The sequence below is a fragment of the Nyctibius grandis genome, chromosome 19 (genome assembly GCF_013368605.1).
Source record: "Nyctibius grandis isolate bNycGra1 chromosome 19, bNycGra1.pri, whole genome shotgun sequence".
NCBI lineage: Eukaryota > Metazoa > Chordata > Aves > Nyctibiiformes > Nyctibiidae > Nyctibius > Nyctibius grandis.
The window spans coordinates 5,796,721-5,868,809 of NC_090676.1; the positions used below are offsets into that span (position 1 = coordinate 5,796,721).

Below are 72,089 nucleotides of genomic sequence, written 5' to 3' on the forward strand. Positions count from 1 at the left end.
TCCAGAAAACTTTTCCCAAACTGTCTTTACTCTAGCAGCTCCACTAGTCATTCTTGCAAAAGCCAAGGTACTGTGGAACAGAGACAAATCCTATGACTTTGGCAAATGAGCAAGGTCCTAACATGGGAATTTCCTAGCGGGTAGTTTATTTTATAAATGCCTGAAGTAACTAGCAATGCCCAGTGATGGAGAGCATGTCACTAGCTGGATGACTGCTCGCAGCTGGTATCATAATTTCTGGATGAGTCCTTTGGCTTGAATAAAAGTTGCAAAGACACTATGTGGCTTAAACTAGCTGGCTTAGGAGCAGCAGATCAATGCTAGTCAACATCTAACTTCCACATGTGAATTTCTCTCTGTGCTGTGGTATTGACAGGAGGCCCAATTTATATGTGTGTAGTTTATAAACAGTGAGAATACTGGAAATGAGGTCATGTTTTGTATAAACGTTTATTTCAACAGTTAAAGAACAAGCCACTCAAAACATCTGGAAATCACAAGAACATGAGGCATATATAATAGCAATATCTTAAATACGCATTAGTAATACGAAGTTATCTTTCACTGATAAAAGTTACAACTTCATTTTTCTAAAAAATATTTAAGCCATGAAATATGTTTAGGCAATACATATATACAGCATCTAAGTTTCTTTATTCTTTCCTGTTGAGTCTGAGACACTAGTGGTTTGTGTGATAGTAACAATGTGCTACACCTTGAAGGCTGGATTGGTTTGGATTGTGTATGCAGAACTAGGCAAGTAATTTACACACCTCATGGCTATATGTGTGTGTAAGTAACAGATCAGGGTTTTGAAGACCACGTGCACATACATTCCCACAGCTGCTCACCTATTCACAACAACTGATGTAGTTATAAATCGTCAGGTCTGGAGTTTCTTCTAGAATGCCCCTACCCATATGCTAACTAAACTGAGACCTACTTTTCATTATAACTCCCTGCCCATCAGTGTGCTGTTATGCTTCCAGTGGTGATTTGGTAAAATGTGTTTGTCCTGTCTTAGCATGTGTGGATTGAGAAATAATTGTGGTTTTGATCAGCTACAACTGTTTTATCCTCATCTCTAAGGCAAGCACTTCTCTTTCTATTTCATAGGGAAGGTCAGCATTAACTTGCACTTCAAAGTATTGTTTGATTTCTTCTACCTCCTTTTCCCAGAACTCTTTGGAGATATCAAACAATTCAGTCAAGTTGACATCTTCTAAACCCTTTAGGTTCAAAGAAGTGTCAGCAGGGATGTAACCTATGGCAGTCGGCTTGGCAGAGGCTTTCCCTTCAATTCTGTTGAACATCCACTCCAGCACACGGGAATTCTCTCCATAGCCAGGCCACAGGAATTTCCCTTGGCTGTCTTTCCGGAACCAGTTAACATGAAAGATCCTTGGTAGTTTTGCAGCTGGACGGTGTGCCATGCTGAGCCAGTGGGCCAAGTATTTGCCAAAGTTGTAACCAAAGAACGGTCTCATGGCAAATGGATCGTGCATAATGATTTTGCCTGTTCAAAACACAAATGGAGAGTGTAAGGTAATAAATAGCACGTTTATTCTAAAGCACAAAGATTTGGATCTTCCCAGGATTTTAGAACCCATGGTCCCTTAACCACTCTTCTGCATCTGAACCAAAAAGCTTTAAGAAACAATACAAGCATTACCCTTGATGTACCAAAAAAGTACAGATTAAATTAATTTTTGTAATCGGTGGAAGTTAATTTCTTAAATCTCACGTCAAGCAGCCTAAATGAAGATCCCCAAGAACTGGCTTTCATCATTCACATATTTATGTTGAGCTCTAGCAGACGAGAAAATTTATCCCAGACTGTAACAAGAACTCCATATCAAGGCTTCTGGCAACCCTATGCCTGCACTGTTCTGTATGCTTGCCACCTAGGGGATTATTTTGCTTAATTTGACTTTTACAGAGAATTTGGCTTTTAATTCCAGTACAAATATTTTTCTATTGTGAAAATGCACAGGTTGCAAAACTAGCTGCCAAAACTGAAATGCGAAAGAGCAGGGGAGGAGGACAGAGCAAGCAGTCCAGAGAGGTTTGCTTTTAATACAGGTAGGCAGATGATATTTTGATTTACCTTTGTGCTCAGCAGCTGCTGTTGCTTCAGATCTCACAGCTGCTCCTATAAATACTCCATGCTGCCAGTTAAAGGCCTCATACACAAGAGGCACACCTGTAAAGAACAAAATCACTTCAGTAATTAGAGGTCCAGAAACATTTTTACAACAGGTTTTGCTACCTGAGATACTGCTGACTGCGTGTTACTGTATAATGTATTCTAATTTTTCTTTTTTTTAATTGGTTCATTTCCTGGCCTCTTATAGCAAAGAAGTTTATGTGAATGTTTTCAAAACTGGCTACTGATTACTGAACACATCCATGTTTAGTTGCTCAGTGGGAGATACCTGGGACCCCAGAATCCCTAGCAGATTTTACTGGAAATAGAATCTGGTCCTGTGGCCATGATATTGGACTCAAACCTAGTGTTACTTCTATTTCTTTTCCAACTTTAGGTGACCTTTAACAGATCAATTTATTTTACTTCCTTTTCTGTAAACTGTCTACAACTGGTTCATTTCTCTAATCATTTCCCATCTGCAGTAGTTAAACTGTAAGCAAATTGAGACAAGTGTAGCAATTTGTTATGTGTCTATGTATTACCCAGGTTAGTGGGTCCTGATGTCTCTGCAGCCCTTTATTATTATTATTATTACTTGTTTTGTGTTAATATCTAACAGTTCAGACATTGAAACATCCATGGCAGTAAGTGTGTGTGTCAAAGGCTAACATGGAGAAGTCAGACTAACATGGTTATTTCCTTGCTTTTGCAGCTGTGAAAGCAAAACCTGTGTCTATGCCCAGTTGTGTTTCAACCCTTCTGTGGTCAGCACTTCAGCCTTGATATGTGGCTGCTGCATCTCTTACCAGTGGGTCTGCGGCCTCCAAATATTATCGCTTCAATGGGCACGCCTTCAGGTGATTCCCATGCAGGGTCTATGATGGGGCACTGGCTGGCTGGAGTGCAGAATCGTGAGTTGGGATGAGCACAAGGTTCCCCTGTGCAGAATACAATGAAAAGGTTGTAATGGCAGAATTAATTTGAATTCAGCAGAGAAAGCCAAGAGAGACTGTGGAGTGGGCTGGATTACCATTATCTGGGGTCCAATCCTTGTTCTTCCATGAAGTCAGTGTTACTCCTGGTGGTAATGGCTCATCAATGCCTTCCCAATAGACACCTCCATCACTGGTTTCTGCTACATTGGTAAAGATGGTGTTCTTGAATATGGTTTTAATAGCATTGGGGTTTGTTTTGACTGAGGTTCCAGGGGCAACACCAAAAAAGCCGTTTTCTGGATTGATTGCCCTTAAGTTGCCTGGAAGACAAATGACAAAATATAAGTAAATCAAACTGTTTTAATGCATCCACAACTTTGTAGTATTTCTTGCTGCACCTAAAAGCAACCCATACTGGACTGTAAAACAATCCAATTTTAGTTCCATACCTTGTTCATCAAATTTCATCCAGGCAATATCATCACCCACACACTCAATTTTCCATCCTGGCAGGCTTGGGTTCATCATGGCCAAGTTAGTTTTTCCACAGGCACTAGGGAATGCTGCAGCAAAATACTTCTTTTCACCTTCTGGATTGGTAATGCCCAGGATCTATTGAAAAATTAATGCAACTGTTAAACACTGTCCTTTTTTCTTGCACTTTTCATTTTGAAGATTGTCTGCCAGCAAGTGGTAATGATAAAATATTTAATTATGCAAATTTCTTCCTACAGAAGAAGCACCACATAATAGAGTTGACAAATAACTCAAACTGTACTTTATCAATCAAAAAGTCTACTCTTCTTGCCCTTAGAATACCTGTAAGGGGTTCTTATATTTCTAAAAAATGTCTGGTATGTATATAATTTAAACATTTGTTTCTATTTTTCTGATTAAATATACACAGACTGCATACAGCTGTGTTTCTCAGCTGAGACAGAAGAAAACCAGGCAATATTCTTTTGACTTGCATGGCTGGAGTGAAGTGAAAGCACTTCATGTATGGATACCTCTGCACTTCTCAGAGACACAGATACTTTTTCTGAGACTGTTCTCTTATGCACTTTGAAATTCTTTTTTTTCAGTGGTATTTTATGGTAGTAGAATGTTTAAATGACATCAGAAAGTAAAGGCAGGAAAGGTACAAAGCAGAACTCATTTAGAAAATCTAATATTTGCAGATTTTTGAGTGCATAGACCTCTTTATAATAGGAAAGACAATTTTCAAAACTTGCATTAATCTTTTGCTATTAGACTTGTAGGGGCAATGTGGATGCCCAGTGATGATGTTGCTCAAGTATGTGGGTCTGCCTACAACCAGCCACTGTCAGAAGTTCCAAATCTTTCTTGGTTTCTGATTTTACAGGTACTATTTTAAAATGTTTGGTGCTTAACCTTGCAAGCAGTTTCCTATTTCCAATAAGCTTGCCATGTGATAAATTCATATTTAATGTTACAGGACTATCCATATGAGACTAATTTCATTGATAGCAAGATGTGATGTATTTATGTTGAACTAATTTAGGGTTTAATGGCTGTTCAAACACACATGATTTAATAGCTCTTACCAGCATATGCTCAGCTAGCCAGCCCTCCTCTTTGGCGATTCTGCTGGCAATTCTGAGCGCAAAGCATTTTTTCCCCAGTAAGGAGTTTCCTCCATAACCGCTGCCAAATGAAATGATCTCTCTGCGATCTGGGAGATGGGCAATCAGCGTTAACTCTGGGTTGCATGGCCAGTTGTTGATTAATGGTTCTGCAGAACAGAATGTTGTACTCATGAATGCAGCAATTTCCATGCTGGATCACACTGTTGTTTCATCAGCATCAAGCCTCTGACAGCAGCCCATACCAGATGCTTTAAAGGAAACCCCCTGGTAGGTACTAGGGATAATAATCTCCTTTCCATGAAACTCTCATTGCTTTAATTCCTTTAACTGAGTTCTGAACCTAGTGCTGTTGCACAAACCACCCTGGTCTTGTACGGTGAGTGTCTCCCATGTGCTGAGAACACGCAGTCAGCTCTAAAACATGCCCCTGGGAATTTTCAGGGGTGACAGTTTTTAATATCTCTCACCTTTTAGCGGTAGAGGACAGCCAACCGAGTGAAGGCATTTTACAAACTCCCCGTTGCTCAGGGCTTTCAAAGCAGCTGTTCCCATTCGTGTCATGATCCTCATGCTGGCCACTACGTACGGTGAATCTGTCAGCTCAATCCCAATCTTGGACAAAGGAGACCCAACAGGCCCCATGCTAAAGGGGATGACATACATTGTCCGTCCTGGAAAACAGGGAGTAGCAAGATGTGGCAAAGAGCAAAATAAGGAACTTTTGAAATAATCTTTATTAACATGGAGGTTGTTTCTCACTCCTTTAAAAGCTGTTTGTCTTGTGGGTGTTTCTGATGATGTTTAAAGAGCTGTAGCTTTGTTTGTCTAATTGTGTAGCAAGAAGTTTTATGTTAAATGCTGAAAGCAACTGTTCAGACAAATTGTCTAGCCAGTAGTAAAGGTGGGTGGAGGCCAAGTTCTCTGTTGGTGTAAATCACTGAAACTGAAATTATTGCTGGGGATGGGGATCCTCCATTCTCACCTCACTTCCTATCTGCTGCTTAGTTGCTGTGTGATTTCCTAAAAAAAATCACCCAAATTTTCCTACCTTACTTTGCCCCTCTTTATGAAGAGAAAAATGCTGGAAAGAGACTGAGGATCATCCTTGCACAGGCATTCGGATCTATGGTAAAGATCCAGATGAAATCAACAAAGTGACTAATATCAAGGGTATAAACCTAAATCTTCAGCTAAAATCTTTATAGAAAGATTACTGTAACTAGTAGTAGTAGTGTATCTGTAATCCTAGAAGTTCAATGTCAACCACCCCTTTCTTGCCTACCTTGCATGCAGCCTGGGAACCTGGTATTGAAGGCTTTCTCAAAATCTTCTTCAGACATCCAGCGACCCAGCTGGCTAGTTCCAGTTTTAGGGATTGGAGTGGTATCTCTCTGTTCTTGAGTGATGATGACGGTTTTGCTCTCAATTCTTGCCACATCTCTTGGGTCAGTGAGAGCCAACCAGCTGCATTTCACCACAAATTGGGAAATTAGACTTTAATTATCAATATAGCACTTTTTCCCCTTCTGTGGGACTGGTTTAGCACAACAGGGTACAATGCTTAGTAAGGCCAAAACTGCAGTGACACAGCAAGTATAACAGACAATCTCACAAATCGGTTAGGTACATTCTCTGGTACAAGTTGTTTCAAGACTTTCCAGTACAAATAACAAATTATATGGCCTAGGAAATTCTGGTTACATGTTAATACTCCTTTGCCTCTTATCTCAGTCTTATACTCTGTTGCTAACTTCCAGGGAACAGTTAATCTTGTTTAATTCTCATTCTCATCAGCGTGAAGCTGTTTTGCATGGGGACCACAAAATGCTTGGCATCCGCTTTGCTTGAGGCATCAAGTACTTTAAGTGCTGGTATAAGTGCCTGTGGGATCAGAATCCAGCTTAGTGGATTGGCGTAGTCTTTTAAGTTAGAGGCATCACAAAAGAAATACTGAGTACAAGCATGATCATAAAAAGTGAAGGAGTGTATTAAGAGGGAGTCTTTTTTTCCCCTCTAAAGAATTTTTGCCATCTATTTACAATAGAAAGGATTGTTTTACATTTTCACCTCTGTGCATAGAAATTTTCCACAAGTATAAAAATGTTCTAGTTGGGCTGTCATAACCATCATCACTACAGCTAAGCATATAATTAACAATGAATAATTTATCTGGTGAATCTTGCCCTTTTCTCTCCCAAATAGTCTGCAAACAGATTGCCAAATTCCTGCACTTAGTTATTCAAAAGTCTTTGCAGATTTCCTCCATGAAGATCTCTTGGTTGGCACGTAATTCCTGAGTATGTACTTGCTGTTAATATTCTCCTTTCATGTTCGGTTAGTTGGGAGAGATGATGAAATATTTGAAAAAAGTATTTGCTGAATACATTACAGTCAAAGCTCATCGGCATGATATGAATAATGCCTGTACTGAATATTTGAACACCCACAGAGCTATTTGAATGCCACAAAAAAGTATTTGATGAATAAACTAATTGACTAGAATAGTAGAATTCTTCAAAAGATGTATTTGCTAAATAATATTTAGCCATTGCTAATGATTAGTTATGTAAGTCTCATGACATTACTTCAGTTCCCTGATGTAACTAATCAATAGAGACAATGTACAGTTGATAGTGCAATTGAATAACATGCTTTATGTTAATTTCTAGAGGAAATAGTTTGCTTTTCCTGAGTATTTCACCTATGTAAGCAACAGTGCCAAAATGTTCATGGAAAGCAAATATTGAAGGGTTATAAGCAGTTTTAAAAGTAAACAGGATAGAAAATGTATATTGCAATTCTGAGTTGATACTTGACTTCGTTCAGGCTACTCACCAGTTCTCATACTTGCTCAGCCTCTTGATCATGCCTTGTTCTACCATAATGTCCAGAATTTTTTTGTTTTCTTCTTCTGAGCCATCACAGATATGAATGCTCTCAGGCTGGCATAGCTTGGCATTACTTTCAATGAAATCCCTCGCTTCTGGAGGCAGGCTCTGCAAATCCCCCTGGACAACCTTGGGCATGACGTTTACCTCTGCTTTCAACTGTGGAGGCATTATTGAACCTGTAGTGGATCTTGTTGATGGCTTTGAAATACTGATCACAGTCTAAAATCAAATATATTGGGTGTGTTAGCATACTATGACATTCTAACCAGTGTCAATAAAGCTTCCTAACAATGTATAATGCAAAGGTAGAATTTGTAATAGACTAGATCATATACTTCTGCTTTAAAATCAATATAGAGAACTTGGATCACTGGTAATTTCAAGCTGGAAAAAATAAAGGCCATTCTACTTACTGTATTTATAAGATGGAGTAGAATGTCAGAGAGGATTCTGCTGTCTCTTTCAGTTGATCCCGTTTCACTTGCTTTGGAGTACTCTTGTGATCACTGCTTTCCAAGGAAGCATTCTCCTTCCTTAAATATTCTTTATGGTAGTGTCCATCCCACTAGGTGAGGTGAGGGAGGCTTGTGCTTTACGTCACCATTGGATGTGTCTTGGGACAGTGCCACTGACATTGTAATCATGCAGAGTTGTCAACAAAGCATCCCTGGCAAGGTAATCATTTAACAGATTTGATTAATGAATGCTGAAAGTGGTGATTCTTAGCCCCTGCTGCTGTTGCGAAGCAGTTACAAAATTTAGCAGTTTAACCAAACTTTGATCCAATTTGGCTTTGAAACCAAAAGCATTGTAACTTCTCGGTGTGTGGGAAAGGCTGAGTACAAAGAGTATCTGGACCCGGGGACACAGGGGTCGTCCAGGCAATGCGCAGTTGGCACATTTGGTAGGCAGATGCTTGTTAGTGGGCTGTGAAGTGGAGGCTTGTCCAAGGTGTGTTTACTCACCTTGGGAACATTGCCTGATCCAAGGATAAAGTTCAACAGTGAGTACTGACAGGACTGAATAACCACTACACAAGCCTGCCCAGAGGCTGTATTTTTGTCCATGCAATTCTGAAAAAAACAAGCAATGTAAATCCAAATGTTGACTTTCCTTCAGTGCGGGAGGGAGTTTTTACTTATGACTTGCTTTAGGCTCTTGCAAACTGAACAATTATTTTATATTGCTACAAGCTCAGAAGAGGCAGATCAGAAACTATCTCAGTAATTAACCTCCCCCTTCAAATGTTATGTTTTATTTTACTGGGAGTCCTATGGGGGTCATAAAATATTAACCCATCTTTAAATTATTACTCAAAGAAAAGGCACAAAACTGCTCAGGAATGTGGCTGCGCGCTTTGTTACGTGTGTGAAGTGCACTGGATGCATATGTACATACACAGACATGTATATATCTGATACCATCAGCCACTACTACTCTTATAATTCTGAGGGTGAGAGTGTGACCTCAGATGTTTTGAGGTCTTGCCTCTAACTGTTCCCACCTGCCTGTCTGTCTGTCAGCTCTTTACCTTCCCCTACTCCATTTTAGTCCATCATGCCCATAAAGAAAGGCTGATCTTCACATCCATTTGTCCATGCAGTCTGGGTGTGTGTAGAGTGAAGTATTTCAGGCAAATAAACCTGTAGAAATAACCCTGCTGCCATTCTATCTCACTCTGCTTATACCCAGTCCCAGCAAAGCATCTGGGGCCTCGATGAGGCAATGCTTTCATGCCAACTTGTAACTTTTTATATTCGCGGGGGTTCCACCATACTTGTAAAATATTGTCAACAGTAGTTTGCAGAACAGAAAATCTAGGAGTCCCAGCTAAGTTTCAGGGAGTTCTTTATAGCAACAATATTGATGTGAGTATCCTATATAAAGGACGTTTATAGCCTGCCACCCGCTCAGGTTCGTGCAGTCAATGAGATGTTTCCAGCAAGGCTTTCGCTGAGGCAGCCAGCAGTGATTTGCCAGCCCTGAACAGCCAGGGCTGGCAGAGCAGCACGGATCAGGATTGCAGCTCCCCTTCCTGCCCTGCAAGTCTAAAATACCACGGAGCTGAGTCTCACACTGCAGGAACGCTTCCCCTGGGACTGTATCCTCTCTCTCCTGCAAAGCTTTTTATTATGTTTTGTAAATGCAAAGGGAAGAAAATAGTGAAGTAAGAGGGGCTGTCCTTGATGCACTGCAAGGCCAAACATTCCTGAAAAGGAAAACAAAAATCTGGTAGGATAAGAGGTGCTAAAGACTACCCCAGATGGGGCTCTGCTGTAAGCAAAGGTAAAATCAAAGACGATTTAATAATGACAGTGGTGGTGTTTGTTTTTGGAGTCCACATACTGTGGTGCTGGTGGAGCTTATCAGAAACAGTTTGGTCAACTATTTTCCTCTTAAAATGTATCATTAAGTACTTCATTAAAAATAAAATGAGGCATAATCTTCAGTAATACTATGCAGACCCCTTTTTCAGTGATGTACAAAAATACTAAGTCCTTCCTGCTGGCCAGGCAGTCACTATACATAGATATAACAGCTGAGAGTAAACTAGCAGTACTTCAGTTGTCAGAAAAAAGACAGTGGACCAGAAAATGATCATGTTGCAGCACAAGTAAAGTCAGAATAAAGCTTAAAATTGACAGTGTAAGACAGCAGAATTAGTCCTAGTGTCTTCAGTCTTGAGCGAAGGAAAAAAAAATCCGTAAACCCAGAGCATTAGTTTCTGCCAATTAAATTATAGTCAGGCAGGCAGGTGTTGTGCAAATTTTCTCACACTGCAATCCTAACCTCCCACAATCTTGCTATACAAACTGTGGGCTTCTCTTGAGAAGACACTAAATATGCCAAATTGGTGGCACTGTGTTATGAACATATGTCCATTAAAAATCACATTAAGGATTCCAAATGTTTTTCATTTGTGATGGCAGCAGGGCTTGAGTGCAGATGTCCACTGGGAATTCTAGACACTTAAGCATCAAATTACTTGTATTTAGGTAACACCTCCCATCAGAGGATCTCAAAGCATATCACAAACACACAGTAAGCCTTAAGCCCGTTTATAAAACATGCATAGTATTTGGTGCAATGAAATAACTGGAGCATATGCAAATCAGGGTCAAGATTTTTTTTCAAGAATCTTCTCATTTAGAGATTCAGCTTTTACATACCCAACAGAAGGTATTAAAGGTTTAATCTGAACATACTGAATTCTCATAATTCCTAGTGGCTCCCACAAAAAAACCCCAGACGTAGCATCTCCAATGGCTCAGTTACAGTGGTCTTGAGATGTTCTCTGAGTACCAGTGTGCATTGCTGTTTGCCACATATCTGTCTGCCTTCTGGATTCAGTGAGCTGAGAGATCTTGTTAATGAGAAACATGGGAGGTGGTATGGGGGCAATGTAAGGTCTTTAAAAAAAAAAATAAATATTGAATGTAAAGTTTATTTTCCATTTAAATGAGAAATCTTTTTAGTAGTAACTGTATTATAATTCTCATCTAATAGCTGATACAATTTTTTTGGATTGAACTTTTTTGGCACTTTTTCTCTGTGCTTCTTGACATATGAATGTGATGCTCATCAGGTGTCTTCTTGGAAGCTGTCAAATTATTTAAATGAGTGTAAATCTGACATTTCGCGATGATAGTGTTCAACAAGCGCCTTGAGAGGAGTGTTTTTGGGATGTTTCCTTTGATGGACACTATTCAGGCTGTTCAAAATAGAGGTTTTAAGCACTTTGACTTTTACTGACTTACTGGAATTCAATGCAATAAATGTAAAGGTTCTTAGATGCTCAGAAAAAGTGTCATAAGAAAGTTTAACTCATCACTACAAACCGAGGTGCAGCAAAGCACTCTCATGGAGATCTGAAAGTTGTTAATGACATATAATAATACTCAGAAATTCTACTCCCCTTCCATTGCTAATTATCCTACATATTGTTACCTCCAAAGAGTTTGTCACTTGGGTTTTTTGTTACAAAATTGTAGCTTTTTTTTTAAAGATTCTCTGAGCTACTCTACTAATGGAAGAACATTGCTTCTTGACTGTTACTTTTTCTGTGAAGCTGTGCTCAGGTGATACTGAGCATACCGCAATTGGTGCTGGAGTGGATGCTGCACGAGCCCAGATCTAAGGGCAGCCCTTGCAAGCGTACAGCTCACAGAGACCAGGGCAGGGACTGCTCCCTCAATTTCCAGAAGAAAACATGAACTGTGCAAATTGCCTGCAGTTGCAAAAGAGTCTGTGACTGAGCCAAGTATTTATTCTGGACCCTGCACAGCCCTGTGTGATATTTCTGCCTCACAGCCCCTTTTCTTACAGGCAGTTCTTCGGCACTGAGCCAGCTGCAGGAGGTCTGAGGGCTCTGGCCACATGTGCTGCATGCTCCTCTCCTCATGTGCCATGTGAACCGTGAGACTGAGCCTCTAGGAACCAGGCAGAACAGGTAGCAGCAAACTGGGAGCACAGTGCTTCCCTTCTTACCTCCCTCTCTCCAACCCTAAATGGTACAGTTTTTGTCTTGGGCAGATTGTAAGGTATAACATCTCTGGATTACTAAGGTGATGTAATTTTTTTGCCTGTCTTCATGCATTCTGATGGCAGAGGAATGAGAAGGGGAAAATAATACTGATTTATTGTGATTAGACTGCGCTTTCATTAGCCTGTCCAGCATTTTCATCTTGACGACAGACATGCTAAAACTTCTCAAAAGAAATGGAAGTAAATCTTAGCAGAGGGAAACATGCATTAGTGTGCGTTTATGGTCTCTGATGAAAGTCACCAACCTTTGATGCTTAGTTTAGTATCAGCTTGAGTGAGCAAACCTGGGCTGTATTTTAGGGGAAGTCCTGGCTGTGCCACAGTCCATGCCAAGGCTGATGTTATACCACAAGCAGACTGGTTTCTTGCTCGTTATTCTTCTGCTTTGGCAGAGAAACTGCTTCTCTTTTTGGTTCTCTTTTCCATTTTCTCTTGTAAGGAATAAAAACTGGAGTCCTGGCTAGGTTGGTACTGTGGCACATCCACACATTGCCTGTGAAGGGTACTGGAGGTTTATTTCCCTCCTGTGACACCGGTGACCCTTCTCAGCAACACAAGACACTTAGTTTGGTCTCTGATTTCACACCTGAATCTCAGGTGAGAGACAGCACCCCACATGCAGAGCAGCAAGCAGCTCCCCATTAATGGTGTTTGCTCAATTAGTGGCTCTGAGCAGCATGTTATTCACTGTTCATTGTTCTCTCTCACCAGCTTGTTAGCTCTGGAGATGGGATTGATTCATGTAATCTTAACCTTGATAAGGAGTTGCTCTTTTGGAGCTATTTCTTGAGCTGTGACTCTGATCTCTGAGCTGGGACTCTTCCCCATAGGAACACTGTCCTCTCTTTCATCGAACCTGTATCAGGGATCGGTGTGAATATGTGAGTAACGGGCTCTGTAGCCACTGGTGTCTAGGCAGTGGCCAGGTATGTGTAACCATGTCACGTGTGAGCTCGGGAGCTGTTTTCTTCTACTGTAGGAGGTCTAATAGGCACATGGACAGTTTGGGCCCACCAAGACTTCGACTGACTTTACCTTAGCCAGCACAAGGTTGATAAGAACATGACTATGATTTTTGCATGGTTACTGCATTTTTTTGGCTGAATGCACAGCAGAACCACAGCCAGGAGAGAAGGGGACAAACTGTACTAAACAGAGTGGAAAACAGTCAGCATAAGGTTGTGTGTTTCCCTTCACCTATGTAGCATCTGCTCTGCTCAGTCATACAAAGGCCAGATGGCATCGAGATTCAGCTTTGCAAATAAAAATGGTAACCCTTGCTGGAGTGAAAGCTGTTTACCACAGAGGTGTGTGTTTGCAGCTGTCAAGGGCTCCCTGCTTCCTACATGTGGAGGGGGTAAATGACAAATCCTTGCACACAGGTTCAAGCAGCAGCAGATGTTTCAACCTCTTGTTCAAGAGCAGTCTTCTGGCTTCCTGCTGATAACTAGGGTCCTGCTAACTGTGCCCTTTTACAGAGACATCACCTCCTCAAGCCTTAACAAATGATATGGCAGCACCTTTTAAATTTTAAACTGGTTTATTTTTTTCTAGGATGAGATAACCCTGTCTCCTCTTGCTCCTTCCTTTTGCATGCTGTTCATTATTTCCCTACGATCCTTCACTTGCTAGCAGCACTCTGTTGACAGTTGTCACTTCAGGATTACACAGCTCTGTCTACCTGACTGGCAATGTGTTTTTTTCTCATTTATTTAAATGCTTCCATTTACCTGTTGTCTGTCTTGTCACTTTTATACCTCTTTACATACAGTCTGAGCCACTGGACACAGTTCTGTATGTCCTTCATGAGCTGACTTCTTTAAAGAAGGATGGCTCTAACCAGTAAGTGTGGATGCAGATTCAGAAGCTTTAGGTTCTGTTTCTTCCTCTGCTATGGATTTTCCATTTGACTTTGGACATGTAACTTTACATCCCCAAGCCTTTATCCCCTGCATGGGAAGGGGGTTGGGAGGTGATAATGCCAATTTCTATCTGTTCTTGTGCATTCTTCCTAGTTTGGTAGATAGTTCCTGGCCAGAGGATTTTAAAACCTAATTAGACAAGATCATTATCTCTTCTCATCTTTATATCTATGCCACAGATAGTCCCTGCTGAGTCCTCTCTAGATTATTGTAATGCAAATAGTATGTTCTTTTTTGAAATGAAAAACATTTACTATAACTGTTTTCTCCTTTGATAGCAACACAAAAGCACCAACTTGAGCTGAACTGTGTTTTCTGTTTCAAGTGAGATTTGTTCTATATTTTTTGCAGGAAAATGGCTTTGATGAATATTTCAAGCGTTTTGTAACACTGGAAGCAACAACAACAGGACAGAGAAGCTGATGGTGCAGAAATAAAAGCCAGGCTGCATCTAAAGGTCAGAAGGCAAATGTGCCTATGTCAATCACTACATACCTTTTGGTTCTTGAACCTGACTGCTGTAGGAAAATCAACATTACATAAAACCAGCTACCTCTGTAATAGATCTTGTATTTATGGGAAAACCCTGATGGAAGTGTTAACAGGCCAGGTGAAATCCTACATATTGTACACTTATGCTTAGCACATTTCTAATACGAAGGCGGCAACATGGGTGGACCACAATAGGATTTTTTTCAATGTAAAAGCATTTTTGTTTTGTCAGTGCAAATGGTTCCTACCAGATAAGTGCCACAAGTATGATTATTGCTACAAACATCACTCGGTAAAGAGATGAAGGGTTCAACTGGACCCTGGAAAGCACAGATTATTTCATTATGCTTTTAGGAAGACAGAATTCTGACTCTGCTGTACATGCTTCTGTTGACTGACCATCTGTACCTGTCTCCAAATTTACTGATTCAGGATGATCCATATGAATACTGTTTATTTAAAGAGAAACCTCTTATACATGAGCTTAAACTAATATGTACAAATGAATAGCAACCAACTTGCATTCTTCAAATAAAATTCAAAAAGTAACACACTTATTAACCTTGTATAGTTCAGGTATTTGCACTGCAATAGCACTAAGGCAAAATACCTTGTTATTTTGGGTGAAAGCATTAAAGGCAGTCTGCCCAGATCTTTTTTTTTAAGACAGAACAAAAGAAGAGTATGAATGACAGATAAAGAGACTGTAAGTTTGTAGAGGCAGCTCTGAACAGAGTAACAACCATTATTCACAAAACACAAGTCACTTAGCTGTTCTCATGTGCTTTCTAGGAACTTCCTCATCTTGCTGTTTAAAAAGATTATGAAGAGGAGGACCATAAGGCTGACTTTGTTTATTCTTGTAGGAGCATAAAAGATGTGCAATTATACCTGCTATACCATATTTCTGTTACCTGTTCCCGATGGGGAAGCACGAGGCTATCTGGTTTTGGTCTTTAGATGACGATTTGTCACTGTAGCAGGGAGGAAGACTCTAAGATTTAAGGTATCTCTGCTGATAAATATCATGGAGTAAATCACCTGCTGTCAGTGAAGTCACGCTAATATACATGTCTTCAAATATGCCCTTAAATGTTGTGGCCCAGGCTAAATTTCTTTGGATTTTTGAATTGAGAAGCTTGATTCAGGCTCCTGAGAAACTTTAGCACCCATGCTGATTTGTGATCTGAGCTGGAAAAAAATCACACAGGAAGCCACTGCTCTTCTGAACCCACCAACCAACTCCTTACTGCTGATTTTGCAAGGTTTAATGTGCACTTGCTGCACATCCACGTGGAAGCAGAATTTGAACTCCTTTGGGTTATACATCTCACTCATTGATTTATTAGGAAAATGATTTCATAGTCTCGTTCTCTGGTGATCCCATTAACTTCTGAGCAATGGTGCCTGTTTAGCTGTGCACAAAGAGCTGTTCTCAGAACTGTTTTCCTGATTAAAGATTAACAATGTGATAAAAGCAAGGAAACATGGGCATCCTTGGAGTTTGTTTCTTACATCAGTTGGGTTAAACCTTTACTATATTTTCTCACTGTGTATCTTCATTTTGTGTTTGGCAATCAAATTCTGCACAGCTCTAGCACGTTTCCTCCAGTTTAGTCAAAACAAGAGGAAAACTTTCTGCCTTTTAAACTTTTAACTCTTTGACCCTTGCAGAAACAACAGCAGAAACCTTTACTAACTAACTAAGGGGAGCTGTCTTTAAAACTTTCTTTGCTATCTCTCGGATTAAAGAGTATTCTGTAAAAACAGTGGAAGTCACTGAGGTGTAGTTAACTGTATAACCATGCTAATGTCTTTTGAAATGGAAGAAATAATATGCTTCTCAAGTAAACATCCTTCTTCCAAACAGACCCAGGCACGCAGATCTGCTGTTTGCCACAAGCAGCACACAGAGCATTACTGGATGGCAGAATTGTTTCTAAATATATCATAATGTTAGATGAAGTGGTTAATAGATAAATTGCAATTATGGTTAATATTTTTTAGACCACTTCCCTGACTTGTGTCTGAGCAATCAATCATCCCTGGTACTTTCAGCTCCAGTAAGCTTATGTTAAATACTTCCCCTTTTATATGTTCCACATCTGGATGCTTTTATGCCCTGTTTTTTTGTCATGCTATATAATTATAATCATTAACAGTTTGGAGCAGGACTTTAAAAGCATGGGCAATAATTAAAAGCATTAAGTCCTTTAACTTAATAGAAGTTGCTTTGGTTCGTCTACAAGAACCACTGGTATTTAAAGAGATTATTTGTCTTCTCAAAGTCAAGATTAGCACTGGAGAGAGAGCAGAGCAAGGCTTTCCCTGTGCCTTAGGCACAGCCCACATCTAGCTGATTGTGCATGAACGGCACAGTCCAAGCAAGCGCTGTGCCTCTGAGAGAGTTCTGCAGCTCTCCTCATCCTCCTCTTTGCCGAGAAAGAGAAGTAGTAATTTATAGCCGGGCTAGACACTAGTCAGTCAATACCCTCCAGGATGACTTCTATCTGCCTTTGCTTTGCTATGCTCCCATCTTCCCTTTGCTTTAGAGAATAAGAAAGGAAACAAGTAGGACTATATATTCTGAAGTTCCTGGGTCTGAGATCTGACTAGCTTTTACATGGCTGTAGAGACTGGGAACAGAGAATTGTGTTCTTTTGGGTAGACAAGAAATCCAGGTCAGATCTGAATCCTAAACGATGTCTGCTAGAATAAACTGCAGTTCCCATCTCAGAACCAGATGTCTGGGGAAAAAACAAGAAAGAAAACAAAAAGCTATCATATTTTAATAATACTCTTCTTTCCAAGTGATCAGTACCTTTTCTGAAATTCAAACTGTATAATTTCTCCTGAGAATCTTCCAGGCCATCACTGAAGCACTAAGTTAATTCTGAATCTGCAACTTTCAGTTGCTTAGAGCAGCATCCAAAAGAATATAATCCTTTTTTTCTAATCTCACTCATTAGCTGACATGCTTTCATTTTTTTCTAATTAAGGTTTTTGGTGGTCTCTGAGGAAGTGCTTCATCAACATGTTGACAACAGCACCAGAAAGTACAGTGAAAAGATTTCAACCATTTAGTGACTACAACTTCATAAACTGAACAATATTTAAAGGAGTCACATGAATTAGAAGGTTATAAAAGTATACTTGTATTCTGTGAATCAGGTGATGGTATGAAGGAGGTTATGTACTGCTGTCATTATTAAGAGGGGGGCAATATCTCACTGCAAAACAGGTGATGAAGGTAGCAATTGTCCCTGGTGTAAGAGCAAAAGTAAAAGTGTAGATGCTTTCAGACCGGTGTTAAGGCACATAGATACTGCTATGACAGGTGCAGTGTGAATGCAACATATACTTGGAAACAGAAGTGAGACATTGGAGGAAAGTGAAAATGGAAAACTTTCCAGATGCCAGGTGGAAAATGATATTAAAGCTGTCAAAATAACTCACAACAAATACTGGGTTTTCTCGTAGACTAACAGGAGTCATGTTCTGGAGAAGAATGGAGTTTTCAACTACAAGATGGAATATCATAAATGAAACAATTATGAGCATTGGAGGTTAAACGGGCTTATCTGTTTGTTTTTTTTGTTTTAGTCACTTTTTTTTTTTCTTTCAGGTGTACTGCAACAGTCCTGAGTTACTCTGAGTTTTGTGGACAGGTCAAAAATGTGTAAATAAATCATACCATTATAGCTTCACATAGTTATCTATTCTGGGCCTAATTCCAAACCCATTTAAATCAATGGCAATCCTTCTGTTGGCATCAGAGGACTGTCGTGTATGTTCTATGATAGTGCAACGCATACACAGTAAAGGCTGGTTATACAACCTCTGCAGTCATCCAAAGTGATTTTCTAAAACACAGGAAGGGAATGAAACTGAAGACTTTGAACTACCTTCAAGGTCAAATATGCTTTATGTTACATGGTAATGAAGCTTTTCAAAAAGTCAGCTCCATCTGACAAGCATTAAGCATCTTAAATCTGAATAATGTCTTTTATAATATTTAAGACTGACAATCTGAACAGATAATCCAATATTTTGCTCATCAAAAAAGTCAGCTGTGCTGTTTATACTCAGAGGAAAGTGCAGATCAGAACAAAGTTTCCTGTGTTTCCTTAGTGCAGCCAAGGGTAGAATTTACTCTGCTGATTTAAGATTTTAGTTGCCTGTGTATTCACTTTCATGCACTGGTAGATTTTATCAGCAATTTATCTGCAATTTTGTGGCTGAATTTTGTTTCTTTATGTAACATTACTTTAGCACAAGAGAATGTGCCTACATTAAATTCCTTATATTCCTTACAAAATACTTGTAACAAACAATAATTCATATTGAGTATGTTTAGCCCCCAAAATACAATTATGACTTAAAAAATAAAAAAGGTCCTCTATTCTTTTTGTGATAGATTTTTCATGTGTGTTGATCTGTTAGAAAGAAATGGACCCTTTAGAAGAGTGGGTAGAAGCTTGATTGCAGTTAGAGACAGACGATGCAGTAGGCAGTACCGGTAACTGGAATACACAATAGACCATAATGGCCATTATGGAGCTGTTAACCCCTATTGTGTCAAAACGTAATTAGAAAGTGGTTGAGTTTGTAGATTGTTGATCTAAGCAGTTCCTTTAAATTCAAAAAATATGAACTGAAGGGCTATTCTGCATTTGAGTGATAAATCCTTGAAAATACCAGTTTATAATGGAAATAATGACAGACCTTTAACTGTAGCTGCATGGATGGTGCTGGTATTAATAATGCAGAAGTACAAGGCAGGACAGCTCTTGGATGTTGATGACTGTTCAAGTGCAGAAAAACTCATTAAAATGACGTAAAGGAGGATATATTATTATAACAATTTTTTTCCTCAGTGCCCTTCAACTATCATAATTGCATAGTATACGTTGCAACTTGAAAATATTCAGAAATGTGTAAGAAGTATAATCTCTGGCTACAGTCACCAGAAGCCTAATTATATGAATATATGTTGTAATCTGCATCCTGTTCTTTGGTTTTGAGAGCCCACAGATTCTGTAGATGATGAATAATGTGGTATCTAACTAAAATATCAGCCCTAAATTGCTGAGATACATTTTCAACCTTAAATAATTGCTTTGGATTTGTGTTGATTCCAAGTAACATAATAGTTATGACTAATTTGCAGTTATTAAATGTAAAAAATTTATATTACTTCTCCATTTAGGATTCTGCAGGTTTGTGGATTGGAGTAGTTGTTGTCAAGCGTATTTATGGGAGTTACAGGAACTTGCTATCTCTAAGGATAAGGCCCAGTAAGGTCAATTGACCTAAAATCAGGCTTGTCATGAGATTCGTTTTTCAAGATGTGAAGGGTTTTTTAATTTTTCATTCTTGCAACTTGTTACAGTGGCCCTGCCAATGTACTTTTCATGGCTACATCCTTTTCAGTAATCAGAATCACTGGCTTTTCCCATGGTGCTGTATAGCACCTGCCATCTCAGGCACCCAAAACACAGAAATAGTAATAATGTCCCTGCCAAATTTAGTGGAAAAGGGGATGCGTGGTTCCTGGGTATCCAGCAGTGTTAACTGTACTCATAAACACGCCATATAATATTGGCTTCGTGGAAACCACCACCTCTTCTGATGGAATAGTACAGCTAAACAGGCCAGCAGCATTTGCTGCTCTTTTGTGCTAAGGATATTTCACTATGCCAGTTTTAATGGGTTACTTACACAGGCAAGGAAAGCCAGGAATTTATTAGGGGTTTTGTTTTGTTTTCTTTAAAGTTCAGTACATGGTTTAGCAGGATCTGGACCATGCTGGGCTATAGTCACTTTGCAATGTACTGTACTTGGCAATGCACTGAACTAATATTTAGAGATAAAAGCTCCATATCTGTCCTTTGCACTAGTGTATAATAGAGTATTAGTAGTAAGTAGGCCTTACAAAATGTTTGACGGTTGGAAATTGCTAGTCTAGAAGGGTACACAAGATTAAGTGTTAAGTCTCTCGAATTGTACAAGTTTACCTCAAAGACATTTTTACAATGCCTTTGGAGAACTCTTAAGTCTAAAACTTCTTGTTCTCATTGAATAACCAATCCTGGCCTAAAGTATAGTGTAATGATGCTTATATATTGCTCTACTGCCTCTGCAAACGTACTTCAGACAATTTTGTAAAGTACTTCAGCTCCCAGGGTAAGCGATGCTGCGGCACTAGCAGTCAACCAGCTCTTCAGCGGCACTCCAGCGACACGGCACCCAGGCTGAAGGGTTTCTGCGAGAGAAACGTGGGAAGTACTTCAAATATTTTGCAGGCTGGGAAACCAATTGAGCTCAGCCCTGCGGTCTCCAGCCAAGCGGGAGCAGAAGGTTAAGGACCTACAATTAAGACCAAGAGATCTTCATCTAGGGCTCTAGAGTGACAAGATGGCAGGCTGCTCCTACTGGAGGCCTTGCTGCCTGGCAGCGCGGATTTGACGCCCTTTTGCTGTGAGAAGGGCTCTTTGCTGAGTGTCCGGCACGGGCCTTGCGTGGGGAGGCCTTTGACGGCTTGCCCATGTCAGACCCTTCCACCTCTTGGAGAATTCACAGGTGAGGACCCAGCTCTCTCCCACGGGAGACGCTGCCCACGAGTGGGCTTCCCGCCCGCGTCTGCCGCTGAGGGGGCGGGCTCCCCCCGAGGTGCACAGCGGGGCAGGAGCCCCCGGCGCAGAGCCCCCTCGCTGCCCGCCCTCCCCCGAGGGGAAGCAGCGGGGCACGGCGCGCGCTCGCGGCCGCCCGCCGAGGCTGCCCGGCCGCCCGCACCCCGGGGGCTGGGCCCGCTGCCGCGGGAGGAGCGCGGCCGGGAGGTGGGAGCCTTCCCGCTGCGGGGCCGTGAGGGGTATTGGGGTGGGGGGAGCCCCTGGCCGAGGAGCAGGGGGAGTTCGAGCGGGTGAGCACCGGGCGGGAGGCTTTGGGGGTGGGGCTGCGGGCAGGGGTCGTCCCTGAGGCGGCGGGGGCACAGGCGGGCTGTGGTGGTCAGCGTGTGGGAGGGCTGGGGGCGAGCAGGCCAGCAAGGTGGTTCGAGGGCTGGAGTGCGAGGCAGGGCCAGGGGGTTGTCCTGAAAGCCTTTGGTTTGCCCTTGTTTTTAACCTTGCCTTTTGAACAGGTTCACTCAGCAGCGTACGTGGCCTTAGGGCTGCTGGATCCTTTCACCAAAATCAGGAGTGTGGAAAAAAAGAGACAGAAGAGTGTGATGGGGACAGGATAACCCAAGTGAAGGAGAGGAGCAGTGTCAGTGGCTACAGTAGGGGACTCAACATGCGGACGGGGGCAAATGTCCCCCCAGAGTGGTCCCTATCTCCTGAAGAGGGTGAAAAGCACTTGCTGACCCTATAGACAGTGTGTATGAGGGCAGAGGAAGAGGACTTGGAGGGAGTCTGCCAGATAACTGCCCACCCACCCAAGGGGGTGGCGATGGCAGCGCTGGCCGGGGCAGTTGTGCTGCAGCCCGTGGTGCTCGGCGTACCAGCAAGCATGGATGTTAGTGTGCAGGAAGGTATCTGTGGTTTTTATGACTAAGGGCTGATGCAGCTTAATGTTTTGCAAGAAAAAGGGCAAGCCGAGAGTTCAGAAAGCAAGCCAACAGAGAAACCACCAGGCGTGCTACTGACTGAGGTACAAGTTCTGGATGTGGTGCAGGTGGCAATACATTACATGTTAGCCTGTCCTTTCACACTGATTCGGTTCCGACTTCAATATTATTTTTTCTAGGCATTCAAATTTGTTGTACTTAAGTATCTAATCATCTGTACAGCTTTTTGTAATTTCATCCCATATTTAAAAAGGCAAGCTAAAAACAGTCTTTCTAGGTGACTAACCTGTTGAAGTTCAGACAAGTTTTTAATTCAATTAGCTGGTTTGATGCTATTTGGTTTGACAGCCTGGATCTCTTAAGTAGTGTTAGACAGTTTCCCTCTTTCTACTGCATTAGTACAATACAGCAGTTATAGTTAAAGTTGGATGTGTAATATGGTCTCATTTGGAAAGCTTTTATTAAAAGGACGTGCAAACATTGGTATTTATCTTGTGCTAGCTATTGGTTTTATGATATTTTTTTTCTTTTAAAACTCAAGTGCCACCATAGATAATTTCTGAGGTACGGTCATATTTAAGTTTATCTAATGCAAAAAGTATCGCAAGCTTGTTAATTGCCGTATAACAAAGAAAAATATATAAGCATTACAATTATGCTGCAAAAGTCCTATATTAGTTTGGTAAAAAAATGAGAGCATACTTTCTTGTTTTCCTTTAATTTCACTACATTTACCTTTTAAATTTTGAATGTTTTTAAAAAAATGAGGATACAAGTTTCTGTGTTCTCAGTGCTGTAATCTTAAAATGATACTCTGAAATTTTATATAAAAATTTGACGAGCTAGGGCTCAATTTTAGTAATTGTTCACCTCCCAGTTAAGCTGCTGTGTGTTAAATGCAAAATTTTTGTTGCAGTTTTGTCCGTCACATTTGAGGCTGAAAATGAAAATGAATTAGTAGCTTGATTCTTGTTGATAACTCAGTTGTTTTGCCACTAGCAACTACCTTTGATTAGGGAAGTTGTAAAATGTTTTATTTTTTAAATAGATTGACAGAGATGACAATGATGTCATTACTTTTGAAAACGTCCAGCAACTGACCCCATCTGAAGAGGGGAGAGGAAAGGAACTTTCTTTCACTCTTGGAGAAACAAAGAGCCAGAGCTGCAAAGCCAGTGATGATTTGTCAGACTCATGCAATGAAGGTAAAGAGCAGGAATATGCAACTCCATCAGAACAAACAGTTGTAAGAAATCCCAAGGATCTCAAATTTCAGATTCGTACTCTGCAGTGGAAAAAAGGTAAAAAGTTAATCATCTTTGTTAATTTTTAGATAACATATGTTATCTATCTTTATCTATATCTATGTTATATATATAAGATTTTAGGAATGTAAAAGTATGTTGCAGAAGTTAAGGACTGACTTAGAAGAGAATGGATAAGCAACTGTTTCCCTAGAAACTGTATGTCTGTACTGTAAAAGCTGGATGACATCAGTAATGAATAATCTGTAAATGTGTGTGTCGTAGTATCTGAATATTAAGGTATCTTGGCTGAGGTTGTTTAAAATATGGATATTGAACCAATGTTTAATGTCCCTTGTTTTAGTTACTGCATTTATAGGAAGCGCATTTGAGCAGCTTTAACAAAGCTAACAATGTTCTTTTGTGTGGGCATGAATCCACAATGAATAAATAACAATAAAGTGTTTTTGTTTGCTCTTATTGAAGTGAAGTGTTAGCTGCACATCTCTGTGTGGTATAAAGCATTGTATAAAATACATTTTGGTCTCAGCATGAAAATCATTACGGAGAGTGCACTTGGGAGCTGAGACAACTGTTCTGGAAAGGCTCTTCAAATATGACGTATTTGCCATTTCACAGTTTCAGATCTTCTTCAAAACTGAAAGTGTTGCACATTTACTCTTAACTTGTTAAGCTTGAAAGAAATTCATTACTGCTGTGCCACGAACTTGGAAATGTTATGTAATCCAGAGAGCATAACTTTATTCTATGACTTCTTCAAGGAATTGATCTTTTTTTTTTTCCTCTAATTCAACTAACAATTTAAAAGAGGCTTTTACATCATGATGGTTTTTACATACACTTTACAGATTCAGGACTAGTAAAAAGCTGAGAATAGCTTAACCTGCCCTTTCCAAATCTTTGAACAAGCTTACTTAGTACTAATTATACAGTTGTCATCAAGAAATGTGTTGCACATGTTGTAAGTGTCTTGATGAACCACAAGAAGAAGAGAGAAGAAGTTTCATCCTGTCTTGGAGGTGAGAGCTGGGCTAGGAGTTAGGTTTCCTCGGAATGGGTTCTAAACTGTATCATTAGCACATGGCACTATTTTTTGGGAAAATCACTTAAGTCTTAAATAGAGAGAATAATTTCTGTCTGACAGCTTGATTTTTTTAAAATATATTTTTAAGTCCTTTTATGTAAAAGTATGAAGTAGTTTTACCCAAAGTAGAGGAACTATATTGAAATTGGTACTGTTTTTTGGAAAAAGTAGTCATTATTTTGTGGCTTTTATGGTCTAAATGTGTCTTTGTTCCCACAGGAGAAAAAGCAGTTTTCAGCTGTGGTTTGTGCACGTACACCTCACTCAGAATATCATATCTTAATCGTCATGTGAAAACCTATTCTGATGAGAAACGTCATGTATGTCACCTCTGCCTTAAAGCTTTTCGTACTGCTGCTGTCCTGCATAACCACGTGAATGCGCATACAGGTATCTAACGTGTGAAAATGCTTCATTTTACATATTATCTGCAAAATTTAATTAAGGGGCAAAAGACTTTGTCATAGAGCTGTATTCTGTGATCATTTTGTGCTCAGAAGTTTCTCTGATTTTGTTTGGAGTTCCATGCTGAAAAGACATGGTCTGTAGTTAGTAACTCTCTGTGTATGTATTCATTTATTTTGTTAAATACCATTCTAAAAATTTTTGTCCACTGAATATTGACTTCAGTTGTGTCTGATTCCTATGTGCATAATAGATTTTTTTGTGATGTTTTCATTTTGCTATATAACCATATGAAGCAAATCGATAAATCGTATTTATAACATATGGTGTACACTTATTGTATATAAAAAATTTGGAATCTCAGAAAAGGTTCTATTGAAAAATTTTGCATGTTGATTTAAGGCAGACAAATCGTACCGTTGTGGTGTTAAATAAAATCCTAAGAAACAGTATATTCTTACAGGGACCAGGCCCTGTAAATGCAGCGACTGTGATATGGCATTTGTGACCAGTGGTGAGCGTGCATGACACAGGCGCTACAAGCATACTTTAGAAAAACCTTTCACGTGTCCAGTGTGTAAATATTCTAGTGTAGAGGTAAGTAGAGCCTTACTGAATCTTTTGGGAGAGTTTATAGGCTTTCACATACTAAGATTTTAATGTACCGTGAAGTTATGACATTTTTGCACGGGTTTTTAACCTTGAGAAGTTTCTGCTAAATTGGGGCCTACCTGTGCATGTGTCATATTGTCTATATCATCCTTGGTTATTGTCAGATTTCTATATGAGATCAGGTCAATACGCTACAGAGGTAGTTGCAAACATCAAGCTACAGTATTAATACTTAGCTGGTGATGTGGATGTATATATGCATTCTGAATTGGGAGGAATGGCCAAATTTGTGGTTGCTATAATACTTCAGCACTGTGAAAGAGGACTGTAGAGACCATAAAGGTAGGGAGATCTGCTGGATCCCAGGAGTCAGTGGCCCACATATAATAGCATCAAAGCAAAGACCACCAGGGTCTGCTAATGGCCCTGGGCCACAATGATGGGGTTGAAATTCATTTATCTGCTGTGTTACTGCAGTATTACTGCAAGATAGCTGGTTACTAAACCTTTGTGGTGACATGCATTTAATTTGTATGCACATCTTTTCATCCCCGTTGCCCCTCAAAAAAGGAACAAGTAATCTGAATTCCTTGAACCCTTACTTTGTCCATGTAGTAATATTTATAAATGAGTTGCTTCAAATTAATATTTGTACAATTTAGCTTCTTAAAACTAGTTACATTTTAAGGGTTTTTTCTTTTTTATTATACTAAAATTGCTGCTCGACAATGTGTTTGTGTGAATTAGATCCTAAAACAGCATACTTGGTCCTCCTTTACACTTCATTCCATATACTGTAGGACAAGACTGGCTAATGTATAAAATGAAGCTCATGTATTGTGTTTATGTGCTTGATGATGTTGGGGTTTACAGGATTGAAATTTTCTTACTCTGGAAATAAAAAAAATTAGAGACTGCTTAAGGGTTCACTTGTTAAAAATGGGCTTTCAGTCGTGTACCTATGGTTGAATCACAGTCACAGTCCCCTGTGACTGAGTCACAATCACAGTTTAGTGGATATTCAGTATCTAAATTTTTTATGTGCTATGTCTGGATCTAAAGCTGTAAGCAAGCCTGAACTTTATTCCACACACCTTATCTTATTAATTAGATTTTGGACAGCTTGCATCTTTAAAAACCTTGTCAGTTTATGTTAAAATGTCCTGTTCTTTTCCTTGTTCCAATAAGGAAGTATTCAGCACTCATTACTGTTGCAGAACTCTCGCTAATATTGCTGTACACTTCACCTGAATAAGGAGAGCTGAAGGAGCCCCTAGTAACACCCTGCATATGCTTTGACTTTTGTATAGCAAAGATTGGCAGTCATGTTTACTTTTATTTAAGTGAGTGTTGTAGATTTGAATGGATCTGGCAGTGAATTCATTAAGTATGTTTGTAAATGGAGGAACTGAACATCAGGTAACTCCTAATTTTAGCTTGCATGCGTACAATATTTATGTAGAACATATCACAAGAACGGTATAAAAAAGTAGAATGAATTAAAATTTTGCAATGAAAGTGCTTCATTGGGATTTGAAGATGAATGAAGACTTTGGTTAATGAGTTTGGCCTTTCATTTATTTTGCTGAGTATTTTTAGAATTTTGTGTTTGGCATATCCAAGTAGCCTGAAGGTAGTAGGTATCCCCTTCAGCTGATTTTAAAATTCTAGCTTTTACGTTCTTATTGTAAAATTTCTCCTTTTGTTTGTGTTGGCACTAAACATGGAAGTAAGATCATCTGGGGAAAGAGTACAGAAATGTTACCTGAAACCACAACAGGCTGATTGTACAGGAAAAAAGGGGGAAGGGGTGGGAGAGCGCTGATTCTGGGATTGAATGCAATATTTTAAATTGCAATAGATGTATTTTGTAAAATTGCTTGTATTTTAATTATTATGTCTCTAATGTAAACGTTACTGCAGAAAATTTCTTATTTTTATCCTAGGCAAGCAAAATGAAACGACATACTCGCTCACATACAGGAGAGCGTCCTTATGCCTGTGAGCTTTGCAGTTACGCTAGCAAAGATGCATATAAACTGAAAAGGCACATGGTAACTCATTCAGGTAGGACTCTGACGTAATGATCAAGTCTATGTCCTTAGGCCTTTAACATTCATAGGGTTAGAGTGATCTAATTTCAGACTCTAAAATTAGCACTTTTTCACTTGTGATTTTGACTAAATGTGTGAAAAAACATGTTCTGTTTAATTTTCTGGAGTTGGCTATTGGAAGTCTAGCTGTACAGTGCTAGTAGTTACAGTCTTGCTATTCTTCCTAAACTGTGGATCGAGTTGTCACTTTTATTTCTCAATTAGTTAATTTTATATGGAGATGTATCTGATGGGAGAGTTCAAAATGTCTGTTCAAAACATGGACAGCGTTATGGCCCCAAATTGCTAGTAACTAATTTGGTCAGCAAGAGTTAAATTGTTTTAACATTGAAAACAATGCATTCCAATCATGACTGTGTAACCTGGTGCCTTCTGAGAAGGTAGTTAGTGTCTATTATATACTTCAGGGTTTAACTTAGCTCAATTATTATGTGTAATGTATGTTACGATTAGTGTTTCAGTTTGAATCAGAGTGTGAGAGTGTTGTTTGCATCAAATCTTCCAAATATCCCCACTTACCATGCTTTGGTTCATATCTTGAGGCAGTTTGGTGCAATTAAACTCAATTCTTTTTTAATGAGAGTCCACCAGAAGAGTCCAGCAGTGCACCCAGTGTTATCCAGTACTGGTAGGGACTTAGTCCACAGAACCAGACTGAAGCTGGTTCAAAATCTGTGTGCACATTGGGTCCTCAGCACTAGCTGTTTCTCTCTGCTCTTATTAGACTGCACTATTTGCCAGTGTTGATGTAATTTTTGGTGATACTCACACCTGATGTGGCTTTTGGGGGCTGAATGGCAAAAAAGGAATTGACTGCTTTCTCCTGCCATTACCAACGGCTGGTGTTGAACCATTTTTATCATCATGTTGTTACAGGTGTTCACAGTCTCTCTTTGCACATTTGATAATCCTGCATTTTTCTACGTGAAATAATCAAGACAAAATAAAAGTTAATTAAAATAATTCCTGATTTATAGTTTAGAATTATATTAATGGCTTTACACTTCAGTTTGATGCGCAGCTTCTGGAAACCAAGATTTTGCATTGTAATCAGCTTTGTAAACGTTTTTAGGTGCATTGTCAATTAATGGTAACATTTTGGTTGGTCTGGAGACTGTTGCTGTTAGAACATGGATGTTGAGATCTGTGCGACTTCTGCATTTGTATCAAATAAGTAGAGGTTCTAAGCGTATGTTATTCTAATATGTTTTTTTATAGGTGAAAAATCCTATGAATGTTACGTTTGCCAGGCCAAATTCACACAATGTGGTACCATGAAAGTTCATATGTTACGGAAGCATGGAGAAAATGGGCCAAAATACCAGTGTCCGCATTGTAGTACCGCTACTGGACGAAAAAGTGACTTGCGTGAGTTTAAAGGGAAAATTGAAAATTAAATGTAGAGCTAATTAGGGGTGAAATCTCTTTTCGTTGCTTACAGTGATACCAAATGTATTATATATGACTTTGTATCATTACAGAATATTTGTATGGGAAATGTATTCATTGTTTTACAGGTAAGTTCCTCCTGCAAGGAGATGTGGTGACATCTTGTGGTTGGTGTTTTAATTTGTTTAAAATGCAAAGTAGCAAACATTTAGGTTTTTTTTCCTGCTCCATACGGTGTGGCATTGTGACCTTCTGTTTTTCAGTAAGAAAGTACCTCACAAAAATCTGTGTCCAGGTTGTATTGGAAAGTTTTTTCAATAACATATTGAAAATATTCAGATGTGTATAAAGCCATTTCAGTTCTCATATTCTGTTTATTTCTCAGCTCTAGTTAAAATGTGTATATACATCTAACTATATGAGAAACTAAAATAGATTGAATGTTTTAGTATATATGCTTTTTTTTGCATATACCAAATCAGCTTTTATCTCTTAATCTAAGATTGTACTGTGTTTAGTTGCTGAGTGCATTGTTCTTGTAATTTAAATATATGTAATTGCATTAGTTAGTAAAGTGCAAGTTAACTTTTAAGTTTGACTTCATCAGTCCAGCAGACAATGGTTTTACTATGCTTCAAGCATTCAAAACTCTTAGAATTCTAAATTCTATTCTATCAATATGAAAGATTATTTTCGGACTGTGTAACACTCAGGAAACATTGAAGGTGATAGAATAAACTCAAATGTCTCTTGGCTAGTTGGAGTCTTTTCCAGAATGCAAAGAACAAACCACTGCATAAGTTCATCTTCATTCTATATGCAGATAATAGAATTTTTTCCTTTGCCATCAGTATCAAACAGTACCGGTATACAGGTTGATACTGAAAATATAAATGAAAGTTATCATTATAACTGAAAATATAAATTAAAATTTTTCCTTGTACAAACTACAGTTCTTGAAATACAAGCCATCATGATTTTCTGGGAATTTATACTAAATATTTTAACTACTCTTGTTTGGAACAGTACTTGCTTCAAGTACTGGTAAAGTTGTCCCTATCCATACATTCATGTGTAAATTCATCTTCTTTTCTAGGAAGAAAATGTTTTGGTACATATGAGAGTTTTATTAATAAATCAGTGTATTAGACATATTACATATCTACTGTATTTGAAGCTATATAGCTGACCAATACCAACAAGACCTATAGAAAACTTGGGGTTTCCAGAAATATGTGAAAAAGCTGTATTAAAAAAATGTTTAGACATACAAAGATGCCTTTAGCATCTATTTATATTTTCAGATAAAGATCCCATTGAGGTCTATTAAGTATTGAAGGTAGAAGTGGAATTGTTATTTACATATATACAATTTCTTTGTTCGTGTATTTTTGCACCTTTCAGTTTAATATTATAAATACTACTTTGAGCAGCATTTTCAGATTCATTTTTGTGTATAGATAAAAACAGGCGGTTACAGGAATTTTTGAAAGGATTTGATTTGTTAAATGATTTCCATTCAAATCAGTAAGATTTGGGGTTATAACTGCTTAATGTTTCTGGAAAGTTACAACATCTTGCTGCAACTTTAGTTATCTTAAACTAATGTGAAAAAATCGCTTATTTGGCAATTTTACCCTTCCAGCAGAGAACACAGAAGGTTCTTTTTTGTGTTTTCCTCTACAATGTATGCGTTACTCAGGGCTATGCACAGTCTAACTCTTGTTCAGAATCGTGCAAATAAAAAAATTACCATTAAAATTAATTGCTTTTAATAACTGTTCAGGTGTCCACTTGCGAAATCTGCATTCCTACATGGCAGTGGCAATTAAATGCAGTTACTGTGAAGCTGTTTTTCATGAGCGCTATGCTCTTACTCAGCACAAGAAGACTCATAGAAATGAAAAAAGATTCAAATGTGATCAGTGCAGCTATGCATGTAAGCAGGTATCTAAATTCACTGAAAAATTATTGCTTTTTTCAATTGATGATTTGGCAAGGTAGGGTTAGATTTGGGGTTGTATTTACCTTAAGAAGATAAAAACTTTTGTTACTGCAATCTAACTGAAATAGTGTAGTTATATTTATTTGCAAGATAATGGTTCACAAATAAACAGTAAAATTGAAATGCTGGGAAGTCTGAGGCTATCTTCTTGGTAAATCTTTGTATATGAACTGCTTAGAGATAGAAAGTAAGAACAATCACTTTCAGTGACATTGCGATGAGGACAAAATATATTTGCACCTTAAATGTGATTTTCAGCAGTCTCACAGAATAAATTCAGTCTGAACTGAGAATTTTATCTTAAAGAATGCATTTGTGATAGCATTGCTTTGGTCTTGATGTGTTGGAACGTACCATTATTCCATTCTGATTATTTTCTCTGCTAACCTTAATAAGGTTAGGAGAAAAACCTCTGACCTTCTCCAAGTCAGTGGGCAGTATCCCAATGTGTTCTTCAGCATCTGCTTACAGTGGAGGGTAATTAAGGAGTCTGTGCAACATCCTTGCACTTTTCTGTGTGCCTGTGTGGGTTTTTTGTACGTGTCACAGAGCTGGATAGTTATGTTACAGATATTTTCTTTGTTTCAGAAACAACGCTTAATTGCACATAAACGAACCCACACTGGCGAGAAGCCCTTCACTTGCTTGTGCTGCAGCGAAAGCTTTCGACAGCAGCAGCTTCTCACTGTTCACTTCAGGAAGCACCATGATTCTAATATTAAGCCTACAGTTTATGAATGCCCTAAATGTGGTAAGGGCTACTCACTCTTGGTAAGATACTTCCTTTTAAGGAATCTCAGTAGAGTTATCTTTAGCTAAGCATTGCAGATCATATTGTCACAAAGGACTGAGAGTAGAAAGCAGTGTACTGGCTGGAATGTTAACTCCTTAATGCTAAGCCAGCGCAACTTGTTTGTTTTCTTTCCCAAACCTTACATTGGGGGATTAATAAAGAACTTTATAGTATTCCCCTTTAGGTAAAAAATATTTGCCACATCATATTTTCAGGGCTGGTACTGGTTTGTACAATCCAGTATTGAAGTTACTAATGTTTAATACAGTAGTCTTCTTAAAACAAATAAAAAGGCAATGTGGAGGTATAAATTCTAAGACAAATTAAGGAATTTGGAAAGCTAATTGAAATGAAAGAGTGCTAGGACCAGTTCATCAAGGAAAGTAAGAAATTATTATTCACATTTTCAAAACCATATGCAGTGAGAACATATCTCTGGTGCACACTTCTAAAGTAAATGTAACCTTTTTTCCACATACAGATTTTACAAGTAAAACTTTATTGCTCATCCAGGAACCAGAAAATGATAAATTTTATTTTATACCCACCAAATGACAATGTTCCTTTAAAGCAGAATTTTAATACGTGTTCTGGAAAATCTGCAGGAGTTTTATGGAGGTTGTTAACTAAGTCAGTTTCAGTTAGTGTTCCAAAATTTGTCTGTTGGAACCATATTTGGTTTTTGTGTGTCTGTTCAAGTCCTTACATACATTAATATTTGATTCATATATTTATGCTTTATTATGCTAACAGAGTAATATGCATAAGCATGCTGAAAATTGTGGATTGGTGAGGGCAAAACTGCTACACCTAGAAAAAGAAGCAAGGGCAAAAATAAAACCCATGAGGAACCAAAGCGTGTTGAGCAAGAAGGTAATCAGCAAATAAGTTAGACTTTAATCATGTAAATTAGAATCAAGAATAAAAGGCTAAGGCAGTGAATCTCCCCTGCTGTTTAATTACTGTTTCACAATGAAGCTCATTTAAGTGCTAATAATGGAAGAATACTTCAGAATAGTCTTTATTGTGTGTCAGAAATTCTTGTCGTCTGGTCATTGCTCAGGTACCCATTCTGGGAATTCTGTTCCCCTGCTCCTGCAGACATCTTCTTAAACTCCCTGCTTAGCAGTGCCACAGTGAGTTTTCTTAAGAGCTCATGATATATAATATACTGCTGTAATACAGACCAGGTTGAAAACTTTTCAATTTCAGAACTCGGATTGCATATTAATCACAAAAGATCTAGCACATCTTAATAAAGAAATTGTTAATCTTCTTTCTCTCAGACCAGATAGTGATCAAATAATAATAAAAATGCTACTGATTTAAATAGCTAGAGTCATTATTCTGTTGTACTGTAGAGGTGATCAAGCCAGTTCATAGAGCTCTTGGTTTGGCATGTCTGTGCAATCAGAAATTCACTTGTAATTACTTAGTGGTACTCATTGTGGATAGCTCTTGAGCACTGAGCGTTTATTCTGTAAACTTCAATATAAACCAAAAGATGGTCCATAGTTAATATCTTTCCTTCTCTTTCTTCTGCTTCCTCATCTTTTCTCGTTAGGTGAGTAAGTTCAGGTTTTGGCAGACCAAAACGGTAGATCAGTTGATGTCTTGTCAGCCAGACCTCCACAGCAATAAGTAAAGTGCCTTTTCTGGCTGGGTTATGCTAATGCATTCCTGATACAATCATTTATGCTTTATCTTACTTGCAACTCTAAAAATGCGTGAAGAGTTTTTCATATGTTTTTCTGAACATATGAAAAACACCTTCAGGGACAAAAAAAAGCTTTGCCTGACCAGAACATCTTGTCATTTTTTGCTTCTCTGCCATAGTAGTCTCCTTGGTAGGATTCTTCAGGTGATTTTTATGGAGTAAGAGACAAGAATAGAGATACATCTAAGACCTAGATGTCCTAAAACCTTAAATTTTGGTATATCGGATTATATCTACACTGATTTGTGGCCAATGACACTGAGATAAAATTTGACATAGTGAGAAGAAATGTTGAAGCTTTTCTGAATCTAATGAATATATATCAGCAGCTGAGTTTACATTTGTGTTGACACTTCTGTTTTCACTGGTAAGGCTGTAATGGTATGGTTAGAGAGACATGTTACAGCTGCAGTGTTTATGTTTTTGCAATAATTAGATTTTGCTGTTTATTAATGTTTTGCTATGTGCAAACAATTTCTTTTCGGTATCTTGTAGATCCCTTCATATGGAAGATGATTTTCTAGAGCTAAGATAATATGTCGTTAGATGTTGTTCATGCAAATACTCAGACCATTAATTGACTCACACAAATATTAGAAATTTCTGTGCTGGTTCCAGAAGTTTTTTTCCCAAAGTTGACATTTGCGAGTGTATGTCAGTGTTCACTTCTTGCACAACTTGCAGAGGCCTGTGGGATCCTGTATGTGGCTTTACAAAAGATGACTTGTGTGACTGGTGCTGTCAATGATTTGCTGTTACTAATAATTAAAAAATAAAATGCATGTATATGAGAATTAAATTAACTAAATGGGTACTTTTCCTCTGATAAGAATATTCAATATATGAATATATGAATATATGAATATATCAATATATGTTGCAATATTCAACATAAAATACATTCATTCTCTAAATAAACTATAAGATAAAAGATATGTTGTTGTTATATATTGACAGTATTTTCTCCACTAAATTAATTGCCTATTTGTTAAATTTATTGAAATATTTACTTGTCTTTCTCGTTAATCACCACAGTATTTAATTTTTTTTGCAAAGCTGACCTAGAATCTTTCCAAGATGTCTCCACTGTGAAAAGTGAACATTGTGCCAGTGAGATTGTTCCTGGTTTAGATGGAATAGAAACAGCAGCTCCAAGAGAACGGAAAACAGAAATGACTTGTGAAATGATTCTCAACAGGATGGACAAATAATGCACAGACAGACTCTGGTCTTCCTTGTTTTCACTGGTTGTAACTGACCGGTTCAAAGTGTGTAACTACATCCAGTTAGAAAGCTGGAAAAGACACTGGTTGAAACCTGTTGAAGTCCTTTTGTGCTTGTTTTTCTTTTTGCAATTTCTACTGTATAACCTAAATAACATTGCCAGAGTGTGAAAGTTACAAGGAACCTTCACCTGTTTATTACATACATGTAATAACAGAATGAAGAAAAAAATTAGCTAATTTCAGAGTAATTTATGAAAAAGTACAAAGGCTTGTTTCACCTTGCGTTTCATTTTTCTTCCAGATTTACTCACAGAATTGCATACTGATCTGAAGCAAAATTATTCCTCAGTAGCTCTATAGAATTGAGAGCTGCATGAGCGTCTGTTTGTACTTTCCTGAGGTGAGCGCATGAAAGGCAATGATTTTTTTTTAATGCAAGGAACACTTAACTAAATCTCCTTTCTGCAAACACATTCATTTCTAATAGAATTCACAATGCTAAGATACAATTTTGTGCTAAAAAAGCGCAGGGTTTTATGCACCATACTTGAGTAATTATTTAGTGTTATGAGCTCCATTCTCTTTTGCAGTGGTTTTCAATAGGTATAATGTCATTATCTTCAGAAGAGTTCCTTTAGTTTTACGTCAGCATGGAAAGTAACAATAGAAGCAGATCCCTTACTTTTTGGCTTGTTGTTAGAATATTAAGTTCCTGCAAGCTTTGGGGTATGGTTTCACAGCTGGATCATGCTGCCTGTCCTGTCTTTTTCTCCGTGTCCTGGGCATAATTTTCTTTCTCCCCTCTTGTTTCAGCTCTAGCAACCATATGGCTGTAGGGTGAGTTGGATCAGTGTGCAGATCTAATTAGAAACTAATCTTTTCTCGTCTTAGTTTTTTGGTCAGATCAATTAGCTGGACCAACATAGAGCTACATGATTGTTAGAGCTGACAAAAATGAAGCAGCAGCAGTGTGTGCTGGTGTGAGAAGAGTGTGCAGGACCACCCCTTTCTGGGAATGCATAACTTTCTGTCACCTTAAGCTGACTATTTTTCAAGTGCAGGTGGTAGCTGTTTCCATCCCCCCCTCCTTCCCCTTTAAATAGCCTTCTTCCAAGTGTTTCCACATAAGATTGTGTTCATACATTTATCACTACACCCAAAACACAACCATGACTTTGATTTTAATTAGGCCTTCAATAAAGCACACTTGTATTATTTAGGAAAGTTCATGTTTATAGTACATTTAAGAACTGGAGAAATTTTAACTGTCAAATACAATTCTCTAACTTTTTTTAGGTTATAAAAACTACTGGTTTTACTGCTTAATTAATCATTAATTAATAGAGTAATTACAGTAAGTACTGTTGATTTTCATCATTAGTTATAATGATCACAATTCCCATTTATTCAGCATTCGCTTATTTTTTTGTCATTTATAATTAACACTTGGAAGCCTGCTCATAAAATCTTAAATACTTTTAAAATATTCATCTTTAATGCTGCTATTCTTATGTTGCATTTCATTATAAATAGGCATTAGCATTGCTAACCAGTTTTAATAGTAGCAGGTCATGTAACAAGTAAATAATTTTACTCTAAATGCCAAGCCTTTAACCTAATTTCAAGATTAACATCTGTGTTTAACTTCATTATAAATACAATACAGAACTTGGCCAGTATAAAATTGTTTGGTTTGCATGTTGAGCAAGCGATGTTTGCTAGGTATGCTGATGTGGTCAGGGGCAGTAAATTCTGCTGTGTGCTGTGCGTTCCAGATTAACTGCAGTTTGAGATCTAAATACTGGAAATTTTAACTATTGTTAGTTTGAAAAGTCTGTTAAAAAGGAAAGCTTAGATTTTTCCAGTTAGTATATTAAATGAACAGCTTTATCCTATACTTGATGACATGTCTACATACCTGTTCTATGAGGGTAACATTTTAAATTTGGTAACTCTTCTGCTATTAGTAAGACCCAAACCAATGGCATGCTTAGGAGCTTTAACTGTCATGCAATGTCTTTAAGTATCTCCATGTGCATGACTAGGAGATAAGGATGTCAGTATTAGCAAGAGATACTTTTCTGTTTTACGGGAGTAGATTATCCAATTTTGGAGGATAGAGACCGTGCTACACTAAAGGGCGTCATCAAGACCTTAATAAACCAGCTCAAGCACATATATGAACTGGAATTACCACTTTGGTAATAGAAACCTCATGCAGTCTTGTAGTGTATGTTTTTAGCAATCACTGATCAGTCAGTGTATTTATCAAAATTACTCATTGGCTTTGTCCTCCTTCCATTATAATAGTGTTATCTGAGTGTTTAATAAAGATTCATAATTGTTGTTTTCTGTCAGTTTTCATAATGGTAATATTTATCCAGTTTTAGTAAGTTAATGATTTGTTCTGGCTGCCTTGTCAATAACAGGACTTAAGGATTCTTTTGTCCATGATAATTGTTTAAATAATATTGTTGACTTTATTCTTGTTGTGCTGTTTCCATTTGTGTCATAAATTCTAAGCATCAGATTACTTTGTTAAAATTCATTGTAGAAGTTGTATAAATTACTTGATCAATTCTCTGAATATATATTGTTTATTTGAGTTGTTGTTAATAACAAAGCTGACTCATTTTGTGCCAGATTTGAAAATCAGACTACGTAAAGTGGAATATGAATGTAATAATAAAAGATCTTGTTATCTCTGAACTTGCAAAATAATTATTTAAGTAGTTAGAAGCTAGAAATGTGTGCTTTTGAAAATCATGAAAGAATGTTTTGGCCTCTTCAGGAGCCATTCCTAGTGGTCTCGTCCTTTTTAACTGCAAACAGTGATTGTTCTTCATGATGAAGAATTTGCATCACTATGGCTTTCAGATGTTTATTTTACAAAGATAATTTATTTTAATTATATTATTCATATATTTTAGATGAGTACACATGTATTAATATCTTTTAAAACAGTACAGATACCGAACAGATGCCAATTTTAAAATATTTTAATTTACTGATTATGGAGGAGTTGTTAAATATACTGGAATGATTCATGAAACAGATAATACTGAAGTATTCTCTAGTATTCTCTAGCAGTGTTCTCGGATAATTCAGTTATTTGGAAAGGAAGATTCCTCCATAAGAGGAAGCAGCATGCATCCCGAGTTTCCTCTGCAAACAGAAATTGTCTATGCTTTAAATAGTTACCATGTGAGGAGAAGTACAGTTTCTGCACAGGCCGATGTAACACATCATACCCAGTAGGTAAAAGAGAAGGAGCAAAAACATTACTTTGGATGCATTTTTACTAATTAGGCTCCATAATATAACCAAGACTTTGAAGCATGGTAACCTCAACGATGCTAATGTGTGGCATACGATGCAGCAAAAGTACATATTGATGTATCGATTGGAATGAATTGTCTTTGGAAACTTTGAAGAATTGTTCCCCCCAAAATCCTAGAATCTGCCAAGGAAATGCAGAAAAGTAGCTAGTATCAGTAGGATGGGGGCTGTAAGTTGGAACGTGTGCTTGCATGATAGGGTGTAATTAAGCATTGTGCTGTGAGTTGATGACTGATAGAGGTAATTAGAGCAGCTTGCTGTAGATGGCAGTGTACGTTCACATCTGTGTCAGCAGGCAGCAGAACAAATGATGCGTGTCAAAGGTGCTTTGATTTTTTTTTTTTGTTTTCGTATTGACTTAGGTATCTTGCTGATGGTTTTATGCATGTCAAGGCTATATAAAAAGAGTTCTTGTTAGCTTTTGTCCTTAGCAGGCTAATAAGTCCCAGTATTGCTACAAAGCGTAGTCACTGCGAGGAAAGAGGATGGCGTGTGCGTACCTGGCTGTCTTCTGCTGAAGCACAGGTGTGCTGGGATGGGGCTGCCATGCTGCTGCTGCCATGGGCATCCGCGTTCAGTGCAGCAGGCACAGCCTCAGCTGCACGGCCGGTCCCTCCGTGGTCATTGACGGCGACGTCTCTTCAACCCTGCGCGTCCCTTCGCTGCGTTTGTCTTCTGCTCTGGCTTAGTTGAGTGATTTGGCTCAGTGCAAGGTCAGGTGAGTGCCACCAGTGCAAGGTGTAGGGAGCACTAGGAGCACGTTAATACATTTTCTGTTGCTGATAAATCATTTTAACATATCGTAAAACTATTGTTTAATGATAATTTAATCTGTTTATCTAAGAAATCTTTAGTTAAAGAGATTTTAGGGCTTTTAACAAGCAACAGATTTGTTAGACATTTAAAAAGTCCTTTAAGGTGAGGGGAAGTGTGTGCACAGACCATGAGGGGTGATTTGGCCCTTTGTAACAAGATGAGCTTCTCAACTCTTATAGATTTCCTTTTTCTCAAAGTTAAGTTTTGACACAGCAGTGTGGAAATGGTGCACAGTCAGCACCACCACAAATATGAGGGCTTTTCTCTGCATGCCGTGATGTAAGATTTTTACCATGAGATGATCTTTACTCATTGTTTAAGCATCATTCTGGTAGAGCAGATGAGGAAAATAGTGGATTTCCAGCTGATTTCCATTTTTGTGAATGTTCCAAGAATTTTTCTTGAACTGTCAAATCTTAAGTTCCTGACATCCTCTCCTTCATATCCAAAATAATCTTTTTCCTTTCTTTCAAATCTTTTTGCTGATTACCGAGTCTGGATTAGGGAAACATGCCTGCTGTCAGTACATCTACTGAAGATCTTTGCCATGATTACTTTGTTTGTTAGTTAAAATGAATTTGGTTATTTAACAATCTCACAACTATACTGCAAATATAACTGACAAAAATTTGACAGGAGTTTAATTTTTGTTGTTGTTTTGAGAAAGCCTAAGCTGTCTCTCAACCATAGCCATGTTGTCTCCATTGTACAGATGAGGAAGATGATACGCAGAACAAAATTAATCTCTGATTTAATCCTTTCGCCTTCAGAAGCAATGAAGCCCACTGATGATACAATGTGCTGCTGCTTATGACTAGTTTAATCTCAGTGAACTAGAAATAGAAACCCGGGGTGTTGCAGCATGTAGTGATTAAGTTATATTAGCAGAAGGTGGTGAGCAAACGGGCAAGGACTTAATGACATTAAGCCAGTGCTGTTAATCACTTCCAGAGACATTAAACTCAGAATATTAAAACTGAAATAACATTCAGAACTTCTTAAAGGTCAGCGCTTAAGATGATATAAAGGCACTATGGCAGCATGACTAACGGCCATGGGCATGAGTGGTGGTATAGCATCTTATAAGGAGGAAATACAGGGGGAGTTTCATCTGATGGTAATGGAGAAGGGTCACAAAGGATATGCAGACTCAACAGTCTTCAGACCTTTCTTAACTTGGAAAAGTAAAATGTCTAATGTTTTCCTTCCACACAAGTAGAGGCCCCTTTTGCTGTCTTTCCCTCTGAATGTAAGCTCACTCCGCGTGGTCACTAATGGATGACTGAATTAGGGACCACTGAACGTTATATGGCTCTAATGGTAACTTCCACTCGCACAGTTTAATATCTATTTTTTGTTTTGTTTAAGAAACTGAATGTGCATTTGAAAGCAATTTACATTAATACAGTATGCCTTCAGGCAAACATCATTCCTAGCTGTTGTGCTTTTAAACAGCCCAGCTATTGTTCAAAGTTAGTCACTGAAACAGTTGGACTCTGTCTGGCATTATGGGTGTGTGATCATTACAAAATGGTAAAGAATTTTCTGACAGTTTTGGTTCAATCTGTTTTCACTTTGAATTGGCACTTGACAATGAAGAATTCGTTTCTTTCTTCCTTGGTAGTTGACTGTTTGAGTTACCTCTGTAGATTATTTTGTTTATTTTTAGCTTTGTTTTTTTTCCAGATTCAGTCTGTTATTGGTTTTATCCCTGCCCCATCCACATAACAACGTTTCCAGCTAATGGGAGGAATGCAAAGGAGGAGTGATATTGCTGTTTACTTTGATAAGAAAGAGCCTTGCTTTTATGACCAACTAATCAAATGGTAGGTAGCAGCTAACGGTGGTTATAAATAAGCTTCTGAATTGCCATCCTTTTTCTGGAAGCACTGTATGCTGAGAGAACTAAGCTATCCTCCCTTTAAGGCAAAGGTGATTTGTTATTGTTCTGTTATAGTAACTCATCAGCTGTTTCACTGTGAAGTGAAAGTTATAAAGCTGTTTATAGTAGTTATTTTCCCATCCTATTTTAAATGTCCTGCTCTTTGAACTGAGTTAGTTATCCCTTCATCATTTAGCATTACTGACTGAATTGAAATCCCTTCATTTTAAATGGGCTGTATCCTCCAGGCCACGCCCTCCAACAAAGCTTTTGCAGGAGTTTTACTTCAGTAACAATTGTGTGATAATAAATGACATAATCTCCATCTTTGCATAGGTGTAAGTTTATAGTAAAAAAAGAAAAAGTAAACACTTCCAAAAATTGATGCATAACCAACAAATCCCATTGAAGACAGAGATACTCAGCAGCTTTTAAGATTAGGTAATGCGTCTGTACTTTGCATACAAAAAGGTTTTTTTCTGCTTCTCTTGAAATTTGAGAGAAATGCAGAAGTGTGCGAGGTGCCTGACTGCTTCATCTTGACAGAAGGACAGTATAGGAGTGAACTGCTGTTCATTCTGGGGCTTGCTGCTCCGCCTGGCAGATGCAGGGTAGCTACGGGAGGTCAGATGTATGGGCAGGCAGCCTGTCCTAATAGTGGAGTTTTCTCTTTCTCAGAAGCAGATGATTGAATAGAAACAATACGTTGCTTTCCCCATTTGATGATGAAGACTGACAGTTTGTAGGAGATGAGTCAAAGGTTACTGATGAGAAGATCCATCCAGATAATTGCTGTAATTGCACCCTGAGGATGCAGCTCCTAACACAAAGCATTAGGCAGTGATTCTGTTTGTAAATATATACTTGACAGTGAAGTTCATCCTATGCCTTAAATCAAGAAAGTTACTTCATGAGATATAAATGGAGAAAATTATCTCTTGACTTTTTCTTAATCCAACCGTGTTTTCTTTTGTTGGCAGGTGAATAAGAAATAGTCCCATTCTGAAACAGAGAAGTTGTTGTGATTTAAACATAAAAATACCATTTAGTGTTAAATCCTTTGATGGGTTAGCTGCTGTTATTTCACAACAAATACTATTAAGCAGCATAAATGAGTGAATATACAGAATTCATAATATTTAATTTGAAAATGCATCTTTTTCTTGTAGTTATTGTTTCCTTTTTCCTGATTTTGTCCAGTGACTTCTTTACAATTAAATACCAAAAGCTTTTCTGTTGGAGAGTGAACAGTTACAGACAGGATACAAGCAGCATCCCTGCCACAAAATTAGCTTTTTATTCCACCCTTTCACAAGGAACAGAAATCAGCAATGCTAAAGCATTAGGGAGAGAATTCATATTGGGGAATGAGAAGCAATGAAAGCACATCGAATTTCTCAGCATATCAATGGTTGCTGTTAAATAAATGCTCAACTATTATGAGTTAGAACTCAAAAATGAGTCTCATAACAGCTAGGTAGTAATTTTAGATATTGTGGCCCTAGCTTCTTAAACTTGTAAATGAGAGGAGGGTGAAACCATTTGAATTTCCTAGAAAACACACAAGTAATTTTAAAGGTATTTATGTGTCTCAAAATGCATTAAAATATAAATGTAACTTTCAGAAGCATCAATGGCTCAGTCTGTGTCAGGGGCGGCTGGTGCTCTGGTACTCGATGGTGTTTCCAGGTGAACAAAATCATGTGTGCTCCAGCCTGTTTGTGACTGCCCTTGGCGTGAAAGCCAGCCTGAATTTGAGAACAGCCACTGTTTAATGAGTGTAGACAAAGCTGCGTGATGTAACGTCCACTGAAATATTGATCAAAGATTAATTTTTATTTTTCAGAATTCAGGTTGTTCTGTGGTTGTTTATGAAACCAGTAAAAGTGTCTCTAAGACTTCAAAAGAATGAGATTCATCATCAAATCCTATTTTTAAAAACTGAAAATTTTTGGGTTTTTAAGTGCTCTGACTTGAGAAAATATGTCTTGCCTGAATACATGTGTACTCTTGCTTAATAAAGAAGTAACTTACATAAGTCCTTGTGCTGCCTGATACAGAGACCGTTAGCAAGGAAGTGAGGAAGTGGTGAAATTTGTTCTGTTCTGACCCACGCTCTCTGGGACATGCATCTAGCCTGGGAATCAGCACAAACTGGGCACATAAGTCTATTTATTTACATTTACCATAACACTCAGCTGTTAGGAATGTCTTTTTCTTTTGAATATGACTCAATACTTTATGACTATGCACTCAGAAATTGTAAATAGTATTGATCACTGACAGTGGTCTGTTCCTTGCAGCGTAGACTTCTTAGATTAACTGTCTGTTCTGAGCTTATATTCGTGCCTTACAAAAGATGCAAAAATAATGACATCATTTTATGCTACTCTGTAGTGTTACAAAACAAAGCCAGTCTCGTGCTTCTCACTGGGTAGGACTAAAATCCAAAAACTTTGTGGTGGCATTGCTGAGTGAAACTAAAGAAATAAGTAACACCATTATCTGTCAGTCCAGCCCTTGGCACTACAGTTTAATTGTAAGTAGAATAAGCAACCTTAAACAGGGGCTGTGCTCACTAAGAAGGAGTTAAAATGACAGGAACTAACTCAAACAAAAATTAGGTTGTGTTTTTTACCTCAGCAGACAGTTTATGTTTGAATGTTGTGTATACCACAGAATGCTTCCTATTTTAATAGACTATTTCTTTGCCCATAGGGGAATCCTTATTCTCTCTTTTTTTTTTTTTTTACGAGAGGCCCAAGGGATTGGAAGCAAAATGTTTGTTTTTGAAAGAAGTTATAGTTCATTTTCTGATAAAACTACATAAAGAATCCTGCTTAGCCAACCGCTTACCAGGAAGGTAAGTAAACAGCCAACATCAGGTATGACCTTCTTTATTAACAGACGTTCCATTCGCCATTCAGGCTGCATGTTCCGTGTATCAGTTTTCTATGGTTACCAGAAGCTGACAGAATACAGAAGTGCGGGGGTAACCCTGAGCTGCTTTAAACAAAGACTTGTTCCTCTCCGATGCCTCTGGGGCTGGTTTGCGTGTCGAGGCATGTTCATTTCCTACCGACGCTTATGCGACGGCAGGGGGAGAATACCATTTTCTGGAAACCACTCGAGTTTATTTTAATCTGCTGTTATTTCCCCCTTCATAGATTCTTCTGCTCAAACTCTAAGAGATAGGAAAGACAAGTACCTGTCTCTAAAGTTCATGCCAGTGTAGGTATTATAATAGCAAAGCTTTGCTCTCATACTGCAATTTATTCAGGAAGGTGTCTTTCTTGGTCAGTTAAATTGCAATGAGACTTTTCACACTGATAAAGACTGCAGTGTCAGAGACATAGTGGTTTCCATCATATAACTCTCATGCAAGTATTAATTTAAACTTGTCTTTGCTATTATGAAATAAGTAGGTAGTAACATAGTCATAAGAAAAATTGTGCCAACATAGATTAGTACATTTAGAATTAGATTAGTATAAATTGTTTATAGGTTTCAGACTCCATTTAGAACAGTAGAGTATGCATGCAGTCTGTAAAATTCAATCATTCCCTGCTTACTTTGGTAGAAGTTTCTTTGAAATAACGAACGTATATTTCAGAATAAAATTTTACGTTTTTTTATATTAGTTCAGTAACAGAACAGTAGTCTGATATTATGGTCATTTAGTTTATGCCTTTTGCCACTTATTTGGCAAAATGTATAACAGTATTTTGCACCCACCATAGATCTTAATTTTTAATTATAATTCATTCAATGTCTATAATTCAAATACACTCTTGAAAGTCTCCCCAAAGCTCTTGCTCATGGGAAACTAACAGACTTACACCAAACATATCTGCCACTACTAAAAGCTATTTTATGAGAGACTTGGAAAAAAATCTTAAAATACAGTGTAAGAGAACTCCAAAAATCGGAGACTGTCTTCTTGAGACAACTGCTGGACAGGAGCTCTGGCAGCTATTTTTGCTGGGAGTGCTTTGGGTAGAAGACAAACATGGTCAGATTAGCTAGAATGCTGGAAGTTCAGTCAAGGATACTGCCTTAAATAGTTCACCCAGAAAAGGACAAAGCTTTCTTAGGGCAGCCCCTTCAGAACTCCAATTGCAGTAATGATTTTTAATAAGTAAATATCAAATGTAGTAATTTTTCTGTGGTTTTGTTTTACAACAGATTATTGGAATGTTCTGAGGTCAAATTCAGCCCTCCTAACTATGAAAAACTCACTAATGCAAAAATATGTAGCTGAGAGTAGAGCTTGATTAATATCGTTGTTTTCCTATGCTAGGTTATATTTTTTTCTATTCATGGCAATAGGTCACATAGCTGGAAAAAAAGAATGATAACAAGATGCTAAAATTTAAAGGAAAACGTGTTCATTATTAGGCTGCTTTTAACTGTGTGATGGTTTTTACTTCTTGCCTAATACCTGCTCTTTGACCTTCTCTGGGCTGTGATAATATTGACATAAAGAGCACAGGAGATTATCTTCCAATGTAGGAATAAAATTAAATATTTACTCATAAATATTTTTGTATTTGTTTTTGTTCGGTTGTGAGGAAAACAGGGAGGAGTGAGGTTGCACTGCAAGTTGCAGAACAAGAAAGCATTGAAGCTGCTGTAGATGTAGACCCTCGTTCATTATGTCAGTTCAAGCTTGTTCAGGAGGCCACAGAAGTTGGCTTGAACATTTACCTGGGCTAGGGACAAAGGACCGTTTCTGGAGGATAGCAGCAACCTGGAAGTTTTCAAGATGCAGTTGGACAGGGTGCTAGATAATGTCATCTAAGCTTCCTTTCCCAAGAAAGGTTGGACCAGATGATGGTTTGAGGTTCCTTCCAACCCAGGCTACTCTGTGATTTTGTGGTTTATTTTTTCTTTTCAAGGGCAGTCTAGTGCTTTTGGATGTGCTGCTTGGTGTTGCAAGTAAAGGCTTGTCAGAGCTCAATCTTACAAGCTTCTGACAGCTGGTTAGAGGTGGCTGACATGAGTGAGGTTGGGCAAACCCTTCTGTTGCCAGGGAATTCAGGTAGGTTGGGCTTGAGATAGAGAGGTCTGTGCTGGCAGGCTGCAAAGGGCTGACCCCTCTTTTTCACCCCTCAAATGTAGCACTTCATTTTGGCCCGCTGGCTGCCATTAGGCTTCAGCGTTTTGGGTCAAATTTGGAGGGGAAAATCAGTGTGCCTGATGCTGGGCATCCTTATTCTGCTCTTCTGGTGCTCTCTCAGGTGAAATAATCACCTACCACCCCATCTTATGGCTCAAATATCCCATGCTAGCTTGCCCCTGGTTCTCACATACATGTTACCTGCTGCACCATTACAGCAAACATACATGTACCTGACACTGAGAATATTCAGCCTTTTGCTTGATCATTCCTGTTCTTTCATCTCAAATCCTTTCAGCTTCCAGAAAAGCTTTACAGAAGTTCTAGTCTCTCCCAAAATGCCATATGTGTGAGCACAACCCCTCATCTGTTAGTTAAGATTTGCAGGCACAGACTAGTTTCTAATCATGTGGGTAGATAGTGGCTATACCCACTTGTCTAAAAAAGTAATTTTTAAATGCTAAAAGTAGAAACAATTCTGTGGATCATTTGTTGTGACCCCTTTGCAAACGCAGCCCCTCACTGTGATTTTACATTGGTCTCAGCAAAGGGTTAACACAGGCTATGCGCAGCCAGTCCCTGTTCTGCCTCTGCTAAAGAAACATTAATTATAGAGAGCCCTAAGGATTCAGAGCAGCTAAAAAGGCTGAGTAGTATTTAAAACCAAGACAGTCAAATAACTGGTTGTATTTGATCTCTAATAAATCACTACGTTCTGACGATAAAATTCAGCAAGAGTGTGACAGTCAGATGGGGAGGTTGGCAGCGAAAGTTTTAAAAATGAATAGTCTTAAATTGCAGGAAATTACAGCAAGCAGCAACTTGGAGTTCTTTTTCTCCGTGCATCATGTGTCTGAGAAGGCAGGCAGCCTGCTGACAAGCTTTTGACCTTTTGTGTGCGAAATAAAATATGCAGGTGCAATAGTGTGAATGCACAACGGGTGACAGTGACTTTCAGCTGCGGGTTTGTGCGCTGAGGGCCCCGCAGGGCTGCCAGGGCTGCTCCAGATTAGCCCCATTAAACTTGGGATAAACACACTTGAGAGGCTACGGCTGTAAAGGGTCGCAGAATACCTGTGTTTCCTACATACATTCTTGCATGTAAAAGCTGTAAATCAGCTGATGGAAGGCTTGTTTTAAATTATCTTGCTGATAACTGATCTGATTCTCATATTGCCCTATTCAATATTTCAGTCTGGAGTTACTCTTCTCAGGGCAGTTGAGTTTAGCTCAGTTACATTGCTGCAACCATGATCTAACTCCCAGTTCCTTGTGTAAAAGGAAATCCATACCTGCATGGTATGGATGACTTCTCAGTGTAATTGTATTTGAAGAAAACCAGGACAACTTTATACCAAGACATTTTAAATCTTCTTTTACTGCAGTATCTGAGCAGCTTGTAACCTTTCATGTGCTTTTCATCACAAAAAAAAACCAAAACCCTGTGAAATTGGGGAAGCATTATTGCCTGTTTTTTGTGTGGTTTTGAAACTGATGCAGTGGAAGACTTACTATCTAGAGAAGTTTATGGGAGAAAAAGTCGTGCCAAGCTGTAGGCTGACGCAGCAGCATTTTTTCTCATGATATCTTTGTCACGGCAAGCAAAATATAGGGATATTTTTGAGGGGAAAAAAAGGGTTAGCTGTTATTCTGATATTTCCTTGCTCTCCTTAAAGTTTCACATGAGATTCTTTCTGTATGGAGGATAAGTTTTGTGTTGGTTTTGCTTTGTAGCATCAGTGTTGTTTGGCCCATCCTAAATTGTCAGCTCTCTCTTTTTTTTATATGAAGGGTGTCATGCTTTTTTCCCCAAGATGAGGTTTAAAGATTAAACTGTACCAAATTAAACAAATTTATTGTGTACCTTGTATTGTTATACTCTGCACCTTAAAGAAACATTAGTTACTTGATTCTAAAAGATTTATGTTTAAGAGGAAAAAATATTCTCAGATAAGCTGTTGTTACAGACATAAGCGTTTTAGGGCCGTGTGCTATTTACTCAAATGGAGCAGCAATTTCATAATTTATGTAGCAGATAAGAATATATCATTAATTGGTTATGGTTTCTATAATTCTTTGCTTATACGTATCAATAAAGTAGGATTTAAGCCTGGTTCTTTAAAAGAAAGGACAAAGAGCTACATTTTACGTTGTTAGGATTAATATAATAAGACTTCCCACCACTTCAGCAGAATGAGCATAAAGAATGCATTTTTAATGTATCCTTGTTTCAAAGGTGACTTGAGAAGCATTTTTGGAAGTGTTATTTATGACCTATTTTTACTCCTTAATAGTAAAAGAAGAAAGACCAAAGGGGTTTTCGTGTTCTGTCTCTTTCTTTCTCACCCTTTTAGAAATTCAAGCTTCAGTCCTGGGGAGAGGGGGGTGGAACCTGAGGTAGTTTTTGTTTATAGGAGAATAGACAAACTCTAATGGTGAGCGTGCTTTATTAGCATACCTTTTAATTTTGTATGCCGCAGTATGTTATTTTTAATTGTTCATAGTTTTAGCTTCATTAAGGCCTTTAATGTAACTGTTCCTGAAAGAACTCTACAAATTACTTATACGAAGGCTTGCAAGCACCTGGTTCCTGCAAATGTATTTGAGGAGCTTTCTTCAGACGTCTTGCTTTGCCTTATTTCCCCCTTGAGAGGTCTTGCTGGGCCAGACTGGAAGGTTAGAGGTGAAGGAGGTGAGTTTTTAAGACCAGTCTTCTAACAGTGAAGAAGCAGAGTGTACCACCTCTGACTGTCCTGGTTGTCAGAAGCAGAGCAGACAGCAGTTTAGTTGACTTCACCCAAGATGGACCAGGCAGTGCCTGAGCTGGTGGATTCTAAGAGGTACGGAAATTTGATCAGGGAATGAAAAAGCTCGGGTAAACTGTGGCAAGGTTCTGTGCTCAGGTTTTGTTCTGGCTTTCTAACAAATTGAGGAGTGACTCCTCTTAGTGTCCTCTCTTCTTTTCCACTTTTTTCTTGGCAGTCCTTTATGCTTGCAGACCTGTCTGAGGATGTATTGGGTTATATTCCAAATTCCTAAAACTGCTAAGTAAATATGAATGAAGAGACCAATTTTGAATGTAGTAAAGGTGCTGTGGATAGAAAGGTGACAGCAACGTTGGGAATGTTGACGCTGCAGTGGCTGGAGAAACATGTACTCTCAATTCTCCCTCTGCAACAGAAGTGACAAGAGTCCTGGGTCTCTCTGCAGAAAAGGAATTTAATGTTGTTGTACTGCTCCAGTGTTTGTCAGTTGTTCAGGCATGAAAAATCACCAGTTTCTGCTGTGGGAAAAAACCCCACACTGTCCCAAACACTCCCCTGTCTTTATAAATCATAGAGGAACACATAAGGAACTTACACAGAGAATTATGAATCCAAAGTTTTATCTACTGATAGATCACATTTAGAACCAATTTTTAGCTTCCATGTTCTTATCAAAATATTGTTTTAAAAAATTAAAGGAGACTTTTTTGGAAGCTTAAATAACCTGTATAAAGAAATTTGTATTCTTGTCTAGGTTTTTTCAGCTAAAACCAGTTCTAACTGTTATCTGCTGGTGGCACCATTACACAAGAAGAATTTAATATCCAAGTCTTAAACAGAAAAAATGACACAGATTACACCTTTCAATCTGATTTAATGGAAAAAATTGTATTTTCTCCAATTTCTTCATAGTTTGATGTCAGACTATTTAGCTTGTTGTCTGCCTGTATCAACAACAGATATTATTAAAACAGGTGATTGCAGCAGATTTTGGACTGAGCATGCCAACATGGCTCATACAGTTAAAAAAGAAAGGAAAAACAAATACTCATGGAGCTGAATATAGATATTAAGATTTTAACATGAGATGCATGTGATATTGCTGAAACCTGGTAAAAGCGAATGCCTTGAGATTCTGGCTCTCCTGTCAGGACAGGGCTCACTCTTTTAGATCCGGCAGAGTTTCAGGGTTGACCATAGTCTACACTAGCGAGCTTGTGAATGTGGCGTTTTGATGTCATGGGGCCCTTGTGGGTGACTTTTAAAGAAATGAGCTTAATAAGGAACCTAATGGGGATGTAACAGGGAAGGAAATTGTCCGGCAGTGTCACCTAAAGCGGGTGATCCTTTATGCAATCATACCCTGTTTTCTTCCTGCATCGGAAGTATTTCTACATTGAGGGTTTTTTTCCTTTTTTTTTTTCTTTCAGGAATCTTGGCTAAATCAATAAAAAAAAAACCCTTGGAGTTTGGTTCATCTTTTGAATGCTGATGATTATTCTCTGACACTTGGCTTTTCTAATTGTAAGTGGGTAAGAAGGCGGCCCTTAATCTTATATCTCCTCTCTAAATTTTGACAAGGGTTTGGTTTGTGGTATGATCTATTGATAAAAAGCTTCCTGGTAGCTCTTCGTTTGCTACAGAATGGCTGAACACAGGTACATTAGCTTTTGTCTGTGGGGTAACCGCAACCATTTGTTTTTATTGGCAGCTAAAATACAGCTGATTCTGTTTTCTTCACAAGCTTATGCTTTTTAATCTATGGATTAAAAGCAAGACCTTATTTTTGAAACATATCAGTTGTTTGTGTGTGTATAGAGGTGCAAGGTTTTTGTTTTGTTTTTCATATAATGAACAGTGTACATTCAGGATCTTTGAATACAGCTATATCCATTCCATACATGATAGTTGCATATATGTATACTTAATGCCTGTACCAAATCCTTCTGCTACCTGAAGTTTAATTTTTAAGGACAGTATTGATTGCTGCAGTTGTCCTGTTGTTAGTGTTAGTGCAGGTTTAAATCGTCCTCTGGCTCAGGAAGTGCAGAAGTGCTGATTGTAGCACGGAGGGGGTATTCCGGGTAGACTCGCGTTGTGTTTACCTTGCTTGTGATACTCTACAGATTTGCTGTTGGCCGCTGCTGGAAGCAGGTTAGTGTGTTTGGTAGCTCCTCCTCCAGCTGACGAATCGCAGCAGTTGGTAGTTAAATAGTTAGTTTCTGTGCACTTTTTCACAGAAATAGACTGCAGAAAGTGTTTTGGATGTACATTTTGCCTGGGTTTAGTAGTTGCTAAGTTTCCTGAATCTGAATCTGCATTTCCTTTGTTTCTACATTCCCTTTCTGCCTCGGGCAAAAATTTTGAGATGTGAAAATGTCTGACTTTTCTATTTTATTTATTTCACTGAGCTTTTTCTAATCCTTCATGTAATTTCCTAAACTTTTTCATTATTGATATGTATTGAGACGTAACTGTATGAACCAATTGTATACCACAGTACACAAGGCAGTTTGGCTTCTCCTGTGGCTAGGAGAGACAGTCACTTCCAACACAAGAGTGGTAAGTATTTCTCCACACAGGTTTTTTTCTAACTTTAGTTTTTAGCTTAATGCTATGAAGATTGAAAACTTTTAGTAGTTACCTAAATTAATCCTTCTCCTCTCTGGAAGGAGACAGACACAAACACTTCTAATTAAATACATAATGGATTCTATTAATTCTGTTTCTTACAAGGAACTAATTCCTGTAGTCTTCTTCCTTTACTCAAAAACGGGAGAATCACATAACACTTCAATCCATTGTGAATGTCCTTATCCATGGCACATGATCCTCTATGTGTTAGGATTAAACGAGAGAGAATATTATGCAGTTTATTAATCCTTTTATAAACCCCGGTAATTTTATTTTTCCCTCAATTTTAGAAGATACAAATTCATCCCACGTTGCTCCCTCCTCATGGTTAATGTTGCTTTATATCTGGGCAGAAGTAATTTGTGCAAGACACATTGCTTATAGGACAGTGCCTAAAAATATTGCAAAAGGTCATTGCACATCAGACAGAAGGCAGCACTTGTTCCAGCCACTTGCTCTGAGAACTACAGGTCTTTGTTAATATTAATTGTGTATATTTTAAACAGTGCATGTTTTAAAAATACACTGCGCAAACATGCAGCGATGAACATTTGTAAGCCCTGGGACTGGATAATGGAGGTCAGTTCTTCACTGATGATTTTAGGCATGAATGTTTGCTGTTCTTATTAACTTCAAGGTTTGTGCATTAGAGCCACATTGTACACATGCTTCCAGGAAAGTGGGGTATATTTCCATTCTCACTGTATCCAAAAATACAAGTGATATAAAAATAGTAACAAAGATGTATAAAGTACCAAGAAGATTCAGAGCTAATCATTTGCACAAACACTCACCATGATTGTGCTTATAATAGTAACTATATACACAGAACATGGGAAAAAGTCTGCTGGGAGATCAAGGCCAGATTCCCTACGTGCTCAGAAGAAGTCGAGCTGCTGAAGAGGTAGACTTCAGCCTCAACAGCCCTCCTGCTCCTCTCTGCCTGCCCTGGTAACTCCTGGCACGAGGATGCATCTGTGCTCGCAGTGCACGTTGCTGTGGCTGCTTTCCCGGCCACCCCTGCTCCCTCGGACGTTGCGAATGGCCTGCGAAAGGTGGCAGACTGCTCTGTGGGGTGACCTTGGGATCCGGCTGGGTTGTCCCCAGGGGTTATCTTCTTTCTTACAGGGGTGGTACAACTGGGAAAGGGTGAATTGAAATCGAAAACTAGCTCCCAAAATGTAATACACGTGCACACTCATCTGTTCTGACATCCCTTCTTGTGAGCCCAGACGAAATCAAAAGACACGATTCTCTCTTCAAGTGGACATTATCTAAAAATGATGGTTTTACTAAAAAAAAAAAAAGAAAACCCTGATTCTGAGACTTTTCTATGTCTCCAGAGAAAAGGCTGCGATATTTGAAAGGCTATATCAATGTTAAACACAGAAACCCTGACACCTGGACACCATTCCCATCAAAGCCATCTCACTCTAGCATGCTTCGTTTGTTTTGTAATTTATCCTTAATAACAAAATGTTGAAAAGGTCTGATTCTGGCTTTGCATCAAAGGCAGTGAAGCTGTGCATGTACGTCATTGTTTATAATGTGAGAGTGTGCCGTGTGGCAATTTACAAACCAAATTTATGTTGCTGTTGAGTATGGATTTTTTAAAAAAAAACCCTGATGTATAAATGTGTTCACAACGGTAATGATTCACACAGATTTTGAAGGAAAAAGAATGCTGAAAGTATGAAGTGTGGTGGAAGTGACAGCATCGCAAATCTGGAGGGTGATGTTGTGTAGGTAAAGTAATTTCAGAAATTATTTAAATGTTAAATTTATGAAGATAAATATTATTCTCTTTTGGAAGAAAGGCTGAGGTAGAACAGATGGGGTGGTTGCCAAGAAAATGGTTTGAAAGGAAGTAATGTGCACATGTTGATATTTCCTGCTTTTATGTCAATTTTTTAAAAAATAACTTATGAAATAGCCTTGAGTGGAATAATTGTGTTTATTAGTGTGGTATGAAGACAAGCGTTTCCAGCATCTCCGAAGGGCTGTCTTGCACTGCACCTCTATTGACCACCCCATTGCATCTCTGCCCAACACATGCTTTTATTTTGGTTTTGAGAAAGCAAGATGCCGTGACTTGAACAAAAATTGAGCAGCATCTTTACTTGCTGTGTGTGCAACCTTTTCCACCTGGAGAGGTTAAATGTGAGTAGGACTTTGACCACCTTCCCATGGCTGCTCACTTGAGGTGGGAAGTCACTGGCCCTGCCTGCCCAGGGCACGGGTTTCATCTCTCTCTTCCTCCGAGCACAATCACAGTTCATCAGCTCATTCCCACTCTCCCTACCTGGGAATCAGATCCATGAAGCGGATTTGGGAGGGGAGGATGTTGGTAGGCTGAAGGAATATGGTCCTCCCTGATCCCTCCTGGTATCTGTCCATGCAGTCCCTGCCCCGTGCGCTGGATGTCTTCCACCTTTCTGTTCCCAAGAGATCTGGATTTTCCCTGCAAGAATCCCTGTTTCCTCCCTGAGCATCCCCACACAAGCATCCTGTAGGTCTGCAAATAATGTTCTGCTGTCTTTTTTCCAAGTAACATTTGAACGTATGTTTTATATGGAGATGCTGATGGACAGCAACATCTGCTGCTCCCAGCCAGCTCGTACACTCTTATTTGGATTGTAATTACTTCATCGGCTGCGATCCGTGTCCTGTGTTTGCCCACTATCTGTTTTTGTCAGGTCTTCGTCTTCTACAAACTACTCATTATGTAGTGATAATAATTAAATCTCCCCTCCACCAGGCAGGACTGAGCAGTGCAAGAAGGGCCCTCCTTGTCTGTGCAGCTGCCAAGGAAGATGCAGCTTGTAATGATGCCTTAATCACCTGCCTGCCAGACAATGGCTGGCACCACCTATTTATTTCAAACAAGCTATTTTAGCAGCTGTCAGATGCTAATGGCTTTCAGCTGCTGACAACCTCTGCCCTATGCAAACCAGGGGACACAGCATGGAAATAGGCATAAATATTCATGTGGGACTAACAAAACCAAAAGTGCAAGTATGGTTATCAGAGCTCTTGCATGAATATATTGTAGCCAGCCCTGTTGTGTTGGTTTCAGTGCAGTGAAGGCAGGGCAAATGTTTTGAAGTAATGTTGTCCTTTTTACGTTCGTGAGAAAAAAATCCACCGAAGGCAGTGGGGTCGCGGGGCACGTGAGTAAGAGCAGGATTTGTGCCCCTGTTCTAGATTGGCGTTGCTGTCCGTCATGGGTGATGCACTGGAACTTGTTATTGAGAGAGAGGAGTTGCTTTCTTTAATCACTCTGTTTGCATTTATTTTCTGAGCCTGCTTATGAAGAATTGAAAGTCTCCCACCAGATCTGTGCTAGAGGCTTGAGTGATACAAGAACCCAGTGACTGAGTTCAGTGGTTTAGTTTTTAAATTAATTAACTAATTTCAAGAGCAGGAAAGTATCTGTTTGGTCGAGACTTGATATTCCCACCATTCCAGCACCCTGAAGCCTCAAAGCTTTGACATCGAAATAGAAATATTTTGAGGCAGTCTCTTTAGACAGACTGTTTTACAAATTAATTCTGTCAATGTGTCTGCATGGAATTATTTTTAAAATACTTTATAATGTGCTTTTACTTTCCTCAGCAGCTTCTGGATAGCCATGCTGAGAGGGGATGTTTAGGTTAAGGTACACAATGGGGATGACGAAGATTCTGTAACAACAGAGCCAGTGGAAAAGGGTGATGGTCCTCCTGAAGCTCTTCCTTGGTGGGTCCCTATAAGGTACGTAAGAAGCCAGTGATATGCATTTGCTTATGTTTCTCTACCATATCAATAACTTGCAGTAACATTCAAAATCTCTAAAGTGTTTTTAATCAGTCTTCTATAAAATCAGTTGATTTTTGGGAAGCTGGTAAAGCTGCCTTTATATATAACAACTTTAATGTCTTTATATATTACATCTTTTACCTCTACTGCCTGGAGTGAAGTTTACCTTTAAAATTCGCTAAAAAGTTGCTGTCTTTAGGATTGCATAAAAAGGTGCAGAGCTGGACAGGGATTAAAGAATCAGTCCTGCAGACTGTTGGAACGGAACTGATTTTACTTATGAGAGCTTCAGTGGGAAGAATTCACACTGTGCTTTAGCTGTGGTCAGATTCACATTTGCACTGACTGCTCTGCACTGCTAGAAACGGGTAGGACTCAGTCTTGAGTGGGACTGACCACACGAGAAATGTTTCTTGGGTATGTGCGAAGAAGACAGACTCTGTGAAGGCATCCCATTGATTAGCTTCATCTAAATCTGAAAATAATTATAAGTTGTTGCTGGTACCTTAATTCCCTTGCGTAATTATCCATATAGCCTGTGTAAGTATGTTTTTGTGGTGAAGAGGTCTTGTGAAAATGAACTTAATTCAGTCTTTTGGATAAAGATACATATTTTAGTTAGAAATTGTTGTCATAATATTTACACAAAAGAATTCAAATGTTCTGTAACTTGGTATAAATAAAATATTAAAAGATATAGGTGATGTTAATGAACCATCAAACGCTTTTCCACTGCCACTGTGTTTTATTAAAATGAAGAAGAGAAAAGAAAAAGAAGAGTCATGTGCTCATCCTTTCCTTTGTTGCTTAAGGGAAATTTCAGTATAAAGTAGCAATTTACATATAATTTGAATAGCAGTTGCAACCCATTGATGTTTAAAGTAAAACGTGCAACTACTATAATCAGCAAAACAGATGCAAGTGTCTGTCTTTAAATGTAGCTCCCTACTTGCTGTTTCGATTAGATTTAGAGTGGAAAACTCGATCAGATAATTAAAAACATAGAAGCTATCCTTTCATTTCTTTCATAGTAATAATGTGCTCAAAAGCAAGCTGGAGGGAGCTTGGCCAGATGCAGCGGCAGCGTGGTCCATGCAGCACGGCAGCCAGCCCTCCCTCCCGCGCTGCAGGAGATGCTGCAGCCTGCGCTGCCTTGGAGGTGGGAGAGGGACACGTCTCCTGCCCCTGGGGACAGCAGTGGCCTTTGAGTTCTGTTTGTGCCCGGTGGCATCCCAGCGCAAGTCTGCACATTTTTCTAAATAAGCAATAACAAAAATAAATGACATTTAGCATTTAGATCCCAGACCAGCAGTTTCGTTTGCGCAGGGGACAGTGTAGCAGGTTACATAAAATCCCACTGAACTCCCTGAGCTCTGCCATCCCAGGCTTTGGGCGGCTGGAACCGTTCCTCAGAGGGCTTTTTAACTCTGAAAAAACCTGTAATGGTATGAAGAGTTTACTTTATCCTTTGCATTTCTAAATTAAACAATGAACACATGTTGATGGTGCTTTTCTCTGCTTGGTGTATCTGAGCTGCTGGCGTAACAAGTAGAGCCAGCCAGGGACTGCCATCAGGATGATTTCTGAGTGAAATGCCCCTTCCTGCAAAAGGGAAAACTTCTCAGGAAAAGACTTGGGTTTTGATCAATTTAAAATTAAACTGCTGTTAGATAAACGAGATTGATGACAGCTTGGCTGTCCACCTGGGTAAAAGGATCCTAACAATTTCTGTAAGGTGTCTACTAGTAAAACCCCTCTTGTGTCTGTGTCTGGGGAGCTGCGTCCTGGGGCGCGGGAGGAAAGTGGGGGTGTGCAGCCCCCACCTTCCCTTCAGCTCCTGCTGCCATGATGCCAGGCAGAACAGGCTGCAAAGGGGGAGGCCCAGGAACTTCCCCATCTTTTTTGAAGTCCCTTTGAATTTTTTTTCCTGCATGGATTAAAAAAACATGAACTGGATGAGGCCTCCCAAACAGGTTGCTGATGGGATGAGAAACCCTGCTTTGCTGCTTCTGAAACACTTTCCCAGGAAAAGGCTGTGTATTTTTTTTATTAGTATTTTTCCTAATCAGGAAACATCTTATGGAAAAGGATTTCCATCTTGTGGTCAGCTGTGGTAATAAAATGCTCCTGCTGGGGTTTTTTTAATAGCAAATCAAAATACTTTTAATAAGAAATAATGCAAATCTGTTGTAATTCCTTGTGAAGGTAAACGTTGAAGACCTCACAAAGTCTGCTTGCATTTGTACTGGGGTATGTCTACCTATTAGGAGGTAAAAATGTTTCAGGATTAGCCCCCTTCGGAAAGTTATCTTTGGAAGAAAACAGAATTGGAAAAGGTGTAATATAAACTATTTGTGACAGAATATTCAATTTCGACAGATTATACAGTATGTCGGCTTCAGGAGCCATGCACAGGAGCCCAGACTCTGAATTATTTGTAGCCTTAGCAGAAGAGAGGCAAGTACTCCTGAACTTCTGGGAAAATTTCTATCCAGAGCCAAATATTGTTGCTTGGGTTGTTTTCTATTCCAGGATGACTCTTAGGCTCGGTACAACGTCACCATAACTTCATGCAGATATTTGTTCTTCGGGACAAATTTTGAAACTCATGCTCTAATCTCGAAATAGTAAAATGCTGCAGGGTTAAGTGCTGGAGTTCACTGGAAAATCTGCTCACTTCAGTGGGAAAGATTTTTTAATGTATTAAAAACAAAACAAATTTGGAAAGGTCATTTTAAATATTAAGAACTGTGACTGAAGGGCAGAGCTGTGTGCGCTGGAGAAGTTCAGAGCTGCCGGCATGCAGGATCTAGTGCAGGTTGTATCTTCGGTGCCCTTTAAACCTCTGTTGTACGAGCCTACATATACAGGTGAGGCTGTTAAAAGGGAATAATTTGATTCTTATGTTTAATTACTGTCTTATTTGACCAGTTGTACGCTGTGATACCACCCCTGATTGCACTGAAGATATTCTGACTTCAGCGAGAGCAGGACCAGCCCTGAATATTTATAAGGAGAGCTAAATAAGATCTCAGATCAAATTCTTACAGATACATGTAAGAACTTTATAAGTTCTTTTTATTTTGAGGGCTTGTAACTAAAGGAGATGTTCAGTGTGTTCCTTGGTGGGTGCCAAAAAGCTTATTTTCAGAAGTGTCTGAGTCTCAGAGAAAGTCAATGACTGCTATATTTAATCTGAAGTCTATGCAACTGCTGCCGAAATCAAGCCATGTTCTTTTTGTAGGAATAATAACAAAAAAATGCAGCATTTACATGAAGAATCAGGACCCATATGTATGTCTTATATGACACAGTAATGTAGATTTTTAAAAAAACCAGTTCAACAAAAACGTCTGAGGTTGTGCTTTAAATGTTACTGTAAGGAAAGTAGAAAATAAGAAAAAATTGTGAACTCTTTGCAGTATTTGATAAATAGTTTCCAGAAAAACTTACTTCCAAAGTTTGCATGTGGGCCTTGTTCTTTCGGTAAGTGCAGTCAGGGGGAGTTTTTGCCATTGTCTCTACTGAAACAGGATCCCATTTGTTTTTTTTCTTCTTATGTGGAAATCTAAATCTTGGCCCTTAATCACGACAGCACTTAAGGAGGAAAATACTTTGTCTTTTTATTAAAAAAAAAGTCATTGGAACTACCGGTTAGTTAAAAGCGTTAAAAAATACTCGAGGAAAAGCTTCCTTAAATCAAACAAACCTCTCATTTTCCTTTTAGGCCTTCCTGGAGAGTGCAGTGTTTATACCATTTATTTTAAGTGTGAGAACTTTATGTCAGATCAAACCATTAGCAACTCTCCGGGGAGCAAAAGTGAAGCGTCCAGCATGGCTTGGGGCCACTGTGACGAAATAGTTTCTGCACTTTGTATTTCGCCACCGGCAGCGAGTGATGAGGAGAAATCAGCCAGAGGAGAGGGGCAGGGGATTCGGCAGGGAAGGGAGCAGCAGAGCCCTCCCGGGGTGGCTGCTGAGCGGGTGCTGGGGAAGGCAGGCCGGGCTGTCTGGGCACCCCCGGCCAACCCTGGCGACTGAGCTTCAGCAGACGGTGTGTGATGTGAGTTGTGCACCCAGCAGGCCAGGCTGGCTGCAGGCCCTGGGGTCCCTCTCCGGTTCTGGACTGTTCTGTGAATTGCAATATGTACGTGGATGGGCATTTCTTCTTTCGGAGTTCTGGGAGCACATGCATGGTCCCTTGCCCACGGTAAAGCCAAATTGAGGGGCTTTGCTGAGCCTGGTGGTGAAGATGCTGGTGGAGGGATGAGCAACTTTTTTCTTCAGTTTACTGGATTGCTTCCCTTCTCTGTTTTGAACTACTGAGTAACTATGTCCTTTGAAAAACTTTGCTTCATATATCTAGTTCTTTGGACCTGAAATGTTACCCCGATCACTGTATTTGTGTCAGTGAAGAACTGTTTTACTTGTTTGAAATTGCATTGACAAATGTTCACTTGCTTGTGTGGAGGTGAGGTTTGTGCACAGGCTTGTGCTTTCATTTCAAAAGGTTTGCCCTGTGCAAGTAACTAATACCTGTATAAGCTCTCATGTATCCTGCAGTCCTGACAACAGTGAGCTGGCACCATCCTCCCTGCTTCTGCTGTTTCCAGCCTTGGAGAGGACTATTTTGTGCAAGTTTTGGTTCCCACATCCTCAGCTCTTCAAACTGTGAAGAGGAAAATAAGTATGGGTGCTTTGGGGAGAGCTGGCTGACCAAATGGCCTGGTGTTTTTTCTTTTTATTACCAGTTGCTAAGAAATGTCTGAAGGAAGCTGTCAAGCACACTTTTGTGGTGTTACTTTCCATATAAATGGCTGCTAGGGTCACCAAAGTGTGGCCTCAGAGGTAGCTGCTCCCAAGGTCAGGAACAGCAGGGAGGTGTCCCAAGAGGGTACCAGCAGCGATTTTCAAATAGATGGGGAGTCACTCATGACATGGGCTCTCCTGGGCAGGGCCTGTGCCGGGACACATCCATGGAGAGTTTCTCTTGCCTTGGAAGGGGCTCCTCTGGCTGCTCTGCTTGGTTCCGCTTGGACTTTGGAAGTCCCGTTTTTGCAATCCCAGAGCAGAGTGGAAATCAGCTGTCTTGATAAGTGATGGAGCTCACAGTGCCTCAGAGCAGGGGTTTCACCCGCCTGAAACTTCGGTTGTTTCTATGGCCCAAATACGGTGCAGTTTTTTCCTTGGTTTTGTTTTTTCTGCAGTTCCTAAGCTGTGGGCGAGCACTGTGACACCAGGCTGCCAGCTTCCAACAGCAGCACCCCAGAAATACTGGTTAATCGCTGGTTTATTAGCTTATGGCCTTAGGCAAACCTGAAATCATTAACAGCCCATTTGTTGGGCTAATGACTCTTTTTTACTAGATGTATAATTTATTATATGGTCACTTTCATGCTTAATTGTGCTCTTCAAAGCTTCTTTTGAAGGAATTTATTTTTCTGCATGCATGTGTATAAAAGGGTTGGGAGCTGGCTAGCTTTGCCTGCATGCTACTCTGTGTTAAAATCCAGATAGTTTATCTAAGAATATTTTAATTTAGATATGGGTATTTCCTCCTTTGCTTGTTCTTTCAATATTTTTATCTTTGAGTGCTTGAAAAATAAATAATGATGAATTACCAACATGTTTGAAACGGCATCATTTTATGCCCCATTGTAGCTTGCTACATTGTTTTGGACAAGACGTAAACCCCAAGTCCCGATCAACAGGGCCATTGTGCCAGTGGTTTCCAAATGAATGCGAGGCTTGATCTCAGTGTCCTGGCCGTGTTCCAGCCTGGTTCACGTTTTACTCAACGGCAAGTCCCACTTCTGTTCTCGCTAACCTCAGTGGGAACAGAGACAGACCACTGTAGAGTGCTGCTAATCCCACGTGCCATTTGCATGCAGCACTTGTAAAGCATTCTGGGTTCAGTTTGGATGAAAAGGGCTATGCATGTAAGATGTTTTTCATTGGCATCCCAAATCCGGTACTGTATCAATGAAAGAAGGTTATGACTTTGTCAATCGGGATAATTTTTTTGAGCTAGCAGCTGATAGAGAAGGATAATAAAAATGAATTTGATTTTCTTTCTGTGAGCTCTAGTGTCCCCTTCATGGAGATTAAAAATTTCCCGGTGCTGTTTTCAGCTCCACAGAGCAAGCAAAAGATAATCTCCTGCTTGGATATAATCACACTGTTGCGATCCACTAATAGGATCGCCATACAGTTTTGACTTAACAGGCACTGGGCGAGGATAATCCTGTTTATTCAGTCATCCAAAACACTGATGATCTGAGATAATCAGTGGGCCGAGAGCAAGGGAAGAGGAGGGATGTATGAGGTTCACTTTGCGTGGGTGGTCCATCTGGTCAGATGCTTAGTGCTGGGGAATGGCTTGATCTCATTACCGCAGCCCCAACAGAGCACGGGAGAGCACAGAAAACCTCCTTGCAACACAAGCCGCAGAGAAGCCAACCTGATAAAATAGCATTTGGCAGAGTCTGATCCAGATGTTGTGCTCAACAATTTAAAGTTATTCTTTTTGTGCCTGATTTAATATAGAAAGACTCAGATAAGTGTCCAAGTAGCCATGTCAGGTACTCTGTACAAAATGCTTTGGCTACCAGGTGGCAGCCCTTGTGTGGTAAATGGATCATCTCCCCATACTCACTCACATTTGGGAAGTTAAATAAAGCTAGTATCTTGTACTTGGATGCAAATTTGCTAAAAGTATAACTAGTGCTGGTTTTGCTGGACATGAGGCACTGTTTTTTCACAGGCCGTTGAATATTTGTATGCAGCCACTAGATCTCTGTGAAAGTAGGAGCACATTCTGCAAATCTCTTTCCAAAAACTAGAATCTGTAAGACACCTTCCCTAGTGATCTAGAGATACGCCTTGAAACTGGGGTGTACAGAATCTCTTCACAGGGCACGTTAGTGAGCTTTGCATTATTTTCTTTTTCTGTTCTTGTGATCATTAAAGCTTTCACACTTCGTATTATATCCTAATCACTTGCCCAGTAATTTATTGGCTCGGTTTTCTGTGAAAGGCCCTATCTTCACTTCTATTTTATCTCAGTCAGTATGTGCATTTAGCAGTCAATACTTTCCTATTGTAGGTATTTTTGTATTTGTAACATTAACTTTCACAGCTGACATGAGCCATGGATTAACTTCAAATAGTGATGTTGACTTGTAAGCCTTCTTTTATGATCTCTGATCTGTCATAGTCCAGATGACAGGTTTATAGTTTGGGAAGCCAGTAGCAATGGCTGAGCAATTGCTCACTAGTCTTTATAAGTAATGCACTGTAGCTAGGTGCAACTGCTCACCATGGTGACACTTGCAAATATTGAACACACATAAAATGATTCATGGGGCCCAATATAATGCTTGCTTTAATTAATTTTTTACAAGATACTAGCTTTATTTAACTTTCCAAATGTGAGTGGATATGGGGAGATGATCCAAAGGACAGAATGTTGCTATGTAAAATTTATAGGCACTCATGTTTGTGTGTTTGTTTTTAAAATAAAATTTAAAAAATGTATTTTTTTTTCTTCTCTCTCTGCTGGCAGGTGTTCAGGGCCCTGCGAGTGGCTCCTGTGGATTTTTTCGGGGTGTGTGTTGAATGATGAGCTCTGAAAAGTGGCGTTCTTGCTCTCCTGCCTTCCTCCCTCCCTTTGCATTCAAATCAGTCAGCATTGCGGGGATGTGCTCTTCCTGAAAGTGCTTTAGGACACCTTGTGCAGGGAGGATGGTGCTGTGGCACAGCCCAGGTGCGAGGTGCACAGCATCCCTCGCTATCTGCTGTAGGCAAGCACTGATGTACCCCAACCATCAGACCCTTCAGCCTCAAGATTTAGCCGTATTCCCCTGGAAAAAAAGGACATGTTTGGGGCAAGTAACACCAGGTTCTTTACTAGAGTTGGCAGGAAATAAAGGAGTATGGTGGTTGCAGACCTTTGGGGCTCTGTGGATCTCTTCTAAAGAAACAGCAAGGGTTAACCAAGATTAACATGCCTTCTGGCACTGGTTATAAATGGTTTTGTAAATACATGAAAAATCTTGTAGGCTTTGCAAGCTGGAAATGACTGATGTGATTCAATGGGTTGTGGTAGTTTTGCTAGGTGCTAGTGCTTCTTACGTCAGCCCGCAGGTAGCAGGCAAGCGGCACAGGCTTCCTTTGGTTTGTGGCACCAGAATCAGCCTCTGGCTGGAGATGAGCTGGCTGAAGCTGATGCTGCATAGGTGATGCTGGAGACGTTGGTCTGTGAATGCTATGCTTCCATGAGGTCTTTTCTAGTGCTCCAGTGCTTTCTTCTTCCCAAACACTATGGGAAATCCAAACAGCCATGGCAGCAAAATATTCCCATAGGAAATTAGCCACAAGACTGTACTTTGGAAGTGGACTACTGTGATGAGTTTATTCTAGATTTCCATGCACTTTAACGGGAATTAGAGATGGCAGAGAAAAAATCCTGCATTAACAAAATAATAAATTCCTCTTCACATTAACATAAAATACCTTTACAATGATGAAAAGATTTGGGTTCACTCCAGTGTGGTTTTCCCTGCGTGGCTGGTTTTTGCATTTCTTTCAGCTTGCTCTTTGTAATCCATTTCCAGTTGGGTATTTTTCTTTCCAAGTCTGACATATAGTATGATGTTACAAATTCTGGCCTGTGACAGCTTGAGGACTATGTTTATTTGTTTAGACAAAATCTCTTTCCTTCCAAGTCTATTTTAAATGCTGTGGAAACGTTTTCTTAGTCCTGAGGTTTTGTCTGTCATTGTTAGTTATTAAAAACCTGTGCTCAAGGTCAGCAGTAACCCAACCATCCTTTGCAGGAGACACCTTCCACAGTCCAGGGATGGCTTTGGGAAGTCATGAGGGGATGATGGAGAGGGAGATCGAGGGATAAGAACTTTTTCTAGATGTTTTGAAATGTGTACAACCAGAAGTAACCACAAGGCAGGAGCTGAAAGCTGAAACTGTGCAACACTCAAGCCTGGCCCAGCCCAGTATCAGGGGACAACCTCTGGTGAGTTTTGTTTCTTCCCCTGTCCTCATGGTTGGGAATGTGCCATGATTTAAAACCACTGTAGCATTAATTGCCCTGTTGCACAAAGCAGAAAGCTGAGTGACTGATCTCATCTGCTAGAGCAAGTGTTTTAATGCTGGCCAAAGTTCAAATCAATCAAAAGGTCGAACTTGTTTAAGGCAGTGAGTGATAAGAGAGGGGATGGCGCAGGAAGCTCATTCCCAGCCTTTGGAACAGAGCCAGCCTGGCTGCAGGAAGAACTCCAGATAGCACAAACCCTGGAAAACAGTGACAGCTCAGGAACTGAGGGCTGAGCCTCCCCTTGCTGGAGTCAGTGGCTGGAGAGAATTCCCACCAAATTCCATAGAAAACCAGACCCTGGTAAATAGGACTTCAGGTAGTTCTGGCACAGCCTGGTCAGGAGTCAAGTCATGGTTTCTTTAATTCAGTGAGATTTTCAGCCAGGTGGTGGAACAGACTGTTAGAGGAAAATGTGATTTTCTAGCTGAAAGATTCGTCCCTGTGAAGAAGGAAAGACCAAGGTTGCGTTTGTAATTAAGTGTAATCATAGCATAGCGGCTCTCTTAAATGGCAGATCTCTGGTGGCATCTCCATCACCGTGGGCATGGTGATTAAAGAGAGATGTGCAAAACTTTTGGTCAGTAAGAGGAGTCTGAGGGAAGCTGAATCTGAAAAAAGAGGACAGGTTATTTCTTTTGGGAGGGATAGAAGGGAAAAATAGACTCAGTTGAGACTGGAACAGACCTTTTTCCTCCACTATCAAAGGCAGAGTTTTTCCTTCCCAGTGTTTTCTTCTGTGCAGGGGAGAACATGGGCTCTGTGGAAGACTTACCTTCTGGTTCTGTGTGGGGCTGCCTTGCACGTCCAGCAGCTCTTTGGAGAACTCTTTCCACAGTTTGTACTGGCTGCTTTTCCAAAGATCCAATGGCTTGGTTTAAAACAAACCAAAAAAAAAAAAAGAGAGAAGAGGGAGTGAGGACTTCTTAAAGTACGTTCCTGCATTTGAATTATGATGGGGGCCATTACTGGGGACCTAGAAAGCCCATTAACCTCCATGGCACATGGCCATGCTTTCATAAGCTTGCAAGGGATGGATTTTTTTATATATACTTTTTTTTTTTTTGTCAAAGAAAGAATTCTCCAAGGGCCAACTGCAGAAAAAATCCCTGGCCTTTTTGGCCGAAATCCATGTTACTTGCACAGCCAGGATTTTCTGTGCTCCAGCTCTTGTGTGTGACCCACGTTCTCAACACATCCAGGGCCGTATGAGTATCTTTTGATTCAGGGCTGAATCTGACCCTTTTTCTTGTATGGAAAAGATGTAAATAATTCTATGGGCACATGGAGAAAGGTGATACTCGGGATGAGGAAAGGTGGCCCAGGCTGTTGGTCTGGCGTTAAGAGGAAGGATGGGTTGAGGACCAAGGCACAGACCTGCTGTATCACAGGACCACCATTGCTTGTTAGATCTGATGGGAAGTGGGGGAAGGACCCCCAGACCTGGAGGGAGGCTACAGCAGCTTGGGGCTGTGCTGGTGGATGAACAGCAACTCGTTTGTGTTGTCACATGTTACTAATATCTAACTGAAAGTAAAAAATAACTGGAAGCAACATGGCTCCCTCGATGCTCAGTTCTGCAGAAGCACTAACAGGGCAGGCAACAGGCATGTTGTGATGTTCTGTTCCTGTTGATGATGGTCTTCTCAGCAGCGAGCAATACAGTGGCCCCAGGTTTGCCAAGCCGGTGGCCACTGCACAGTGGCTGCACCCCAAAAACGTTGGCATGGTGGTAAGAAATACAGGGTCTCCCTTGGGAAGACGGGAGGTATCACGGACCTGGGGTGCAGGTGAAGACCAGGCAAAAGTTCCCAGCAGTCCATCTCCAGACTGTGCAGCCCAGGATGGCATCTGCACATCCAGTCCCTCCAGCCTCAGAGGTTAGATCTGCTCTGCTTTTTACTCACCTTCAACTTCACCGTTGGCAAAACCAGTACCAGCAGCATTGCAACAGATAGTGTTTGTTGTTTTTTTTCTGAGCTCTGATTCGTGAAACCAGATGTGCCTGTGCTTTTTTCAAGCTCATTTGAATGTATGCAATGGACTTCTAGCTTTGAAAAATCATCAGTTACCAGATGTCTTTTAAATTGTCTACCTTGCAAAATCATCAGGTACTGGATGTCTTTTAAATTGTAAACCTCTGTAGTCAGAGGTTAAAACTGTGTCAAAACAGTCACTGATAAGAATTCATATTATGCTTAAAATACACTATGATTTCCTCCAGCTCTTTTTCCCTGAAAAGTTCTCTCATGGAAATTTTATGGCTCACAAAAGATTTGCCACCCGCCCATTGCTATAGTTTCACTCCCAGATTTACTGATAAATGCTTTTAATAATTAATAGTTGCAGGAGCTCTGCACCTCTGTCTGATAGATCTCTCATCCTACTCTGACAGTAAAAGAAAAAGCCTATTGTAACTGGAAGAGTCGTGAGGGCTGTATGCTGGTGGAAGGTACCTGCAGCTGTACAGTCTGGTCCAAATGCAGATCTTCTCCTACGACTGGAGTCATTTGTAAGCAGAATTTTGTCCTGGGCCCAGTTTTAAGCTTGAGGTAGCTGGAGGAGCAGGGATACTTGCAGAGTTCCTGAGGTAGAAGAGGTTTTGGGGCCATGTGGGGCTGGGAAGGAGCTGTGCAAGTCAGAAGGACGAGCAGGTTGGGCTGTGACTTTCCTTTCTAACCCGGCTCGCCAGGGTCTCATCCAGCCTCCGTGCTGGCTGCCAAAAGCTCATCCTGAGTGGCTATTTTGGGGTACATCAACACAGAGTGTTACTTCAGAGATGTTTGGAGAGAGACTTAATAAAACCAACTAATAAGATTTGACGTGCCGAAGATTAGAGCGAGCCTTTCTGAACATCTGCCCTGACCTCGGAGGTGGGAGGCTCAACTGAGACATGCATGTCCCGGGGCTGGGATGCCCTCTCCTGGGACTGCCGGTGGGACACGGGCACCGCTGCGTGCTGCACAGACAGCTCACCTCTTTGCGAAGCCACCTCTGAACTGTGAGGGCAAACCAGAGGGATAACCTGGCACTGGCTATTTGCCTTAAAAGTAATTTAAAAAAAAAAAAAGAGAAGAAAAAAGCCAGCTCTAAGCTGTTGTGTGTCTAGGGGCTGGGAGCTGCCAAGCTCTCGGTGCAGCAGGCACCTGGGGGTGGTAACTTCAGCAGTTGTCCCCGTGTAAGTCATCCTGTCCCTGGCTCAGAAGGCTCACGTGGGTCGCACCGAGGAGCGGGGGTTCCCCACCGATGGCTGGGCGAGCTCCGCTGAAACAGCAGAGCCGCCGCGCTGCCCTCGCCGCTTGTGACGGGCATCACTGGGAATTGCTTTGGGCTTTCAGCTTCTGGTTTTGTTTTCATGGCTTGTTTTTTTTTTTTTCCTTTTTTGTCGCAGGACCAGCCCAGAATAGAATCACGAGATCGGTGTTTATTACTTTCCAAATAATCTATACACTGTTTTTAATGCTGACGCTGTGTGTGAAAGGCTGTGTCACCGCCATGCTCATGTTTCCATGTGACACTGAAGCTTACTGCTTTTTCCCATTTCATAACTAATAAGTGAAATGAGTTTGACAGCCTTGGTTTTGGCTTTAGATCATTGGTTCCCATGTCAGAGATAGGCTTGGTTAGCAGCAAATTCTTGTCAGGAGAAGAGAATTACAGTTCAAGCTTGAAATGTGCTAGTGTCCAGTGCAAAGTTTTAAATTCTTGACCAAAGTTAGATAAAGCCGGCTGAAAGTGTGACGTTTGAAATACACGATCTATTTATCTTTTCCTTCTGACTAAAAATACCTAGAGTGGAAGCATGTGCCTTATTTGCATCCGAGCAGAGAACAGTTGAGCTCCTCTAAAGAAAACAGTAAACACAGCATTTTAAATATTCTGGTTTTTAAAATCTTTGCAACTCTCCCTCTCCCTATATATGTATATATATAAAATATATATATATATGCAAAAAGAAAAAAAGTTGTGTGTATATATATATATATATACACACACCCCTCTATCTTTAAAGAAAACAGAATGATTTTCAAGGTGTAGGAGAGCATATTTAACTGGTAATAAGAAAAAAACGCTCTCCCACAGCAGTCATTAATAGCTCTGAGTTCCAGCCCGAGTACAGATGGAGCTTTGATATTATCACAGTTTTGCAGTGAGTATGTGCTGTGTTTCCTGCTGCTAATCCTGTGGTGGAAATCAGCTCCTCTTAACACCTGGTGCCAAGACACAACCATTTGCCTGAGCCTGACACAACTGATTTCAGGTACAGCATATGCAGCCTGGTGGGCTGGATTTGGGCATATCCCGGCTCGGTAAGTCAACGCCGGCACTTTCTCTGGCTCTTGCCGAGTGCTGAGGTCCTCCTGCCTCCTCGTGTGACACCGCTCCTCCGCAGCCGCTGTTCTGGGCTGCCCTCCTGGGTCACTTTCAGCTCAGCTATTTATTCAAGCCCCGTTTTTCTGTGCTTGTTGGGGACTGCTCCTCCCCTCCAGGCACACAAAAACAGGATTTGTTTTTAGACAATGTTTTTAGTTATAGTTTCCAGCAGGATGAGCTATCTCACATCACAGCTTGGGCGAGGGAGGAACAGCATGTGAAATACTGCAGCTTCTGGGGTCAAATGAGGAGCGAGAGCTCCGAGCCCCGGGCTCTCTGGCTGCAGCCCTGGGCTTCGCCAGGGCCGTGCTGTTTCCTGAGCCTCCCCGACCGACTGCGGCTGGGCAGGGAGTGTGGGTGCTGTAAAAACTGAAGTCAGATGTAGAGTCCTGAGGTTTTTGGCCTCTTTAGTAACTTTTGGCAATCAGATCTTGTTCTTTAAGAGTTTTCTAGGAGCTGCATGAAGACTTTAGGGCATTTTGGAAGGGCTTTTTTGGTAACAGTTTGCTAAATTTATGTTTTAGATCTGAAGAGACCCTTAACCTGATGTCTGCTATATAACATCATTGAATATTGAATTTCATGCACTTAACTCCCACAGTCTATCCAAGAACTGGCTTTTCTAGGGAAAAAAAATGCTCTGTAATGCAGTCATTTCAGCATGGTAGAAATATTTCATGTTCCTAATAACATGCCGATAGTTAGGAATCATGTGGATTTTCAAGAAGGCTCTTGAACAAAGATGTCCTAACTGAGGACATCTGCCTGCCTTCCCCTTGGACCCCATCACCCTCCCCAAATTGCACTCTGTCTCTTGCTGTCTCCTCTCCTGCTCATGCTGGAGGTTAAAAAGACAGTAAATAAGCTAAAGGGGCAGAGGAGGAAGAGGTATCTATTTGGGGAATAAGGAAGGGGCAGGCTGAAAGCGGGGATCATTTAACCCAGCTCAGCAGCAACAGGGTTAATCTGACCTTGTCTTACATTTGGGTGGGAAATTTTCAACTCAAAACAGGTATTTATATTCCACACAGATGTTTACAATGATGTGCGAGCCATCACTGCTGTTCCTTTGCCTTGCAGTAGTGCCGCGACACCAACCTAGGCTGGGCACTTCACCAGCGCAGAGCAAAGAGCTGTCCCTACCCCAGAGGCCTCAGACTCACAAGGTAATTACTTATCTTCATCCTTAAATTTCCCTTTTTCTCTTTTTTGCAGTACCCAGATAATATAATTTCTCTCCCAGACTCAAAATACAATGACAAATAAATGATTTCATGTAACCTCCTGAGATAGATAGGGAGAACCAAGATAGACCTGTTGCCATCAGGCACTGACCTGCCTGGGTTAATGGAAGATTGGGGGATTTGTGTGGGGAGTGCACAGATCTGGAAAGCTGCAGCATGGCTTTTCTACAATGACACAGCCAGAGATATTCTAGAGATTATCCTCCAAAAACTCAGCGGTCAGGAACTTAATGACTTAAATAGCGGTCAAATGTCTGCTTATTATCAATCACCTATCGCCAGCTGAACTGCATTAATGAAAGTTTCTTGATAAAAGCTGCCTTATCATCCGGAACTGAGATACCCAGTCTAATGTGCTCCTGCAAGGCTTGAGGAAATGCTCCTTTCAGCAGCAAAAGAGACGATGTGTCGCTTTCCTGAATTAGGCTGAGTCAAATGGATGGTCAGGCCCTCCAGAGAGAAGCAATTTCTCTCGCCTTTTGGTGTTAAAGGACTGCTTTATCCATGTGCCAGAAAGGATTCTGGCTGCCTTGCAAGAGTTGAGAGCCCAAGCAAACACACCTTGCTGGCTGTTTGCAGTGGCCTCGGCTGAAGGTCACCGCAGCAGCATGGGGCAGTGTCATTGCACCCTCGGGGACAACACACGGTGTCCACTGTACCTCCATCTGCCAGAACCACGTACCTACTTGGAGAAAATGGGTTGCAAATGGTATTTAACATTGTTGATTACAATTTTTCCAGATTTATTACCTGTTTTTTTGTTCACTGTTTGGCTGCCTGCTCCCCCTCCATCTGCCAGCCCTGTAATCCACCTCCTCTTATCTCGGCACAGTTTGCTCCACCTCTTGCTCATTTTCATTTTATTGCCTAGCTAATCTCATCCTCCTGCTTTTCCTGACACTGCTCCCCTCTCCCCATCTGTGGAGATTAAATCACTGCCTCTTTTGTTCGATGCCACTCAAAATTCCCTCATTTCACTCAGGCTTTGGGATGCTTCCAGGCACTTTTGCTGCTGTTGCACACATCCGTTTTCCTGGCAGAAAAAGGCCTGTCAGCATCTGATGGAAGTGTTAGTGAGTCCTCGTTTCAATCAGTTCTCAGAGTTGTCCTGAATCTGAAATGGAGTCGAGCTCAGCCTGAGACACACAGTGCAGCAGAGGCAGCTGTGTGTGTCCCGTCACTACAGGAACATCAGCGGGATGCTTAGGACAGCTCTGCAGTGGTGTCAGAGCCTGGCACCTGAATATTAGTTGAGAAAAATCTAGATCTAAGGCATGGGCTAGAAAATCTCCAAGCTACTAACAAGTGAAGTTATGGAAGTGGTTTCTCATATTGTTAGGTGATGTATCAGAGTAATCAACCCATCATCCCTATTTACAGCACCTAGTGGCATGCCAGTGTTCATGGCCTCAGTTGTCTCTCATTCTAATTACTGCTGAGGGTTTTAGGCTCAAAGTTGGAACCAGCCTCCCTGTTCAAGGGTGCTAAGTGCGTCCTGGTTTGGGGTCACAACTGCAGGTACAGGTGGGGGACACTGGATTTTCAAGTCACATGTTTCTGGCACCCTCCCACCTTCCTGCACCTGGGAACAGTGCTGGAGACTCTCCCTCCGATAGTTCCTCCCTCTGTGACTGTGCAAGCCCACTGACTTCAGTGCCGATAATGTCATCTCAGAACTGGAACCAGCAGAGCCTTCAACCACCTGGCAAACCCCAGATGATTTCAAAATGGCTTACAGCTGAGGGACCAAGGCCATTTACAGGACTCCTCGCAGCTGCCAGGCTGCTGTTCTTCCCTGCTGTGACCACCCAAGCGTTTTTGCTGCCAGCAGCTGGATGAGAACAAGTCCTGAAGTCTTGATTCGAAGAAACACCCCTTTGAGTACATGGGAATACTCCCCTGAGTGAGGACTGCTGCTGTTTGGCCCTAATTGTTTGAGTTTAGGTATTTATTTTTAATCTGTTTGTTTTTTATCTCTTGCCTTACTTCTCAGTTTGCAATGCCAACCGTGATGCATTTGCTCTATCTCCCCTCACTACTTTTATCTGCCAACATGTTTTAAATAAGTTTAAAGAGTACAAGAGCTAAAAAAAAAAAAAAAAGGCAGCTTAAGATAAAAGCCAGCAGCATGCTTTTAAAAATAGACCGGGCAGCCCTACGAGAGGTGCCAAGTAAGTGGGTGCACAGGAGGGGAACGGAGCAGGCTGAAGAGGCACTGTTTAAACAGAAGGTAAATAAGTGGCAGAGGGAGCTGCAGTTCATTTTGTTCCCTTACGTGTTGCTCAGATAAT

At 40.0% G+C, this 72,089-nt stretch overlaps 2 protein-coding genes across 2 annotated transcripts; one reads left to right on the top strand and one right to left on the bottom strand.

Annotated features, from left to right (window-relative positions):
- Positions 1-1,061: 1,061 nt before the first annotated feature.
- PCK1 (phosphoenolpyruvate carboxykinase 1) lies at positions 1,062-7,795 on the bottom strand. Its single transcript, XM_068416325.1, has 9 exons — positions 7,530-7,795; positions 5,977-6,158; positions 5,162-5,365; positions 4,653-4,840; positions 3,534-3,696; positions 3,180-3,404; positions 2,956-3,087; positions 2,108-2,203; positions 1,062-1,516 (listed from the first exon to the last, which is right to left on the bottom strand). Exons 1-9 carry the CDS (start codon positions 7,751-7,753, stop codon positions 1,062-1,064), a joined length of 1,869 nt encoding a protein of 622 aa, XP_068272426.1. The 5' UTR covers positions 7,754-7,795.
- A 14,195-nt stretch (positions 7,796-21,990) lies between these two features.
- Positions 21,991-34,703, top strand: CTCFL (CCCTC-binding factor like). Its single transcript, XM_068416482.1, is given in 11 exon segments — positions 21,991-22,197; positions 23,202-23,409; positions 24,677-24,847; positions 25,326-25,459; positions 27,421-27,541; positions 28,807-28,956; positions 30,764-30,924; positions 31,571-31,753; positions 32,529-32,568; positions 32,571-32,648; positions 34,549-34,703. Coding segments are annotated over 11 exon segments (1,608 nt in total).
- Positions 34,704-72,089: the final 37,386 nt, after the last annotated feature.

Coding starts and splice junctions, on each gene's coding strand:
- PCK1 (XM_068416325.1), bottom strand. CDS start 7,753: ATGCCTCCACAGTTGAAAGCAGAGGTAAACGTCATGCCCAAGGTTGTC. Junction 3,088..3,179: donor GGATTGGACCCCAGATAATG/GTAATCCAGCCC, acceptor TATTCTGCACAG/GGGAACCTTGTGCTCATCCC. Junction 1,517..2,107: donor AGCAGCTGCTGAGCACAAAG/GTAAATCAAAAT, acceptor TGTTTTGAACAG/GCAAAATCATTATGCACGAT.